This window comes from Eucyclogobius newberryi, unplaced genomic scaffold (assembly GCF_026437365.1).
Source record: "Eucyclogobius newberryi isolate DKJ021-1_F unplaced genomic scaffold, fEucNew1.0.hap1 SCAF_27, whole genome shotgun sequence".
NCBI lineage: Eukaryota > Metazoa > Chordata > Actinopteri > Gobiiformes > Gobiidae > Eucyclogobius > Eucyclogobius newberryi.
The window spans coordinates 744,419-815,455 of NW_027315912.1; the positions used below are offsets into that span (position 1 = coordinate 744,419).

Below are 71,037 nucleotides of genomic sequence, written 5' to 3' on the forward strand. Positions count from 1 at the left end.
GCCAAGGAGAACGCCAAGGAGAACGCCACAGAGCCAAGGAGAACGCCAAGGAGAACGCCTCAGAGCCAAGGAGAACGCCTCGGAGAACGCCTCAGAGCCAAGGAGAACGCCTCGGAGAACGCCTCAGAGCCAAGGAGAACGCCTCAGAGCCAAGGAGAATGCCTCGGAGAACGCCTCAGAGCCAAGGAGAACGCCTCGGAGAACGCCTCAGAGCCAAGGAGAACACCTCGGAGAATGCCTCAGAGCCAAGGAGAACGCCTCGGAGAACGCCTCAGAGCCAAGGAGAACGCCTCGGAGAACGCCTCAGAGCCAAGGAGAACGCCTCAGAGCCAAGGAGAACGCCTCGGAGAACGCCTCAGAGCCAAGGAGAACGCCTCGGAGAACGCCTCAGAGCCAAGGAGAACGCCTCGGAGAACGCCTCGGAGAACGCCTCGGAGAATGCCTCAGAGCCAAGGAGAACGCCTCGGAGAACGCCTCAGAGCCAAGGAGAACGCCTCGGAGAACGCCACAGAGCCAAGGAGAACGCCAAGGAGAACGCCACAGAGCCAAGGAGAACGCCAAGGAGAACGCCTCAGAGCCAAGGAGAACGCCTCGGAGAACGCCTCAGAGCCAAGGAGAACGCCTCGGAGAACGCCTCAGAGCCAAGGAGAACGCCTCAGAGCCAAGGAGAACGCCTCGGAGAACGCCTCAGAGCCAAGGAGAACGCCTCGGAGAACGCCTCAGAGCCAAGGAAAACACCTCGGAGAATGCCTCAGAGCCAAGGAGAACGCCTCGGAGAACGCCTCAGAGCCAAGGAGAACGCCTCGGAGAACGCCTCAGCGCCAAGGAGAACGCCTCAGAGCCAAGGAGAACGCCTCGGAGAACGCCTCAGAGCCAAGGAGAACGCCTCGGAGAACGCCTCAGAGCCAAGGAGAACACCTCGGAGAACGCCACAGAGCCAAGGAGAACGCCTCGGAGAACGCCTCAGAGCCAAGGAGAACGCCTCGGAGAACGCCTCAGAGCCAAGGAGAACGCCTCGGAGAACGCCTCAGAGCCAAGGAGAACGCCTCGGAGAACGCCTCAGAGCCAAGGAGAACGCCTCGGAGAACGCCTCAGAGCCAAGGAGAACGCCTCGGAGAACGCCTCAGAGCCAAGGAGAACGCCTCGGAGAACGCCTCGGAGAACGCCTCGGAGAACGCCTCGGAGAACGCCTCAGAGCCAAGGAGAACACCTCGGAGAACGCCTCAGAGCCAAGGAGAACGCCTCGGAGAACGCCACAGAGCCAAGGAGAACGCCTCGGAGAACGCCACAGAGCCAAGGAGAACGCCTCGGAGAACGCCTCAGAGCCAAGGAGAACGCCTCGGAGAACGCCTCGGAGAACGCCTCAGAGCCAAGGAGAACGCCTCAGAGCCAAGGAGAACGCCTCGGAGAACGCCTCAGAGCCAAGGAGAACGCCTCGGAGAACGCCTCAGAGCCAAGGAGAACACCTCGGAGAATGCCTCAGAGCCAAGGAGAACGCCTCGGAGAACGCCTCAGAGCCAAGGAGAACGCCTCGGAGAACGCCTCAGAGCCAAGGAGAACGCCTCAGAGCCAAGGAGAACGCCTCGGAGAACGCCTCAGAGCCAAGGAGAACGCCTCGGAGAACGCCTCAGAGCCAAGGAGAACGCCTCGGAGAACGCCTCGGAGAACGCCTCGGAGAACACCTCGGAGAACGCCTCAGAGCCAAGGAGAACGCCTCGGAGAACGCCTCAGAGCCAAGGAGAACGCCTCGGAGAACGCCACAGAGCCAAGGAGAACGCCAAGGAGAACGCCACAGAGCCAAGGAGAACGCCAAGGAGAACGCCTCAGAGCCAAGGAGAACGCCTCGGAGAACGCCTCAGAGCCAAGGAGAACGCCTCGGAGAACGCCTCAGAGCCAAGGAGAACGCCTCGGAGAACGCCTCAGAGCCAAGGAGAACGCCTCGGAGAACGCCTCAGAGCCAAGGAGAACGCCTCGGAGAACGCCTCAGAGCCAAGGAGAACGCCTCGGAGAACGCCTCGGAGAACGCCTCGGAGAACGCCTCGGAGAACGCCTCAGAGCCAAGGAGAACGCCTCGGAGAACGCCTCAGAGCCAAGGAGAACGCCTCGGAGAACGCCACAGAGCCAAGGAGAACGCCAAGGAGAACGCCACAGAGCCAAGGAGAACGCCAAGGAGAACGCCTCAGAGCCAAGGAGAACGCCTCGGAGAACGCCTCAGAGCCAAGGAGAACGCCTCGGAGAACGCCTCAGAGCCAAGGAGAACGCCTCAGAGCCAAGGAGAACGCCTCGGAGAACGCCTCAGAGCCAAGGAGAACGCCTCGGAGAACGCCTCAGAGCCAAGGAGAACACCTCGGAGAATGCCTCAGAGCCAAGGAGAACGCCTCGGAGAACGCCTCAGAGCCAAGGAGAACGCCTCGGAGAACGCCTCAGAGCCAAGGAGAACGCCTCAGAGCCAAGGAGAACGCCTCGGAGAACGCCTCAGAGCCAAGGAGAACGCCTCGGAGAACGCCTCAGAGCCAAGGAGAACGCCTCGGAGAACGCCTCGGAGAACGCCTCGGAGAACGCCTCGGAGAACGCCTCAGAGCCAAGGAGAACGCCTCGGAGAACGCCTGAGAGCCAAGGAGAACGCCTCGGAGAACGCCACAGAGCCAAGGAGAACGCCAAGGAGAACGCCACAGAGCCAAGGAGAACGCCAAGGAGAACGCCTCAGAGCCAAGGAGAACGCCTCGGAGAACGCCTCAGAGCCAAGGAGAACGCCTCAGAGAACGCCTCAGAGCCAAGGAGAACGCCTCAGAGCCAAGGAGAACGCCTCGGAGAACGCCTCAGAGCCAAGGAGAACGCCTCGGAGAACGCCTCAGAGCCAAGGAGAACACCTCGGAGAATGCCTCAGAGCCAAGGAGAACGCCTCGGAGAACGCCTCAGAGCCAAGGAGAACGCCTCGGAGAACGCCTCAGAGCCAAGGAGAACGCCTCAGAGCCAAGGAGAACGCCTCGGAGAACGCCTCAGAGCCAAGGAGAACGCCTCGGAGAACGCCTCAGAGCCAAGGAGAACGCCTCGGAGAACGCCTCGGAGAACGCCTCGGAGAATGCCTCAGAGCCAAGGAGAACGCCTCGGAGAACGCCTCAGAGCCAAGGAGAACGCCTCGGAGAACGCCACAGAGCCAAGGAGAACGCCAAGGAGAACGCCACAGAGCCAAGGAGAACGCCAAGGAGAACGCCTCAGAGCCAAGGAGAACGCCTCGGAGAACGCCTCAGAGCCAAGGAGAACGCCTCGGAGAACGCCTCAGAGCCAAGGAGAACGCCTCAGAGCCAAGGAGAACGCCTCGGAGAACGCCTCAGAGCCAAGGAGAACGCCTCGGAGAACGCCTCAGAGCCAAGGAGAACACCTCGGAGAATGCCTCAGAGCCAAGGAGAACGCCTCGGAGAACGCCTCAGAGCCAAGGAGAACGCCTCGGAGAACGCCTCAGAGCCAAGGAGAACGCCTCAGAGCCAAGGAGAACGCCTCGGAGAACGCCTCAGAGCCAAGGAGAACGCCTCGGAGAACGCCTCAGAGCCAAGGAGAACACCTCGGAGAACGCCACAGAGCCAAGGAGAACGCCTCGGAGAACGCCTCAGAGCCAAGGAGAACGCCTCGGAGAACGCCTCAGAGCCAAGGAGAACGCCTCGGAGAACGCCTCAGAGCCAAGGAGAACGCCTCGGAGAACGCCTCAGAGCCAAGGAGAACGCCTCGGAGAACGCCTCAGAGCCAAGGAGAACGCCTCGGAGAACGCCTCAGAGCCAAGGAGAACGCCTCGGAGAACGCCTCGGAGAACGCCTCGGAGAACGCCTCGGAGAACGCCTCAGAGCCAAGGAGAACACCTCGGAGAACGCCTCAGAGCCAAGGAGAACGCCTCGGAGAACGCCACAGAGCCAAGGAGAACGCCTCGGAGAACGCCACAGAGCCAAGGAGAACGCCTCGGAGAACGCCTCAGAGCCAAGGAGAACGCCTCGGAGAACGCCTCGGAGAACGCCTCTGAGAACGCCTCAGAGCCAAGGAGAACGCCTCGGAGAACGCCTCAGAGCCAAGGAGAACGCCTCGGAGAACGCCACAGAGCCAAGGAGAACGCCTCGGAGAACGCCACAGAGCCAAGGAGAACGCCTCGGAGAACGCCTCAGAGCCAAGGAGAACGCCTCGGAGAACGCCTCAGAGCCAAGGAGAACGCCTCGGAGAACGCCTCAGAGCCAAGGAGAACGCCTCGGAGAACGCCTCAGAGCCAAGGAGAACGCCTCGGAGAACGCCTCAGAGCCAAGGAGAACGCCTCGGAGAACGCCTCAGAGCCAAGGAGAACGTCTCGGAGAACGCCTCGGAGAACGCCTCGGAGAACGCCTCGGAGAACGCCTCAGAGCCAAGGAGAACGCCTCGGAGAACGCCTCAGAGCCAAGGAGAACGCCTCGGAGAACGCCACAGAGCCAAGGAGAACGCCTCGGAGAACGCCACAGAGCCAAGGAGAACACCTCGGAGAACGCCTCAGAGCCAAGGAGAACGCCTCGGAGAACGCCACAGAGCCAAGGAGAACGCCTCGGAGAACGCCTCAGAGCCAAGGAGAACGCCTCGGAGAACGCCTCGGAGAACGCCTCGGAGAACGCCTCAGAGCCAAGGAGAACGCCTCGGAGAACGCCTCAGAGCCAAGGAGAACGCCTCGGAGAACGCCACAGAGCCAAGGAGAACGCCTCGGAGAACGCCACAGAGCCAAGGAGAACGCCAAGGAGAACGCCTCAGAGCCAAGGAGAACGCCTCGGAGAACGCCTCAGAGCCAAGGAGAACGCCTCGGAGAACGCCTCAGAGCCAAGGAGAACGCCTCGGAGAACGCCTCAGAGCCAAGGAGAACGCCTCGGAGAACGCCTCAGAGCCAAGGAGAACGCCTCGGAGAACGCCTCGGAGAACGCCTCGGAGAACGCCTCAGAGCCAAGGAGAACACCTCGGAGAACGCCTCAGAGCCAAGGAGAACGCCTCGGAGAATGCCACAGAGCCAAGGAGAACGCCTCGGAGAACGCCACAGAGCCAAGGAGAACGCCTCGGAGAACGCCTCAGAGCCAAGGAGAACGCCTCGGAGAACGCCACAGAGCCAAGGAGAACGCCTCGGAGAACGCCACAGAGCCAAGGAGAACACCTCGGAGAACGCCTCAGAGCCAAGGAGAACGCCTCGGAGAACGCCACAGAGCCAAGGAGAACGCCTCGGAGAACGCCTCAGAGCCAAGGAGAACGCCTCGGAGAACGCCTCGGAGAACGCCTCGGAGAACGCCTCAGAGCCAAGGAGAACGCCTCGGAGAACGCCTCAGAGCCAAGGAGAACGCCTCGGAGAACGCCTCAGAGCCAAGGAGAACGCCTCGGAGAACGCCTCAGAGCCAAGGAGAACGCCTCGGAGAACGCCTCAGAGCCAAGGAGAACGCCTCGGAGAACGCCTCAGAGCCAAGGAGAACGCCTCGGAGAACGCCTCAGAGCCAAGGAGAACGCCTCGGAGAACGCCTCAGAGCCAAGGAGAACGCCTCGGAGAACGCCTCGGAGAACGCCTCGGAGAACGCCTCGGAGAACGCCTCAGAGCCAAGGAGAACACCTCGGAGAACGCCTCAGAGCCAAGGAGAACGCCTCGGAGAACGCCTCGGAGAACGCCTCGGAGAACGCCTCAGAGCCAAGGAGAACGCCTCGGAGAACGCCTCAGAGCCAAGGAGAACGCCTCGGAGAACGCCACAGAGCCAAGGAGAACGCCTCGGAGAACGCCACAGAGCCAAGGAGAACACCTCGGAGAACGCCTCAAAGCCAAGGAGAACGCCTCGGAGAACGCCACAGAGCCAAGGAGAACGCCTCGGAGAACGCCTCAGAGCCAAGGAGAACGCCTCGGAGAACGCCTCGGAGAACGCCTCGGAGAACGCCTCAGAGCCAAGGAGAACGCCTCGGAGAACGCCTCAGAGCCAAGGAGAACGCCTCGGAGAACGCCACAGAGCCAAGGAGAACGCCTCGGAGAACGCCACAGAGCCAAGGAGAACGCCAAGGAGAACGCCTCAGAGCCAAGGAGAACGCCTCGGAGAACGCCTAAGAGCCAAGGAGAACGCCTCGGAGAACGCCTCAGAGCCAAGGAGAACGCCTCGGAGAACGCCTCAGAGCCAAGGAGAACGCCTCGGAGAACGCCTCAGAGCCAAGGAGAACGCCTCGGAGAACGCCTCAGAGCCAAGGAGAACGCCTCGGAGAACGCCTCGGAGAACGCCTCGGAGAACGCCTCGGAGAACGCCTCAGAGCCAAGGAGAACACCTCGGAGAACGCCTCAGAGCCAAGGAGAACGCCTCGGAGAACGCCACAGAGCCAAGGAGAACGCCTCGGAGAACGCCACAGAGCCAAGGAGAACGCCTCGGAGAACGCCTCAGAGCCAAGGAGAACGCCTCGGAGAACGCCTCGGAGAACGCCTCAGAGCCAAGGAGAACGCCTCGGAGAACGCCTCAGAGCCAAGGAGAACGCCTCGGAGAACGCCACAGAGCCAAGGAGAACGCCTCGGAGAACGCCACAGAGCCAAGGAGAACGCCAAGGAGAACGCCTCAGAGCCAAGGAGAACGCCTCGGAGAACGCCTCAGAGCCAAGGAGAACGCCTCGGAGAACGCCTCAGAGCCAAGGAGAACGCCTCGGAGAACGCCTCAGAGCCAAGGAGAACGCCTCGGAGAACGCCTCGGAGAACGCCTCGGAGAACGCCTCGGAGAACGCCTCAGAGCCAAGGAGAACGCCTCGGAGAACGCCTCAGAGCCAAGGAGAACGCCTCGGAGAACGCCTCAGAGCCAAGGAGAACGCCTCGGAGAACGCCTCAGAGCCAAGGAGAACGCCTCGGAGAACGCCTCAGAGCCAAGGAGAACGCCTCGGAGAACGCCTCAGAGCCAAGGAGAACGCCTCGGAGAACGCCTCAGAGCCAAGGAGAACGCCTCGGAGAACGCCTCAGAGCCAAGGAGAACGCCTCGGAGAACGCCTCAGAGCCAAGGAGAACGCCTCGGAGAACGCCTCGGAGAACGCCTCGGAGAACGCCTCGGAGAACGCCTCAGAGCCAAGGAGAACACCTCGGAGAACGCCTCAGAGCCAAGGAGAACGCCTCGGAGAACGCCTCGGAGAACGCCTCGGAGAACGCCTCAAAGAACGCCTCAGAGCCAAGGAGAACGCCTCGGAGAACGCCTCAGAGCCAAGGAGAACGCCTCGGAGAACGCCACAGAGCCAAGGAGAACGCCAAGGAGAACGCCACAGAGCCAAGGAGAACGCCAAGGAGAACGCCTCAGAGCCAAGGAGAACGCCTCGGAGAACGCCTCAGAGCCAAGGAGAACGCCTCGGAGAACGCCTCAGAGCCAAGGAGAACGCCTCGGAGAACGCCTCAGAGCCAAGGAGAACGCCTCGGAGAACGCCTCAGAGCCAAGGAGAACGCCTCGGAGAACGCCTCGGAGAACGCCTCGGAGAACGCCTCGGAGAACGCCTCAGAGCCAAGGAGAACACCTCGGAGAACGCCTCAGAGCCAAGGAGAACGCCTCGGAGAACGCCACAGAGCCAAGGAGAACGCCTCGGAGAACGCCACAGAGCCAAGGAGAACGCCTCGGAGAACGCCTCGGAGAACGCCTCAGAGCCAAGGAGAACGCCTCGGAGAACGCCTCGGAGAACGCCTCGGAGAACGCCTCAGAGCCAAGGAGAACGCCTCGGAGAACGCCTCAGAGCCAAGGAGAACGCCTCGGAGAACGCCACAGAGCCAAGGAGAACGCCTCGGAGAACGCCACAGAGCCAAGGAGAACGCCTCGGAGAACGCCTCAGAACCAAGGAGAACGCCTCGGAGAACGCCTCAGAGCCAAGGAGAACGCCTCGGAGAACGCCTCAGAGCCAAGGAGAACGCCTCGGAGAACGCCTCGGAGAACGCCTCGGAGAACGCCTCGGAGAACGCCTCAGAGCCAAGGAGAACGCCTCGGAGAACGCCTCAGAGCCAAGGAGAACGCCTCGGAGAACGCCTCAGAGCCAAGGAGAACGCCTCGGAGAACGCCTCAGAGCCAAGGAGAACGCCTCGGAGAACGCCTCAGAGCCAAGGAGAACGCCTCGGAGAACGCCTCAGAGCCAAGGAGAACGCCTCGGAGAACGCCTCGGAGAACGCCTCGGAGAACGCCTCGGAGAACGCCTCAGAGCCAAGGAGAACACCTCGGAGAACGCCTCAGAGCCAAGGAGAACGCCTCGGAGAACGCCACAGAGCCAAGGAGAACGCCTCGGAGAACGCCACAGAGCCAAGGAGAACGCCTCGGAGAACGCCTCAGAGCCAAGGAGAACGCCTCGGAGAACGCCTCGGAGAACGCCTCGGAGAACGCCTCAGAGCCAAGGAGAACGCCTCGGAGAACGCCTCAGAGCCAAGGAGAACGCCTCGGAGAACGCCTCAGAGCCAAGGAGAACGCCTCGGAGAACGCCACAGAGCCAAGGAGAACGCCTCGGAGAACGCCACAGAGCCAAGGAGAACACCTCGGAGAACGCCTCAGAGCCAAGGAGAACGCCTCGGAGAACGCCACAGAGCCAAGGAGAACGCCTCGGAGAACGCCTCAGAGCCAAGGAGAACGCCTCGGAGAACGCCTCGGAGAACGCCTCGGAGAACGCCTCAGAGCCAAGGAGAACGCCTCGGAGAACGCCTCAGAGCCAAGGAGAACGCCTCGGAGAACGCCACAGAGCCAAGGAGAACGCCTCGGAGAACGCCACAGAGCCAAGGAGAACGCCTCGGAGAACGCCTCAGAGCCAAGGAGAACGCCTCGGAGAACGCCTCAGAGCCAAGGAGAACGCCTCGGAGAACGCCTCAGAGCCAAGGAGAACGCCTCGGAGAACGCCTCAGAGCCAAGGAGAACGCCTCGGAGAACGCCTCAGAGCCAAGGAGAACGCCTCGGAGAACGCCTCAGAGCCAAGGAGAACGCCTCGGAGAACGCCTCGGAGAACGCCTCGGAGAACGCCTCGGAGAACGCCTCAGAGCCAAGGAGAACACCTCGGAGAACGCCTCAGAGCCAAGGAGAACGCCTCGGAGAACGCCACAGAGCCAAGGAGAACACCTCGGAGAACGCCTCAGAGCCAAGGAGAACGCCTCGGAGAACGCCACAGAGCCAAGGAGAACGCCTCGGAGAACGCCTCAGAGCCAAGGAGAACGCCTCGGAGAACGCCTCGGAGAACGCCTCGGAGAACGCCTCAGAGCCAAGGAGAACGCCTCGGAGAACGCCTCAGAGCCAAGGAGAACGCCTCGGAGAACGCCACAGAGCCAAGGAGAACGCCTCGGAGAACGCCACAGAGCCAAGGAGAACGCCTCGGAGAACGCCTCAGAGCCAAGGAGAACGCCTCGGAGAACGCCTCAGAGCCAAGGAGAACGCCTCGGAGAACGCCTCAGAGCCAAGGAGAACGCCTCGGAGAACGCCTCAGAGCCAAGGAGAACGCCTCGGAGAACGCCTCAGAGCCAAGGGGAACGCCTCGGAGAACGCCTCAGAGCCAAGGAGAACGCCTCGGAGAACGCCTCGGAGAACGCCTCGGAGAACGCCTCGGAGAACGCCTCAGAGCCAAGGAGAACACCTCGGAGAACGCCTCAGAGCCAAGGAGAACGCCTCGGAGAACGCCACAGAGCCAAGGAGAACGCCTCGGAGAACGCCACAGAGCCAAGGAGAACGCCTCGGAGAACGCCTCAGAGCCAAGGAGAACGCCTCGGAGAACGCCTCGGAGAACGCCTCAGAGCCAAGGAGAACGCCTCGGAGAACGCCTCAGAGCCAAGGAGAACGCCTCGGAGAACGCCACAGAGCCAAGGAGAACGCCTCGGAGAACGCCACAGAGCTAAGGAGAACGCCAAGGAGAACGCCTCAGAGCCAAGGAGAACGCCTCGGAGAACGCCTCAGAGCCAAGGAGAACGCCTCGGAGAACGCCTCAGAGCCAAGGAGAACGCCTCGGAGAACGCCTCAGAGCCAAGGAGAACGCCTCGGAGAACGCCTCGGAGAACGCCTCGGAGAACGCCTCGGAGAACGCCTCAGAGCCAAGGAGAACACCTCGGAGAACGCCTCAGAGCCAAGGAGAACGCCTCGGAGAACGCCACAGAGCCAAGGAGAACGCCTCGGAGAACGCCACAGAGCCAAGGAGAACGCCTCGGAGAACGCCTCAGAGCCAAGGAGAACGCCTCGGAGAACGCCTCGGAGAACGCCTCGGAGAACGCCTCAGAGCCAAGGAGAATGCCTCGGAGAACGCCTCAGAGCCAAGGAGAACGCCTCGGAGAACGCCACAGAGCCAAGGAGAACGCCTCGGAGAACGCCACAGAGCCAAGGAGAACGCCAAGGAGAACGCCTCAGAGCCAAGGAGAACGCCTCGGAGAACGCCTCAGAGCCAAGGAGAACGCCTCGGAGAACGCCTCAGAGCCAAGGAGAACGCCTCGGAGAACGCCTCAGAGCCAAGGAGAACGCCTCGGAGAACGCCTCAGAGCCAAGGAGAACGCCTCGGAGAACGCCTCAGAGCCAAGGAGAACGCCTCGGAGAACGCCTCGGAGAACGCCTCGGAGAACGCCTCGGAGAACGCCTCAGAGCCAAGGAGAACACCTCGGAGAACGCCTCAGAGCCAAGGAGAACGCCTCGGAGAACGCCACAGAGCCAAGGAGAACGCCTCGGAGAACGCCACAGAGCCAAGGAGAACGCCTCGGAGAACGCCTCAGAGCCAAGGAGAACGCCTCGGAGAACGCCTCGGAGAACGCCTCGGAGAACGCCTCGGAGAACGCCTCAGAGCCAAGGAGAACGCCTCGGAGAACGCCTCAGAGCCAAGGAGAACGCCTCGGAGAACGCCACAGAGCCAAGGAGAACGCCTCGGAGAACGCCACAGAGCCAAGGAGAACGCCAAGGAGAACGCCTCAGAGCCAAGGAGAACGCCTCGGAGAACGCCTCAGAGCCAAGGAGAACGCCTCGGAGAACGCCTCATAGCCAAGGAGAACACCTCGGAGAATGCCTCAGAGCCAAGGAGAACGCCTCGGAGAACGCCTCAGAGAAAAGGAGAACGCCTCGGAGAACGCCTCAGAGCCAAGGAGAACGCCTCAGAGCCAAGGAGAACGCCTCGGAGAACGCCTCAGAGCCAAGGAGAACGCCTCGGAGAACGCCTCAGAGCCAAGGAGAACGCCTCGGAGAACGCCTCAGAGCCAAGGAGAACGCCTCGGAGAACGCCTCAGAGCCAAGGAGAACGCCTCGGAGAACGCCTCAGAGCCAAGGAGAACGCCTCGGAGAACGCCTCGGAGAACGCCTCGGAGAACGCCTCAGAGCCAAGGAGAACGCCTCGGAGAACGCCTCAGAGCCAAGGAGAACACCTCGGAGAATGCCTCAGAGCCAAGGAGAACGCCTCGGAGAACGCCTCAGAGCCAAGGAGAACGCCTCGGAGAACGCCTCAGAGCCAAGGAGAACGCCTCAGAGCCAAGGAGAACGCCTCGGAGAACGCCTCAGAGCCAAGGAGAACGCCTCGGAGAACGCCTCAGAGCCAAGGAGAACGCCTCGGAGAACGCCTCAGAGCCAAGGAGAACGCCTCGGAGAACGCCTCAGAGCCAAGGAGAACGCCTCGGAGAACGCCTCAGAGCCAAGGAGAACGCCTCGGAGAACGCCTCGGAGAACGCCTCGGAGAACGCCTCAGAGCCAAGGAGAACGCCTCGGAGAACGCCTCAGAGCCAAGGAGAACGCCTCGGAGAACGCCACAGAGCCAAGGAGAACGCCAAGGAGAACGCCACAGAGCCAAGGAGAACGCCAAGGAGAACGCCTCAGAGCCAAGGAGAACGCCTCGGAGAACGCCTCAGAGCCAAGGAGAACGCCTCGGAGAACGCCTCAGAGCCAAGGAGAACGCCTCAGAGCCAAGGAGAACGCCTCGGAGAACGCCTCAGAGCCAAGGAGAACGCCTCGGAGAACGCCTCAGAGCCAAGGAGAACACCTCGGAGAATGCCTCAGAGCCAAGGAGAACGCCTCGGAGAACGCCTCAGAGCCAAGGAGAACGCCTCGGAGAACGCCTCAGAGCCAAGGAGAACGCCTCAGAGCCAAGGAGAACGCCTCGGAGAACGCCTCAGAGCCAAGGAGAACGCCTCGGAGAACGCCTCAGAGCCAAGGAGAACGCCTCGGAGAACGCCTCAGAGCCAAGGAGAACGCCTCGGAGAACGCCTCAGAGCCAAGGAGAACGCCTCGGAGAACGCCTCAGAGCCAAGGAGAACGCCTCGGAGAACGCCTCGGAGAACGCCTCGGAGAACGCCTCGGAGAACGCCTCGGAGAACGCCTCAGAGCCAAGGAGAACGCCTCGGAGAACGCCTCAGAGCCAAGGAGAACGCCTCGGAGAACGCCACAGAGCCAAGGAGAACGCCAAGGAGAACGCCACAGAGCCAAGGAGAACGCCAAGGAGAACGCCTCAGAGCCAAGGAGAACGCCTCGGAGAACGCCTCAGAGCCAAGGAGAACGCCTCGGAGAACGCCTCAGAGCCAAGGAGAACGCCTCAGAGCCAAGGAGAACGCCTCGGAGAACGCCTCAGAGCCAAGGAGAACGCCTCGGAGAACGCCTCAGAGCCAAGGAGAACACCTCGGAGAATGCCTCAGAGCCAAGGAGAACGCCTCGGAGAACGCCTCAGAGCCAAGGAGAACGCCTCGGAGAACGCCTCAGAGCCAAGGAGAACGCCTCAGAGCCAAGGAGAACGCCTCGGAGAACGCCTCAGAGCCAAGGAGAACGCCTCGGAGAACGCCTCAGAGCCAAGGAGAACGCCTCGGAGAACGCCTCAGAGCCAAGGAGAACGCCTCGGAGAACGCCTCAGAGCCAAGGAGAACGCCTCGGAGAACGCCTCAGAGCCAAGGAGAACGCCTCGGAGAACGCCTCGGAGAACGCCTCGGAGAACGCCTCGGAGAACGCCTCAGAGCCAAGGAGAACGCCTCGGAGAACGCCTCAGAGCCAAGGAGAACGCCTCGGAGAACGCCACAGAGCCAAGGAGAACGCCAAGGAGAACGCCACAGAGCCAAGGAGAACGCCAAGGAGAACGCCTCAGAGCCAAGGAGAACGCCTCGGAGAACGCCTCAGAGCCAAGGAGAACGCCTCGGAGAACGCCTCAGAGCCAAGGAGAACGCCTCAGAGAACGCCTCAGAGCCAAGGAGAACGCCTCGGAGAACGCCTCAGAGCCAAGGAGAACGCCTCGGAGAACGCCTCAGAGCCAAGGAGAACGCCTCGGAGAACGCCTCAGAGCCAAGGAGAACGCCTCGGAGAACGCCTCAGAGCCAAGGAGAACGCCTCAGAGCCAAGGAGAACGCCTCTTAGAACGCCTCAGAGCCAAGGAGAACGCCTCGGAGAACGCCTCAGAGCCAAGGAGAACGCCTCGGAGAACGCCTCAGAGCCAAGGAGAACGCCTCGGAGAACGCCTCGGAGAACGCCTCGGAGAACGCCTCGGAGAACGCCTCAGAGCTAAGGAGAACGCCTCGGAGAACGCCTCAGAGCCAAGGAGAACGCCTCGGAGAACGCCACAGAGCCAAGGAGAACGCCAAGGAGAACGCCACAGAGCCAAGGAGAACGCCAAGGAGAACGCCTCAGAGCCAAGGAGAACGCCTCGGAGAACGCCTCAGAGCCAAGGAGAACGCCTCGGAGAACGCCTCAGAGCCAAGGAGAAAGCCTCAGAGCCAAGGAGAACGCCTCGGAGAACGCCTCAGAGCCAAGGAGAACGCCTCGGAGAACGCCTCAGAGCCAAGGAGAACACCTCGGAGAATGCCTCAGAGCCAAGGAGAACGCCTCGGAGAACGCCTCAGAGCCAAGGAGAACGCCTCGGAGAACGCCTCAGAGCCAAGGAGAACGCCTCAGAGCCAAGGAGAACGCCTCGGAGAACGCCTCAGAGCCAAGGAGAACGCCTCGGAGAACGCCACAGAGCCAAGGAGAACGCCTCGGAGAACGCCTCAGAGCCAAGGAGAACGCCTCGGAGAACGCCTCAGAGCCAAGGAGAACGCCTCGGAGAACGCCTCGGAGAACGCCTCGGAGAACGCCTCAGAGCCAAGGAGAACGCCTCGGAGAACGCCTCAGAGCCAAGGAGAACGCCAAGGAGAACGCCTCAGAGCCAAGGAGAACGCCTCGGAGAACGCCTCAGAGCCAAGGAGAACGCCTCGGAGAACGCCTCAGAGCCAAGGAGAACGCCTCAGAGCCAAGGAGAACGCCTCGGAGAACGCCTCAGAGCCAAGGAGAACGCCTCGGAGAACGCCTCAGAGCCAAGGAGAACGCCTCGGAGAACGCCTCAGAGCCAAGGAGAACGCCTCGGAGAACGCCTCGGAGAACGCCTCGGAGAACGCCTCAGAGCCAAGGAGAACGCCTCGGAGAACGCCTCAGAGCCAAGGAGAACGCCTCGGAGAACGCCTCAGAGCCAAGGAGAACGCCTCGGAGAACGCCTCAGAGCCAAGGAGAACGCCTCGGAGAACGCCTCAGAGCCAAGGAGAACGCCTCGGAGAACGCCTCAGAGCCAAGGAGAACGCCTCGGAGAACGCCTCAGAGCCAAGGAGAACGCCTCGGAGAACGCCTCAGAGCCAAGGAGAACGCCTCAGAGCCAAGGAGAACGCCTCGGAGAACGCCTCAGAGCCAAGGAGAACGCCTCGGAGAACGCCTCAGAGCCAAGGAGAACGCCTCGGAGAACGCCTCAGAGCCAAGGAGAACGCCTCGGAGAACGCCTCAGAGCCAAGGAGAACGCCTCGGAGAACGCCTCAGAGCCAAGGAGAACGCCTCGGAGAACGCCTCGGAGAACGCCTCGGAGAACGCCTCGGAGAACGCCTCGGAGAACGCCTCAGAGCCAAGGAGAACGCCTCGGAGAACGCCTCAGAGCCAAGGAGAACGCCTCGGAGAACGCCACAGAGCCAAGGAGAACGCCAAGGAGAACGCCACAGAGCCAAGGAGAACGCCAAGGAGAACGCCTCAGAGCCAAGGAGAACGCCTCGGAGAACGCCTCAGAGCCAAGGAGAACGCCTCGGAGAACGCCTCAGAGCCAAGGAGAACGCCTCAGAGCCAAGGAGAACGCCTCGGAGAACGCCTCAGAGCCAAGGAGAACGCCTCGGAGAACGCCTCAGAGCCAAGGAGAACACCTCGGAGAATGCCTCAGAGCCAAGGAGAACGCCTCGGAGAACGCCTCAGAGCCAAGGAGAACGCCTCGGAGAACGCCTCAGAGCCAAGGAGAACGCCTCAGAGCCAAGGAGAACGCCTCGGAGAACGCCTCAGAGCCAAGGAGAACGCCTCGGAGAACGCCTCAGAGCCAAGGAGAACGCCTCGGAGAACGCCTCAGAGCCAAGGAGAACGCCTCGGAGAACGCCTCAGAGCCAAGGAGAACGCCTCGGAGAACGCCTCAGAGCCAAGGAGAACGCCTCGGAGAACGCCTCGGAGAACGCCTCGGAGAACGCCTCGGAGAACGCCTCAGAGCCAAGGAGAACGCCTCGGAGAACGCCTCAGAGCCAAGGAGAACGCCTCGGAGAACGCCACAGAGCCAAGGAGAACGCCAAGGAGAACGCCACAGAGCCAAGGAGAACGCCAAGGAGAACGCCTCAGAGCCAAGGAGAACGCCTCGGAGAACGCCTCAGAGCCAAGGAGAACGCCTCGGAGAACGCCTCAGAGCCAAGGAGAACGCCTCAGAGAACGCCTCAGAGCCAAGGAGAACGCCTCGGAGAACGCCTCAGAGCCAAGGAGAACGCCTCGGAGAACGCCTCAGAGCCAAGGAGAACGCCTCGGAGAACGCCTCAGAGCCAAGGAGAACGCCTCGGAGAACGCCTCAGAGCCAAGGAGAACGCCTCAGAGCCAAGGAGAACGCCTCTTAGAACGCCTCAGAGCCAAGGAGAACGCCTCGGAGAACGCCTCAGAGCCAAGGAGAACGCCTCGGAGAACGCCTCAGAGCCAAGGAGAACGCCTCGGAGAACGCCTCGGAGAACGCCTCGGAGAACGCCTCGGAGAACGCCTCAGAGCTAAGGAGAACGCCTCGGAGAACGCCTCAGAGCCAAGGAGAACGCCTCGGAGAACGCCACAGAGCCAAGGAGAACGCCAAGGAGAACGCCACAGAGCCAAGGAGAACGCCAAGGAGAACGCCTCAGAGCCAAGGAGAACGCCTCGGAGAACGCCTCAGAGCCAAGGAGAACGCCTCGGAGAACGCCTCAGAGCCAAGGAGAACGCCTCAGAGCCAAGGAGAACGCCTCGGAGAACGCCTCAGAGCCAAGGAGAACGCCTCGGAGAACGCCTCAGAGCCAAGGAGAACACCTCGGAGAATGCCTCAGAGCCAAGGAGAACGCCTCGGAGAACGCCTCAGAGCCAAGGAGAACGCCTCGGAGAACGCCTCAGAGCCAAGGAGTACGCCTCAGAGCCAAGGAGAACGCCTCGGAGAACGCCTCAGAGCCAAGGAGAACGCCTCGGAGAACGCCACAGAGCCAAGGAGAACGCCTCGGAGAACGCCTCAGAGCCAAGGAGAACGCCTCGGAGAACGCCTCAGAGCCAAGGAGAACGCCTCGGAGAACGCCTCGGAGAACGCCTCGGAGAACGCCTCAGAGCCAAGGAGAACGCCTCGGAGAACGCCTCAGAGCCAAGGAGAACGCCAAGGAGAACGCCTCAGAGCCAAGGAGAACGCCTCGGAGAACGCCTCAGAGCCAAGGAGAACGCCTCGGAGAACGCCTCAGAGCCAAGGAGAACGCCTCAGAGCCAAGGAGAACGCCTCGGAGAACGCCTCAGAGCCAAGGAGAACGCCTCGGAGAACGCCTCAGAGCCAAGGAGAACGCCTCGGAGAACGCCTCAGAGCCAAGGAGAACGCCTCGGAGAACGCCTCGGAGAACGCCTCGGAGAACGCCTCGGAGAACGCCTCAGAGCCAAGGAGAACGCCTCGGAGAACGCCTCAGAGCCAAGGAGAACGCCTCGGAGAACGCCTCAGAGCCAAGGAGAACGCCTCGGAGAACGCCTCAGAGCCAAGGAGAACGCCTCGGAGAACGCCTCAGAGCCAAGGAGAACGCCTCGGAGAACGCCTCAGAGCCAAGGAGAACGCCTCGGAGAACGCCTCAGAGCCAAGGAGAACGCCTCGGAGAACGCCTCAGAGCCAAGGAGAACGCCTCAGAGCCAAGGAGAACGCCTCGGAGAACGCCTCAGAGCCAAGGAGAACGCCTCGGAGAACGCCTCAGAGCCAAGGAGAACGCCTCGGAGAACGCCTCAGAGCCAAGGAGAACGCCTCGGAGAACGCCTCAGAGCCAAGGAGAACGCCTCGGAGAACGCCTCAGAGCCAAGGAGAACGCCTCGGAGAACGCCTCGGAGAACGCCTCGGAGAACGCCTCGGAGAACGCCTCGGAGAACGCCTCGGAGAACGCCTCGGAGAACGCCTCAGAGCCAAGGAGAACGCCTCGGAGAACGCCTCAGAGCCAAGGAGAACGCCTCGGAGAACGCCACAGAGCCAAGGAGAACGCCAAGGAGAACGCCACAGAGCCAAGGAGAACGCCAAGGAGAACGCCTCAGAGCCAAGGAGAACGCCTCGGAGAACGCCTCAGAGCCAAGGAGAACGCCTCGGAGAACGCCTCAGAGCCAAGGAGAACGCCTCAGAGCCAAGGAGAACGCCTCGGAGAACGCCTCAGAGCCAAGGAGAACGCCTCGGAGAACGCCTCAGAGCCAAGGAGAACACCTCGGAGAATGCCTCAGAGCCAAGGAGAACGCCTCGGAGAACGCCTCAGAGCCAAGGAGAACGCCTCGGAGAACGCCTCAGAGCCAAGGAGAACGCCTCAGAGCCAAGGAGAACGCCTCGGAGAACGCCTCAGAGCCAAGGAGAACGCCTCGGAGAACGCCTCAGAGCCAAGGAGAACACCTCGGAGAACGCCTAAGAGCCAAGGAGAACGCCTCGGAGAACGCCTCAGAGCCAAGGAGAACGCCTCGGAGAACGCCTCAGAGCCAAGGAGAACGCCTCGGAGAACGCCTCAGAGCCAAGGAGAACGCCTCGGAGAACGCCTCAGAGCCAAGGAGAACGCCTCGGAGAACGCCTCAGAGCCAAGGAGAACGCCTCGGAGAACGCCTCAGAGCCAAGGAGAACGCCTCGGAGAACGCCTCGGAGAACGCCTCGGAGAACGCCTCGGAGAACGCCTCAGAGCCAAGGAGAACGCCTCGGAGAACGCCTCAGAGCCAAGGAGAACGCCTCGGAGAACGCCACAGAGCCAAGGAGAACGCCTCGGAGAACGCCACAGAGCCAAGGAGAACGCCAAGGAGAACGCCTCAGAGCCAAGGAGAACGCCTCAGAGAACGCCTCAGAGCCAAGGAGAACGCCTCGGAGAACGCCTCAGAGCCAAGGAGAACGCCTCAGAGCCAAGGAGAACGCCTCGGAGAACGCCTCAGAGCCAAGGAGAACGCCTCGGAGAACGCCTCAGAGCCAAGGAGAACACCTCGGAGAATGCCTCAGAGCCAAGGAGAACGCCTCGGAGAACGCCTCAGAGCCAAGGAGAACGCCTCGGAGAACGCCTCAGAGCCAAGGAGAACGCCTCAGAGCCAAGGAGAACGCCTCGGAGAACGCCTCAGAGCCAAGGAGAACGCCTCGGAGAACGCCTCAGAGCCAAGGAGAACACCTCGGAGAACGCCACAGAGCCAAGGAGAACGCCTCGGAGAACGCCTCAGAGCCAAGGAGAACGCCTCGGAGAACGCCTCAGAGCCAAGGAGAACGCCTCGGAGAACGCCTCAGAGCCAAGGAGAACGCCTCAGAGCCAAGGAGAACGCCTCGGAGAACGCCTCAGAGCCAAGGAGAACGCCTCGGAGAACGCCTCAGAGCCAAGGAGAACACCTCGGAGAACGCCACAGAGCCAAGGAGAACGCCTCGGAGAACGCCTCAGAGCCAAGGAGAACGCCTCGGAGAACGCCTCAGAGCCAAGGAGAACGCCTCAGAGCCAAGGAGAACGCCTCGGAGAACGCCTCAGAGCCAAGGAGAACGCCTCGGAGAACGCCTCAGAGCCAAGGAGAACGCCTCGGAGAACGCCTCAGAGCCAAGGAGAACGCCTCGGAGAACGCCTCAGAGCCAAGGAGAACGCCTCAGAGCCAAGGAGAACGCCTCGGAGAACGCCTCAGAGCCAAGGAGAACGCCTCAGAGCCAAGGAGAACGCCTCGGAGAACGCCTCAGAGCCAAGGAGAACGCCTCGGAGAACGCCTCAGAGCCAAGGAGAACACCTCGGAGAATGCCTCAGAGCCAAGGAGAACGCCTCGGAGAACGCCTCAGAGCCAAGGAGAACGCCTCGGAGAACGCCTCAGAGCCAAGGAGAACGCCTCAGAGCCAAGGAGAACGCCTCGGAGAACGCCTCAGAGCCAAGGAGAACGCCTCGGAGAACGCCTCAGAGCCAAGGAGAACACCTCGGAGAACGCCACAGAGCCAAGGAGAACGCCTCGGAGAACGCCTCAGAGCCAAGGAGAACGCCTCGGAGAACGCCTCAGAGCCAAGGAGAACGCCTCGGAGAACGCCTCAGAGCCAAGGAGAACGCCTCGGAGAACGCCTCAGAGCCAAGGAGAACGCCTCGGAGAACGCCTCGGAGAACGCCTCGGAGAACGCCTCGGAGAACGCCTCAGAGCCAAGGAGAACACCTCGGAGGACGCCTCAGAGCCAAGGAGAACGCCTCGGAGAACGCCACAGAGCCAAGGAGAACGCCTCGGAGAACGCCACAGAGCCAAGGAGAACGCCTCGGAGAACGCCTCAGAGCCAAGGAGAACGCCTCGGAGAACGCCTCGGAGAACGCCTCGGAGAACGCCTCAGAGCCAAGGAGAACGCCTCGGAGAACGCCTCAGAGCCAAGGAGAACGCCTCGGAGAACGCCACAGAGCCAAGGAGAACGCCTCGGAGAACGCCACAGAGCCAAGGAGAACGCCTCGGAGAACGCCTCAGAGCCAAGGAGAACGCCTCGGAGAACGCCTCAGAGCCAAGGAGAACGCCTCGGAGAACGCCTCAGAGCCAAGGAGAACGCCTCGGAGAACGCCTCAGAGCCAAGGAGAACGCCTCGGAGAACGCCTCAGAGCCAAGGAGAACGCCTCGGAGAACGCCTCAGAGCCAAGGAGAACGCCTCGGAGAACGCCTCGGAGAACGCCTCGGAGAACGCCTCGGAGAACGCCTCAGAGCCAAGGAGAACACCTCGGAGAACGCCTCAGAGCCAAGGAGAACGCCTCGGAGAACGCCACAGAGCCAAGGAGAACGCCTCGGAGAACGCCACAGAGCCAAGGAGAACGCCTCGGAGAACGCCTCAGAGCCAAGGAGAACGCCTCGGAGAACGCCTCGGAGAACGCCTCGGAGAACGCCTCAGAGCCAAGGAGAACGCCTCGGAGAACGCCTCAGAGCCAAGGAGAACGCCTCGGAGAACGCCACAGAGCCAAGGAGAACGCCTCGGAGAACGCCACAGAGCCAAGGAGAACACCTCGGAGAACGCCTCAGAGCCAAGGAGAACGCCTCGGAGAACGCCACAGAGCCAAGGAGAACGCCTCGGAGAACGCCTCAGAGCCAAGGAGAACGCCTCGGAGAACGCCTCGGAGAACGCCTCGGAGAACGCCTCAGAGCCAAGGAGAACGCCTCGGAGAACGCCTCAGAGCCAAGGAGAACGCCTCGGAGAACGCCACAGAGCCAAGGAGAACGCCTCGGAGAACGCCACAGAGCCAAGGAGAACGCCAAGGAGAACGCCTCAGAGCCAAGGAGAACGCCTCGGAGAACGCCTCAGAGCCAAGGAGAACGCCTCGGAGAACGCCTCAGAGCCAAGGAGAACGCCTCGGAGAACGCCTCAGAGCCAAGGAGAACGCCTCGGAGAACGCCTCAGAGCCAAGGAGAACGCCTCGGAGAACGCCTCAGAGCCAAGGAGAACGCCTCGGAGAACGCCTCAGAGCCAAGGAGAACGCCTCGGAGAACGCCTCGGAGAACGCCTCGGAGAACGCCTCGGAGAACGCCTCAGAGCCAAGGAGAACACCTCGGAGAACGCCTCAGAGCCAAGGAGAACGCCTCGGAGAACGCCACAGAGCCAAGGAGAACGCCTCGGAGAACGCCACAGAGCCAAGGAGAACGCCTCGGAGAACGCCTCAGAGCCAAGGAGAACGCCTCGGAGAACGCCTCGGAGAACGCCTCGGAGAACGCCTCAGAGCCAAGGAGAACGCCTCGGAGAACGCCTCAGAGCCAAGGAGAACGCCTCGGAGAACGCCACAGAGCCAAGGAGAACGCCTCGGAGAACGCCACAGAGCCAAGGAGAACGCCAAGGAGAACGCCTCAGAGCCAAGGAGAACGCCTCGGAGAACGCCTCAGAGCCAAGGAGAACGCCTCGGAGAACGCCTCAGAGCCAAGGAGAACGCCTCGGAGAACGCCTCAGAGCCAAGGAGAACGCCTCGGAGAACGCCTCGGAGAACGCCTCGGAGAACGCCTCGGAGAACGCCTCAGAGCCAAGGAGAACACCTCGGAGAACGCCTCAGAGCCAAGGAGAACGCCTCGGAGAACGCCACAGAGCCAAGGAGAACGCCTCGGAGAACGCCACAGAGCCAAGGAGAACGCCTCGGAGAACGCCTCAGAGCCAAGGAGAACGCCTCGGAGAACGCCTCGGAGAACGCCTCAGAGCCAAGGAGAACGCCTCGGAGAACGCCTCAGAGCCAAGGAGAACGCCTCGGAGAATGCCACAGAGCCAAGGAGAACGCCTCGGAGAACGCCTCAGAGCCAAGGAGAACGCCTCGGAGAACGCCTCGGAGAACGCCTCGGAGAACGCCTCGGAGAACGCCTCAGAGCCAAGGAGAACACCTCGGAGAACGCCTCAGAGCCAAGGAGAACGCCTCGGAGAACGCCACAGAGCCAAGGAGAACGCCTCGGAGAACGCCACAGAGCCAAGGAGAACGCCTCGGAGAACGCCACAGAGCCAAGGAGAACGCCTCGGAGAACGCCACAGAGCCAAGGAGAACGCCAAGGAGAACGCCTCAGAGCCAAGGAGAACGCCTCGGAGAACGCCTCAGAGCCAAGGAGAACGCCTCGGAGAACGCCTCAGAGCCAAGGAGAACGCCTCGGAGAACGCCTCAGAGCCAAGGAGAACGCCTCGGAGAACGCCTCGGAGAACGCCTCGGAGAACGCCTCGGAGAACGCCTCAGAGCCAAGGAGAACACCTCGGAGAACGCCTCAGAGCCAAGGAGAACGCCTCGGAGAACGCCACAGAGCCAAGGAGAACGCCTCGGAGAACGCCACAGAGCCAAGGAGAACGCCTCGGAGAACGCCTCAGAGCCAAGGAGAACGCCTCGGAGAACGCCTCGGAGAACGCCTCAGAGCCAAGGAGAACGCCTCGGAGAACGCCTCAGAGCCAAGGAGAACGCCTCGGAGAATGCCACAGAGCCAAGGAGAACGCCTCGGAGAACGCCACAGAGCCAAGGAGAACGCCAAGGAGAACGCCTCAGAGCCAAGGAGAACGCCTCGGAGAACGCCTCAGAGCCAAGGAGAATGCCTCGGAGAACGCCTCAGAGCCAAGGAGAACGCCTCGGAGAACGCCTCAGAGCCAAGGAGAACGCCTCGGAGAACGCCTCAGAGCCAAGGAGAACGCCTCGGAGAACGCCTCAGAGCCAAGGAGAACGCCTCGGAGAACGCCTCAGAGCCAAGGAGAACGCCTCGGAGAACGCCTCGGAGAACGCCTCGGAGAACGCCTCGGAGAACGCCTCAGAGCCAAGGAGAACACCTCGGAGAACGCCTCAGAGCCAAGGAGAACGCCTCGGAGAACGCCACAGAGCCAAGGAGAACGCCTCGGAGAACGCCACAGAGCCAAGGAGAACGCCTCGGAGAACGCCTCAGAGCCAAGGAGAACGCCTCGGAGAACGCCTCGGAGAACGCCTCGGAGAACGCCTCAGAGCCAAGGAGAACGCCTCGGAGAACGCCTCAGAGCCAAGGAGAACGCCTCGGAGAACGCCACAGAGCCAAGGAGAACGCCTCGGAGAACGCCACAGAGCCAAGGAGAACGCCAAGGAGAACGCCTCAGAGCCAAGGAGAACGCCTCGGAGAACGCCTCAGAGCCAAGGAGAACGCCTCGGAGAACGCCTCAGAGCCAAGGAGAACGCCTCAGAGCCAAGGAGAACGCCTCGGAGAACGCCTCAGAGCCAAGGAGAACGCCTCGGAGAACGCCTCAGAGCCAAGGAGAACACCTCGGAGAATGCCTCAGAGCCAAGGAGAACGCCTCGGAGAACGCCTCAGAGCCAAGGAGAACGCCTCGGAGAACGCCTCAGAGCCAAGGAGAACGCCTCAGAGCCAAGGAGAACGCCTCGGAGAACGCCTCAGAGCCAAGGAGAACGCCTCGGAGAACGCCTCATAGCCAAGGAGAACGCCTCGGAGAACGCCTCAGAGCCAAGGAGAACGCCTCGGAGAACGCCTCAGAGCCAAGGAGAACGCCTCGGAGAACGCCTCAGAGCCAAGGAGAACGCCTCGGAGAACGCCTCGGAGAACGCCTCGGAGAACGCCTCAGAGCCAAGGAGAACGCCTCGGAGAACGCCTCAGAGCCAAGGAGAACGCCTCGGAGAACGCCACAGAGCCAAGGAGAACGCCAAGGAGAACGCCACAGAGCCAAGGAGAACGCCAAGGAGAACGCCTCAGAGCCAAGGAGAACGCCTCGGAGAACGCCTCAGAGCCAAGGAGAACGCCTCGGAGAACGCCTCAGAGCCAAGGAGAACGCCTGAGAGCCAAGGAGAACGCCTCGGAGAACGCCTCAGAGCCAAGGAGAACGCCTCGGAGAACGCCTCAGAGCCAAGGAGAACACCTCGGAGAATGCCTCAGAGCCAAGGAGAACGCCTCGGAGAACGCCTCAGAGCCAAGGAGAACGCCTCGGAGAACGCCTCAGAGCCAAGGAGAACGCCTCAGAGCCAAGGAGAACGCCTCGGAGAACGCCTCAGAGCCAAGGAGAACGCCTCGGAGAACGCCTCAGAGCCAAGGAGAACGCCTCGGAGAACGCCTCAGAGCCAAGGAGAACGCCTCGGAGAACGCCTCAGAGCCAAGGAGAACGCCTCGGAGAACGCCTCGGAGAACGCCTCGGAGAACGCCTCGGAGAACGCCTCAGAGCCAAGGAGAACGCCTCGGAGAACGCCTCAGAGCCAAGGAGAACGCCTCGGAGAACGCCACAGAGCCAAGGAGAAAGCCAAGGAGAACGCCACAGAGCCAAGGAGAACGCCAAGGAGAACGCCTCAGAGCCAAGGAGAACGCCTCGGAGAACGCCTCAGAGCCAAGGAGAACGCCTCGGAGAACGCCTCAGAGCCAAGGAGAACGCCTCAGAGCCAAGGAGAACGCCTCGGAGAACGCCTCAGAGCCAAGGAGAACGCCTCGGAGAACGCCTCAGAGCCAAGGAGAACACCTCGGAGAATGCCTCAGAGCCAAGGAGAACGCCTCGGAGAACGCCTCAGAGCCAAGGAGAACGCTTCGGAGAACGCCTCAGAGCCAAGGAGAACGCCTCAGAGCCAAGGAGAACGCCTCGGAGAACGCCTCAGAGCCAAGGAGAACGCCTCGGAGAACGCCTCAGAGCCAAGGAGAACGCCTCGGAGAACGCCTCAGAGCCAAGGAGAACGCCTCGGAGAACGCCTCAGAGCCAAGGAGAATGCCTCGGAGAACGCCTCGGAGAACGCCTCGGAGAACGCCTCGGAGAACGCCTCGGAGAACGCCTCAGAGCCAAGGAGAACGCCTCGGAGAACGCCTCAGAGCCAAGGAGAACGCCTCGGAGAACGCCACAGAGCCAAGGAGAACGCCAAGGAGAACGCCACAGAGCCAAGGAGAACGCCAAGGAGAACGCCTCAGAGCCAAGGAGAACGCCTCGGAGAACGCCTCAGAGCCAAGGAGAACGCCTCGGAGAACGCCTCAGAGCCAAGGAGAACGCCTCAGAGAACGCCTCAGAGCCAAGGAGAACGCCTCGGAGAACGCCTCAGAGCCAAGGAGAACGCCTCGGAGAACGCCTCAGAGCCAAGGAGAACGCCTCGGAGAACGCCTCAGAGCCAAGGAGAACGCCTCAGAGCCAAGGAGAACGCCTCGGAGAACGCCTCAGAGCCAAGGAGAACGCCTCGGAGAACGCCTCAGAGCCAAGGAGAACGCCTCGGAGAACGCCTCAGAGCCAAGGAGAACGCCTCGGAGAACGCCTCGGAGAACGCCTCGGAGAACGCCTCGGAGAACGCCTCAGAGCTAAGGAGAACGCCTCGGAGAACGCCTCAGAGCCAAGGAGAACGCCTCGGAGAACGCCACAGAGCCAAGGAGAACGCCAAGGAGAACGCCACAGAGCCAAGGAGAACGCCAAGGAGAACGCCTCAGAGCCAAGGAGAACGCCTCGGAGAACGCCTCAGAGCCAAGGAGAACGCCTCGGAGAACGCCTCAGAGCCAAGGAGAACGCCTCAGAGCCAAGGAGAACGCCTCGGAGAACGCCTCAGAGCCAAGGAGAACGCCTCGGAGAACGCCTCAGAGCCAAGGAGAACACCTCGGAGAATGCCTCAGAGCCAAGGAGAACGCCTCGGAGAACGCCTCAGAGCCAAGGAGAACGCCTCGGAGAACGCCTCAGAGCCAAGGAGAACGCCTCAGAGCCAAGGAGAACGCCTCGGAGAACGCCTCAGAGCCAAGGAGAACGCCTCGGAGAACGCCACAGAGCCAAGGAGAACGCCTCGGAGAACGCCTCAGAGCCAAGGAGAACGCCTCGGAGAACGCCTCAGAGCCAAGGAGAACGCCTCGGAGAACGCCTCGGAGAACGCCTCGGAGAACGCCTCAGAGCCAAGGAGAACGCCTCGGAGAACGCCTCAGAGCCAAGGAGAACGCCTCGGAGAACGCCACAGAGCCAAGGAGAACGCCAAGGAGAACGCCACAGAGCCAAGGAGAACGCCAAGGAGAACGCCTCAGAGCCAAGGAGAACGCCTCGGAGAACGCCTCAGAGCCAAGGAGAACGCCTCGGAGAACGCCTCAGAGCCAAGGAGAACGCCTCAGAGCCAAGGAGAACGCCTCGGAGAACGCCTCAGAGCCAAGGAGAACGCCTCGGAGAACGCCTCAGAGCCAAGGAGAACACCTCGGAGAATGCCTCAGAGCCAAGGAGAACGCCTCGGAGAACGCCTCAGAGCCAAGGAGAACGCCTCGGAGAACGCCTCAGAGCCAAGGAGAACGCCTCAGAGCCAAGGAGAACGCCTCGGAGAACGCCTCAGAGCCAAGGAGAACGCCTCGGAGAACGCCTCAGAGCCAAGGAGAACGCCTCGGAGAACGCCTCAGAGCCAAGGAGAACGCCTCGGAGAACGCCTCAGAGCCAAGGAGAACGCCTCGGAGAACGCCTCAGAGCCAAGGAGAACGCCTCGGAGAACGCCTCGGAGAACGCCTCGGAGAACGCCTCGGAGAACGCCTCGGAGAACGCCTCAGAGCCAAGGAGAACGCCTCGGAGAACGCCTCAGAGCCAAGGAGAACGCCTCGGAGAACGCCACAGAGCCAAGGAGAACGCCAAGGAGAACGCCACAGAGCCAAGGAGAACGCCAAGGAGAACGCCTCAAAGCCAAGGAGAACGCCTCGGAGAACGCCTCAGAGCCAAGGAGAACGCCTCGGAGAACGCCTCAGAGCCAAGGAGAACGCCTCAGAGCCAAGGAGAACGCCTCGGAGAACGCCTCAGGGCCAAGGAGAACGCCTCGGAGAACGCCTCAGAGCCAAGGAGAACACCTCGGAGAATGCCTCAGAGCCAAGGAGAACGCCTCGGAGAACGCCTCAGAGCCAAGGAGAACGCCTCGGAGAACGCCTCAGAGCCAAGGAGAACGCCTCAGAGCCAAGGAGAACGCCTCGGAGAACGCCTCAGAGCCAAGGAGAACGCCTCGGAGAACGCCTCAGAGCCAAGGAGAACACCTCGGAGAACGCCACAGAGCCAAGGAGAACGCCTCGGAGAACGCCTCAGAGCCAAGGAGAACGCCTCGGAGAACGCCTCAGAGCCAAGGAGAACGCCTCGGAGAACGCCTCAGAGCCAAGGAGAACGCCTCGGAGAACGCCTCAGAGCCAAGGAGAACGCCTCGGAGAACGCCTCAGAGCCAAGGAGAACGCCTCGGGGAACGCCTCAGAGCCAAGGAGAACGCCTCGGAGAACGCCTCAGAGCCAAGGAGAACGCCTCGGAGAACGCCTCAGAGCCAAGGAGAACGCCTCGGAGAACGCCTCAGAGCCAAGGAGAACGCCTCGGAGAACGCCTCAGAGCCAAGGAGAACGCCTCGGAGAACGCCTCAGAGCCAAGGAGAACGCCTCGGAGAACGCCTCGGAGAACGCCTCGGAGAACGCCTCGGAGAACGCCTCAGAGCCAAGGAGAACGCCTCGGAGAACACCTCAGAGCCAAGGAGAACGCCTCGGAGAACGCCACAGAGCCAAGGAGAACGCCTCGGAGAACGCCACAGAGCCAAGGAGAACGCCAAGGAGAACGCCTCAGAGCCAAGGAGAACGCCTCGGAGAACGCCTCAGAGCCAAGGAGAACGCCTCGGAGAACGCCTCAGAGCCATGGAGAACACCTCGGAGAATGCCTCAGAGCCAAGGAGAACGCCTCGGAGAACGCCTCAGAGCCAAGGAGAACGCCTCGGAGAACGCCTCAGAGCCAAGGAGAACGCCTCAGAGCCAAGGAGAACGCCTCGGAGAACGCCTCAGAGCCAAGGAGAACGCCTCGGAGAACGCCTCAGAGCCAAGGAGAACACCTCGGAGAACGCCACAGAGCCAAGGAGAACGCCTCGGAGAACGCCTCAGAGCCAAGGAGAACGCCTCGGAGAACGCCTCAGAGCCAAGGAGAACGCCTCGGAGAACGCCTCAGAGCCAAGGAGAACGCCTCGGAGAACGCCTCAGAGCCAAGGAGAACGCCTCGGAGAACGCCTCAGAGCCAAGGAGAACGCCTCGGAGAACGCCTCAGAGCCAAGGAGAACGCCTCGGGGAACGCCTCAGAGCCAAGGAGAACGCCTCGGAGAACGCCTCAGAGCCAAGGAGAACGCCTCGGAGAACGCCTCAGAGCCAAGGAGAACGCCTCGGAGAACGCCTCAGAGCCAAGGAGAACGCCTCGGAGAACGCCTCAGAGCCAAGGAGAACGCCTCGGAGAACGCCTCAGAGCCAAGGAGAACGCCTCGGAGAACGCCTCGGAGAACGCCTCGGAGAACGCCTCGGAGAACGCCTCAGAGCCAAGGAGAACGCCTCGGAGAACGCCTCAGAGCCAAGGAGAACGCCTCGGAGAACGCCACAGAGCCAAGGAGAACGCCTCGGAGAACGCCACAGAGCCAAGGAGAACGCCAAGGAGAACGCCTCAGAGCCAAGGAGAACGCCTCGGAGAACGCCTCAGAGCCAAGGAGAACGCCTCGGAGAACGCCTCAGAGCCAAGGAGAACGCCTCAGAGCCAAGGAGAACGCCTCGGAGAACGCCTCAGAGCCAAGGAGAACGCCTCGGAGAACGCCTCAGAGCCAAGGAGAACACCTCGGAGAATGCCTCAGAGCCAAGGAGAACGCCTCGGAGAACGCCTCAGAGCCAAGGAGAACGCCTCGGAGAACGCCTCAGAGCCAAGGAGAACGCCTCAGAGCCAAGGAGAACGCCTCGGAGAACGCCTCAGAGCCAAGGAGAACGCCTCGGAGAACGCCTCAGAGCCAAGGAGAACACCTCGGAGAACGCCACAGAGCCAAGGAGAACGCCTCGGAGAACGCCTCAGAGCCAAGGAGAACGCCTCGGAGAACGCCTCAGAGCCAAGGAGAACGCCTCAGAGCCAAGGAGAACGCCTCGGAGAACGCCTCAGAGCCAAGGAGAACGCCTCGGAGAACGCCTCAGAGCCAAGGAGAACGCCTCGGAGAACGCCTCAGAGCCAAGGAGAACGCCTCGGAGAACGCCTCAGAGCCAAGGAGAACGCCTCAGAGCCAAGGAGAACGCCTCGGAGAACGCCTCAGAGCCAAGGAGAACGCCTCAGAGCCAAGGAGAACGCCTCGGAGAACGCCTCAGAGCCAAGGAGAACGCCTCGGAGAACGCCTCAGAGCCAAGGAGAACACCTCGGAGAATGCCTCAGAGCCAAGGAGAACGCCTCGGAGAACGCCTCAGAGCCAAGGAGAACGCCTCGGAGAACGCCTCAGAGCCAAGGAGAACGCCTCAGAGCCAAGGAGAACGCCTCGGAGAACGCCTCAGAGCCAAGGAGAACGCCTCGGAGAACGCCTCAGAGCCAAGGAGAACACCTCGGAGAACGCCACAGAGCCAAGGAGAACGCCTCGGAGAACGCCTCAGAGCCAAGGAGAACGCCTCGGAGAACGCCTCAGAGCCAAGGAGAACGCCTCAGAGCCAAGGAGAACGCCTCGGAGAACGCCTCAGAGCCAAGGAGAACGCCTCGGAGAACGCCTCAGAGCCAAGGAGAACGCCTCGGAGAACGCCTCAGAGCCAAGGAGAACGCCTCGGAGAACGCCTCAGAGCCAAGGAGAACGCCTCAGAGCCAAGGAGAACGCCTCGGAGAACGCCTCAGAGCCAAGGAGAACGCCTCGGAGAACGCCTCAGAGCCAAGGAGAACACCTCGGAGAACGCCTCAGAGCCAAGGAGAACGCCTCGGAGAACGCCTCAGAGCCAAGGAGAACGCCTCGGAGAACGCCTCAGAGCCAAGGAGAACGCCTCAGAGCCAAGGAGAACGCCTCGGAGAACGCCTCAGAGCCAAGGAGAACGCCTCGGAGAACGCCTCAGAGCCAAGGAGAACACCTCGGAGAATGCCTCAGAGCCAAGGAGAACGCCTCGGAGAACGCCTCAGAGCCAAGGAGAACGCCTCGGAGAACGCCTCAGAGCCAAGGAGAACGCCTCAGAGCCAAGGAGAACGCCTCGGAGAACGCCTCAGAGCCAAGGAGAATGCCTCGGAGAACGCCTCAGAGCCAAGGAGAACACCTCGGAGAACGCCTCAGAGCCAAGGAGAACGCCTCGGAGAACGCCTCAGAGCCAAGGAGAACGCCTCGGAGAACGCCTCAGAGCCAAGGAGAACGCCTCGGAGAACGCCTCAGAGCCAAGGAGAACGCCTCAGAGAACGCCTCAGAGCCAAGGAGAACGCCTCGGAGAACGCCTCAGAGCCAAGGAGAACGCCTCGGAGAACGCCTCGGAGAACGCCTCAGAGCCAAGGAGAACGCCTCGGAGAACGCCTCAGAGCCAAGGAGAACGCCTCGGAGAACGCCTCAGAGCCAAGGAGAACGCCTCGGAGAACGCCTCGGAGAACGCCTCGGAGAACGCCTCAGAGCCAAGGAGAACGCCTCGGAGAACGCCTCAGAGCCAAGGAGAACGCCTCGGAGAACGCCACAGAGCCAAGGAGAACGCCAAGGAGAACGCCTCATAGCCAAGGAGAACGCCTCGGAGAACGCCTCGGAGAACGCCTCAGAGCCAAGGAGAACGCCTCGGAGAACGCCTCAGAGCCAAGGAGAACGCCTCGGAGAACGCCACAGAGCCAAGGAGAACGCCAAGGAGAACGCCTCAGAGCCAAGGGCCAAGGAGAACGCCTCGGAGAACGCCTCAGAGCCAAGGAGAACGCCTCGGAGAACGCCTCAGAGCCAAGGAGAACGCCTCAGAGCCAAGGAGAACGCCTCGGAGAACGCCTCAGAGCCAAGGAGAACGCCTCGGAGAACGCCTCAGAGCCAAGGAGAACACCTCGGAGAACGCCTCAGAGCCAAGGAGAACGCCTCGGAGAACGCCTCAGAGCCAAGGAGAACGCCTCGGAGAACGCCTCAGAGCCAAGGAGAACGCCTCGGAGAACGCCTCAGAGCCAAGGAGAACGCCTCAGAGAACGCCTCAGAGCCAAGGAGAACGCCTCGGAGAACGCCTCAGAGCCAAGGAGAACGCCTCGGAGAACGCCTCGGAGAACGCCTCAGAGCCAAGGAGAACGCCTCGGAGAACGCCTCAGAGCCAAGGAGAACGCCTCGGAGAACGCCTCAGAGCCAAGGAGAACGCCTCGGAGAACGCCTCGGAGAACGCCTCGGAGAACGCCTCAGAGCCAAGGAGAACGCCTCGGAGAACGCCTCAGAGCCAAGGAGAACGCCTCGGAGAACGCCACAGAGCCAAGGAGAACGCCAAGGAGAACGCCTCATAGCCAAGGAGAACGCCTCGGAGAACGCCTCGGAGAACGCCTCAGAGCCAAGGAGAACGCCTCGGAGAACGCCTCAGAGCCAAGGAGAACGCCTCGGAGAACGCCACAGAGCCAAGGAGAACGCCAAGGAGAACGCCTCATAGCCAAGGAGAACGCCAAAGAGAACGCCTCAGAGCCAAGGAGAACGCCAAGGAGAACACCTCAGAGCCAAGGAGAACGCCAAGGAGAATGCCTCAGAGCCAAGGAGAATGCCTCAGAGCCAAGGAGAACACCTCGGAGAACGCCTCAGAGCAAAGGAGAACGCCAAGGAGAACGCCTCAGAGCCAAGGAGAACTCCAAAGGAGAACGCCTCAGAGCCAAGGAGAACACCTCAGAGCCAAGGAGAACGCCAAGGAGAACGCCTCAGAGCCAAGGAGAACGCCTCAGAGCCAAGGAGAACACCTCAGAGCCAAGGAGAACGCCAAGGAGAACGCCTCAGAGCCAAGGAGAACACCTCAGAGCCAAGGAGAACGCCAAGGAGAACGCCTCAGAGCCAAGGAGAACGCCTCAGAGCCAAGGAGAACGCAGATCACATAGCTTGATCCAGTGCTTCTCTGGCCAGCGTGCGGACTGTGGCAGCTTGACCCCTGAGTGACCCCTGGAGGTGACAAGGACACACAGACTTTTGGTTCTGTTCGTATGATGCACTTCACAGACTGATAATATCATCTTAGAATTAACTCCAACACACAAACTAGATCTAGAACAATCATGTCTAGTGTTTACATCTGTTATTGACTCATTTGCATATTCCATATTCACATTTATCTGTTTAATTATTTGGTCATTAAATCTTCATAACCCACAGTTGGTAAAGTGTTTATTCATTTCCAGAAAATGAGTCAATGTCACGGTTACGTTCTCACAAACCTTTAGATCAACGAGCAAATTAATTTCTAATGAATTAATTAATCTAGATATCTGATTATAGAGTTGTTAAATGCAGATTATACGGCTGGTGCCCCAATTTACTGTTAAAATATGATATCAAACATATCCACATTTATGCAGTGTCATGTTTGAAATCTTGAACAATTCTTTAATAAATATCACCTTTGAATGCCCCGCCCTCTTTTACAAGTGGGAGGACACTCAGAAAATTGCAGTACTTGTACTAGTAAGAATACACAACAAACACCATTTTTACCAAATTTCAGCTTTCTCTGGCCAACGTCCTAGGAGGAGTGGGTAAAAGTACGACATTTGGACTTCTCTTGTCACAATCTAACCCTGCGCCAGATTTCATGATTCTACTATTTTTTTTCTGCCATTTTCTATGCATTTTGTGTACATTTGGGGGCGCTGACGCGCCAATTTTTTAAATATTAGAAAAGGGAGATAGCCAGAATGTAGAGAGGCACGATTTTTAGAGGTGTGCAAGAAGAAGAAGAAGAACATTATTACTCTTTACAGTAATAATGTTAAATTTTTGCATTACATGTTTATATGAACGGAACATGCAAGAGATGGGAAACGTATTCATGAGCTACTTAGCGCAAATGTGCTTTATATGGGGACACCCCACTGTAAAGCACTCGTTTAGTGCGCACTTTTACACGGGACATGTTTTACACGGACATGTTTTACACGGGACATGTTTTACACGGGACATGTTTTACACGGGACATGTTTTACACGGGACATGTTTTGCACGGGACATGTTTTACACGGGACATGTTTTACACGGGACATGTTTTGCACGGGGCATGTTTTACACGGGACATGTTTTACACGGGACATGTTTTACACGGGACATGTTTTACACGGGACATGTTTTACACGGGACATGTTTTACACGGGACATGTTTTACACGGGACATGTTTTGCACGGGACATGTTTTACACGGACATGTTTTACACGGACATGTTTTGCACGGGACATGTTTTACACGGGACATGTTTTACACGGGACATGTTTTACACGGACATGTTTTACACGGGACATGTTTTACACAGGACATGTTTTACACAGGACATGTTTTACATGGACATGTTTTACACGGGACATGTTTTACACAGGACATGTTTTACACGGACATGTTTTACACGGGACATGTTTTGCACGGGACATGTTTTACACGGGACATGTTTTACACGGGACATGTTTTACACGGACATGTTTTGCACGGGACATGTTTTACACGGGACATGTTTTACACGGGACATGTTTTACACGGACATGTTTTGCACGGGACATGTTTTACACGGGACATGTTTTACACGGACATGTTTTACACGGGACATGTTTTACACGGACATGTTTTGCACGGGACATGTTTTACACGGGACATGTTTTACACGGGACATGTTTTACACGGACATGTTTTGCACGGGACATGTTTTACACGGGACATGTTTTACACGGACATGTTTTACACGGGACATGTTTTACACGGACATGTTTTACACGGGACATGTTTTACACAGGACATGTTTTACACGGACATGTTTTACACGGGACATGTTTTGCACGGGACATGTTTTACACGGGACATGTTTTACACGGGACATGTTTTACACGGACATGTTTTGCACGGGACATGTTTTACACGGGACATGTTTTACACGGGACATGTTTTACACGGACATGTTTTGCAAGGGGCATGTTTTACACGAGAGATGTTTTACACGGACATGTTTTACACGGGACATGTTTTGCACGGGACATATGTTTTACACGGGACATGTTTTACACGGGACATGTTGTACACGGGACATGTTTTACACGGGACATGTTTTACACGGGACATGTTTTACACGGGACATGTTTTACACGGGACATGTTTTACACGGGACATGTTTTACACAGACATGTTTTACACGGGACATGTTTTGCACGGGACATGTTTTACACGGGACATGTTTTACACAGACATGTTTTACACGGGACATGTTTTGCACGGGACATATGTTTTACACGGGACATGTTTTACACGGGACATGTTTTACACGGGACATGTTTTACACGGACATGTTTTACACGGGACATGTTTTACACGGGACATGTTTTACACGGGACATGTTTTACACAGCACATGTTTTACACGGGACATGTTTTACACGGACATGTTTTACACGGGACATGTTTTACACGGACATGTTTTACACGGGACATGTTTTACACGGGACATGTTTTACACAGCACATGTTTTACACGGGACATGTTTTACACGGGACATGTTTTACACGGACATGTTTTGCACGGGACATGTTTTACACGGGACATGTTTTACACGGACATGTTTTACACGGGACATGTTTTGCACGGGACATGTTTTACACGGGACATGTTTTACACGGACATGTTTTGCACGGGACATGTTTTACACGGGACATGTTTTACACGGGACATGTTTTGCACGGGACATGTTTTACACGGGACATGTTTTACACGGGACATGTTTTACACGGGACATGTTTTACACGGGACATGTTTTACACGGACATGTTTTACACAGGACATGTTTTACACGGACATGTTTTACACGGGACATGTTTTACACGGGACATGTTTTACACGGACATGTTTTACACGGGACATGTTTTACACGGGACATGTTTTACACGAACATGTTTTACACGGGACATGTTTTACACGGGACATGTTTTACACGGGACATGTTTTACACAGGACATGTTTTACACGGACATGTTTTACACAGGACATGTTTTACACGGACATGTTTTACACAGGACATGTTTTACACGGACATGTTTTACACAGGACATGTTTTACACGAACATGTTTTACACGGACATGTTTTACACGGGACATGTTTTACACGGGACATGTTTTACACGGGACATGTTTTACACGGACATGTTTTACACGGGACATGTTTTACACGGGACATGTTTTACACGGGACATGTTTTACACGGGACATGCACGGGCGTGCGTGAGGGAGGAGTGCGTTAGTGAGTGTTTGGAAATGCGCACTTTCGCAGCCGTGCTTTGCACAGCCTCATGGCTCTAAGGCCTCTCGCCAGCTTGTGGTGCTCGGGCCTAATAATGATAATGATAATAATAATAATATAGTGAAAATAAAGCGACTTGAATTTGGTCCGACACGAGCGACTCATGGGAAACTTTGAATCCAGAGTTCCACAAAGTGATTATAGTGTAGGCTACACTTAATCAAATTCATCATTTAATAGAAACACTTGTTTCTCACATTTGGAGCAAATTAATAAAGTTTTGCAAAAGCGCAATGGACTGCGACAAGTTGGCCACTGTCCAGGGTGTACCCCGCCTAAGGCCCGAAGTCACTGGGATAGGCTCCAGTCACCCGCGACCCCGAAAGGGAACAAGCGGTAGAACATGGCTGGATGGATGGAAAAGCGCAATGGAAACTATTGATAGCGACCAAGACTTTCCTGTGACATTCCATCACATTTAAAGGCGCAATAGACGATTTTTCGGCGATTTGAGAACTTGTTTATCAGCACGACGGATCGTATCATCTCGTCATCCGTAGATTTCCGTCTTCTTCTGCGTCAGCTCGAACTGTCTTTCTCCGTCTTCATTTTGCCCCGTACACTGAGGGAACTATATTATGATAGATCAATGTGCTTAGACACGCGGAAACGTGGGGACGAACCGCACGCGGCTGCAGGTGAGCGATAGGTGCGTTTTATGATTGATACGTGGCAGGACAAATGGACAGTCCACACCACGAGGAAATAAGACTCAGATTTGGGCCATCAACCTTTAATATAAGATCAAACTGAGCTCATTAAATCTGTTTGTAGATTGTTCTGATGTGTGTTCAAAAGCATTTGTGTGGTTTTGGTGCACGTGCCGAGCTGAATAAAAACCTTTAATCCTCAGACTGAATGAAAGCGGTGGCACTGCCCTTTGACTGCAGATGATGTCATCTCACAGGATATTTCACTTACTCAGTGGGCTCGTAGTAGCCACGCCCTGGAAACAGAAGCTCGCTGTGGAGGGGAACGTCTGGCTCACGGCCTGACTGAACTTTCAAGAATTTGGTCAATAAAATATATCCTGACGATGGCCTGAATACAAAGAGTTCCTGTTTGAATATAAGCTGACATTTACTGTTGCTGGGGTTCTGTGAGTATGAAGGCCTAACACAGGGTCATAGGTCATTAACCTCTAATCCTTATATTTGTCCAACTGTCTCTGCTGCTGTCAGACTTTATAACAAACACTGTTAGTCCTGAACACTCGCAATACTGTCCTAACCATGTGCAATTACTGTCGTGATCACATGCAATGGTATTTATGTATTTATTTATTTATTTATTTGTCCATGGGAGTTTTTATTTATTTATAGGAGATCTTCTACTGAAAGTGTTTTTCAGACTTCCTTTAAGTGATCTGTTCTTCTGGATCTACCTCTGTATCTACCTGCGTTGCACCAATGAAGGAGGGGTGTGTGGGTAATCCAAACTCATCTGACCCCGAATGGCCTTTTATATCAAATCGTAATTTCAACAGTGCATTTTATGTTTACAAGTGTTTGTTTCAGCACAGTCACTCTGTGACAGGTGTTATTTAGTGCCATTATATGATGCACTTTTAATACAGATCAATAGTTTAGTATACAACATACAGTGACTTAAAAAAAGTATTCATACTCCTGGAACTTTTCCATATTTCCACTAAATTTGAAAAATATATATAGGCATTTTTTGTGAAAGAGCAACACAAAACGCCAGACAATTGTGAAGGAGTTTTCTGATGATGAAAAGATTGAAAGTTAGACCTAATGATTGAATAGTCCACCTGTGTCTCATCTCAGGATAAATGCAGCGGTTCTGTGAAGGCCACAGACGTTTAAGAAAAGGTCGAGGAGCAAACAGCCTCATGAAGTCCAAGGAACACAGCAGAGAGGTCAGGGAGAAAGATGTGAAGAGTAAAACAGGGCTGGTCATCAAAAGCTTTGAACATCTCTCACTGTTCAATCCATCTCCACAAACAGAAAGAGTCTGGTACAACTACAAACCTACAAGACACGGGCGTCCACCTAAACTTACATCTGAACAAGGAGAGCACTGATCAGAGATGCAGCCAAGAGGCCCCTGGGAACTCTGGAGGAGCTGCAGAGATCCACAGCTCAGGTGGACAGGGAATCTGTCCAGAGGACAACTATGAGTCATGCACTACACAGATCTGTCCTTTATGGAAGGAGACAAGAAGCATGTGGAGGACACATGTGGAAGAAGGTGCTCTGCTGTGATCAGGCCTGAAGCATTCAACTAACAGGTCACATGACTCTGAACACACCATCTGTCCCACTGTCCCACTGTCCCACTGTCCCACATGGAGCTGCAGCATCGTGCTGCTCAGAGCTGATGGAAGATGGATGGAGCCAAATACAGGACAATCTTAGAAGAGTGGGGCTTTTACCTGTGACTGACCTCTGTAAACTGCCCTCTCTAAGGTGACCTGACCCTGTCTCTGGGAGTTTGGACACTCTTAGGCAGCACTGATATTTATGTCTTACAGGTTATGAGTGTTTCAAGTCCTCGTGTGTGGCTGTCGCTCTCTCTCCGCTGTACTGGACACTGGACACTGGACACTGGACACTGGACACTGGACACTGGACACTGGACACTGGACACTGGACACAGGACACAGGACACAGGACACTGGACACTGGACACTGGACACTGGACACTCATGTGCTAAAGCCAGAACCACATTCATCATGAAGTTATGAGTACAGTGTAATGTGGAGTCACAGCGATAGTTAGTATGCCTATGATTTTAATATAGCCTAATTAAACTGAAATATGTACAGAATCTAACGATCTGGGGCCAGAAGAAGCACGTTAAGACAAAACATATGAAGGTGTTAGAATGGCTCAGTCCAGACCTGTCGAGTTTAGAATCAGATTTAAACTCCTCCTCTTGACCTAAGCCATAAATGACCCGTCACTGCCGTGTGGGAGCGGTCCACAGGTTTGAACACGTTTTCAAGCCACTGAATGTGAAATACCTTCACTCACAAGGTCTATTTTAAAATGTCCCATTACTTTACTACTTACTATACTGAGTACTTACTATATACTTTACTACTTACTACACTGAGTACTTACTATATACTTTACTACTTACTATACTGAGTACTTACTATATACTTTACTACTTACTACACTGAGTACTTACTATATACTTTACTACTTACAATACTGAGTACTTACTATATACATTACTACTTACTACACTGAGCCACACAAACACGTTTTTCTAATCTTTTATATTGTAGTGACTGCACATTACAAAATATGACCTCATGTGCTGTTTATTTCACTTCATTCCTAAACTCTAACTGGCGACACCTCCATTGGGAATATGACTATTTTTAGGTTACCATAGTAACTTGAAGAGAATCTCTGTTTTAAGTCAAACTTGACTATTTATAGCTGGATGAATCATATCGTGAATGAGCTGGTTTTAGTGATGGGTCATGTGAGGAGTCAAAGGGTGTGTCACATGAGGCTGTTTCAGGGGTTCAGTTTAGTAAAAACATGTGTCCAATGGAAGGTGAGGAAGAAGTGAGGAAGACGATGTGGGATGGAAACATCCGGAAAAGATACACGAGAAACTAGAGAAATCCCAAGGCCTCAGAGAGTGACCCCCAAACTGGAGGAGTGACCCCCAAACTGGAGGAGTGACCCCCAAACTGGAGGAGTGACCCCCAAACTGGAGGAGTGACCCCCAAACTGGAGGAGTGACCCCCAAACTGGAGGAGTGACTTGAGCAGATCCAGGAAAAACATCAGACATCTCGGTCCAGAAAAGTGCAGGAACAGCAAAGATACTGAAGAAGCCTCAAGCTCCCAGGGGCCTCTGGAGGAGGACCCGAGCTTGAAGGGGGAGAAATAGAGACCACCCACAGAGGGTGAGAAAGAGTTTAATAATAATAATAATAATAACTTTTATTTATATAGCGCTTTTCAGTGACCCAAAGACGCTGAACATATATAAAAAAGGGGGGGTATTTACAGACAGGGGGGACAGCACGTACAATACACAATAATATACAGATAAAATGAACAAGACAGACGAAGTAGAGAGAAAAAGATGGGGATGTAACAGGGGGTAGAAGAGTAGGCAATGGGGTAGAAGAGGCTTCGATATATATAAATATATATATATATATTATTTTTTTTTAATTCATTTGATCAGACCTTGCAGTAGAACTTTAGAATACGGACACTTCCACACATCCACACTTCCACACATCCACACTTCCACACTTCCTCACTTCCTCACTTCCTCACTTCCACACTTCCACACTTCCACATTTCCACATTTCCAGACTTCCACACTTCCTCACTTCCTCACTTCCACACTTCCACACTTCCACACTTCCTCACTTCCACACTTCCACATTTCCAGACTTCCAGACTTCCTCACTTCCTCACTTCCACACTTCCACACTTCCACACTTCTACACTTCCTCACTTCCACACTTCCACACTTCCACACTTCCACACTTCCTCACTTCCACACTTCCACACTTCCAGACTTCCTCACTTCCACACTTCCACACTTCCATACTTCCTCACTTCCACACTTCCACACTTCCTCACTTCCTCACTTCCACACTTCCACATTTCCACACTTCCAGACTTCCAGACTTCCAGACTTCCTCACTTCCACACTTCCACACTTCCACACTTCCACACTTCCTCACTTCCTCACTTCCACACTTCCACATTTCCACACTTCCAGACTTCCAGACTTCCAGACTTCCTCACTTCCACACTTCCACACATCTACACACTTCCTCACTTCCACACTTCCTCACTTCCTCACTTCTACACTTCCACACTTCCACACTTCCACATTTCCTCACTTCTTCACTTCCTCACTTCCACACTTCCACACTTCCACACTTCCTCACTTCCTCACTTCCACACTTCCTCACTTCCACACTTCCTCACTTCCACACATCCACACTTCCACACTTCCTCACTTCCTCACTTCCTCACTTCCACACTTCCACACTTCCACATTTCCACATTTCCAGACTTCCACACTTCCTCACTTCCTCACTTCCACACTTCCACACTTCCACACTTCCTCACTTCCACACTTCCACATTTCCAGACTTCCAGACTTCCTCACTTCCTCACTTCCACACTTCCACACTTCCACACTTCTACACTTCCTCACTTCCACACTTCCACACTTCCACACTTCCTCACTTCCTCACTTCTTCACTTCCACACTTCCACACTTCCTCACTTCCAAACTTCCACACTTCCACACTTCCTCACTTCTTCACTTCCTCACTTCCACACTTCCTCACTTCCACACTTCCACACTTCCTCACTTTCTCACTTCCACACTTCCTCACTTCTTCACTTCCACACTTCCTCACTTCCACACTTCCACACATCTACACACTTCCTCACTTCCACACTTCCTCACTTCCTCACTTCTACACTTCCACACTTCCACACTTCCACATTTCCTCACTTCTTCACTTCCTCACTTCCACACTTCCACACTTCCACACTTCCTCACTTCCTCACTTCCTCACTTCCACACTTCCTCACTTCCACACTTCCTCACTTCCTCACTTCCACACTTCCACACTTCCACACTTCCTCACTTCTTCACTTCCACACTTCCTCACTTACACACTTACACACTTACACAATTCCTCACTTCCTCACTTCCTCACTTCCACACTTCCTCACTTCCTCACTTCCACACTTCCACACTTCCACACTTCCTCACTTCCACACTTCCTCACTTCCACACTTCCTCACTTCCACACTTCCACACTTCCTCACTTTCTCACTTCCACACTTCCACACTTCCACACTGCCACACTTCCACACTTCCACACTTCCTCACTTCCTCACTTCCACACTTACACACTTCCTCACTTCTTCACTTCCACACTTCCTCACTTCCACACTTCCACACTTCCACACTTCCTCACTTCCTCACTTCCACACTTCCACACTTCCACACTTCCTCACTTCCACACTTCCTCACTTCCTCACTTCTTCACTTCTTCACTTCCACACTTCCACACTTCCTCACTTCCAAACTTCCACACTTCCACACTTCCTCACTTCTTCACTTCCTCACTTCCACACTTCCTCACTTCCACACTTCCACACTTCCTCACTTTCTCACTTCCACACTTCCTCACTTCTTCACTTCCACACTTCCTCACTTCCACACTTCCATATTTCCACACTTCCACACTTCCAGACTTCCAGACTTCCTCACTTCCACACTTCCACACTTCCTCACTTTCACACTTCCACACTTCCTCACTTCCACACTTCCACACTTCCACACTTCCTCACTTCCTCACTTCCACACTTCCACATTTCCACACTTCCAGACTTCCAGACTTCCTCACTTCCACACTTCCACACTTCCTCACTTCCACACTTCCTCACTTCCTCACTTCTACACTTCCACATTTCCTCACTTCTTCACTTCCTCACTTCCTCACTTCCACACTTCCACACTTCCTCACTTCCTCACTTCCACTATTCCACACTTCCACACTTCCTCACTTCCACACTTCCTCACTTCCTCACTTCCAGACTTCCACACTTCCACACTTCCACACTTCCACACTTCCACACTCCCTCACTTCTTCACTTCCACACTTACACACTTACACACTTACACACTTACACAATTCCTCACTTCCTCACTTCCTCACTTACACACTTCCTCACTTCCACACTTCCTCACTTCCACACTTCCACACTTCCACACTTCCTCACTTCCACACTTCCTCACTTCCACACTTCCTCACTTCCACACTTCCTCACTTTCTTACTTCTTCACTTCCACACTTCCACACTTCCACACTTTCTCACTTCTTTACTTACACACTTACACACTGCCACACTTCCACACTTCCACACTTCCTCACTTACACACTTACACACTTACACACTTACACACTTACACACTTCCTCACTTCTTTACTTACACACTTACACACTGCCACACTTCCACACTTCCACACTTCCTCACTTACACACTTACACACTTACACACTTACACACTTACACACTTCCTCACTTCTTCACTTCCACACTTCCTCACTTCCACACTTCCACACTTCCACACTTCCTCACTTCCTCACTTCTACACTTCCACACTTCCTCACTCCCACACTTCCTCACTTCCTCACTTCCACACTTCCACACTTCCACACTTCCACACTTCCACACTTCCTCACTTCTTCACTTCCTCACTTCCACACTTCCACACTTCCACACTTCCACACTTCCACACTTCCTCACTTCTTCACTTCCTCACTTCCACAGTTCCACACTTCCTCACTTCCTCACTTCCTCACTTCCACACTTCCTCACTTCCACACTTCCTCACTTCTTCACTTCCTCACTTCCACAGTTCCACACTTCCTCACTTCCTCACTTCCAAACTTCCTCACTTCCACACTTCCACACTTCTTAACTTCCTCACTTCCACACTTCCACACTTCCTCACTTCCACACTTCCTCACTTCCTCACTTCCTCACTTCCTCACTTCCACACTTCCACACTTCCACACTTCCACATTTCCAGACTTCCAGACTTCCAGACTTCCTCACTTCCTCACTTCCACACTTCCACACTTCCACACTTCCTCACTTCCTCACTTCCACACTTCCTCACTTCCTCACTTCCACACTTCCACACTTCCTCACTTCCACACTTCCACATTTCCACACTTCCACACTTCCAGACTTCCAGACTTCCTCACTTCCACACTTCCACACTTCCACACTTCCACACTTCCTCACTTCCACACTTCCACACTTCCTCAGTTCCTCACTTCCTCACTTCCACACTTCCACACTTCCTCACTTCCACACTTCCTCACTTCCACACTTCCACACTTCCTCACTTCCACACTTCCACACTTCCTCACTTCCACACTTCCACACTTCCACACTTCCACACTTCCTCACTTCCTCACGTCCACACTTCCTCACTTCCACACTTCCACACTTCCACACTTCCTCACTTCCTCACTTCCACACTTCCACACTTCCTTACTTCCTCACTTCCTCACTTCCACACTTCCACACTTCCACACTTCCACACTTCCACACTTCCTCACTTCCACACTTCCTGCACATCTGCATGTTAACACATTACTCAAGAATTTGAACTCATGTAATAGAATTAATTGTAGCAATGTTTTTGAAGTTGTAGTTTCATGTTAATTAGCCAGGGCGTGAAACCGTAACTGTGGATTTCAAAAGAAACGAAGAGACAAAGAAAAAGGCGAACAGCAATCAAAGTTCAAAGTGTTGGAACAGACTTCAACAGCCGTTACATCACTTCTGTTAAGATACTAAGTCGAGCACGACCCGCCACATGAGCTCGACTGTGGTTCCACTGAGACCTTTAAACAGTTCAGTAGAATTGGTTGTTGTGATGTGTGTTTGTCTGGTAAACAGATCGAAGTGTCATTCATCAACAGCACCAAACAAATGAATATGAAGCCAAATGACTCCTCCCTCCCCTGTACAGACGCAGCCCCTCCCCCCAAATGTGGACCATGACATCTAAACCTTCTTCTGACCTCACAGCCAGTGTTTCCAGGTGAGAAAGTGTTGGCAGTTCTTATAGTGTGTCATGTGGTGCGCAGATGATCCTCCAGCACAAACTGAGCAGCAGCCCTCAAAGATATTGTCCAGAGGTTGGGCCAGTGCAAATTAAAAAAAGCTTGAAGGGGATAAATAGAGACCGGTGAGGGTGAGGAGATTTATTTATTTATTCATCAGCTCCTTCCATGTTGTAAGCACAGGTTTTACCCAGGGATTCTTAACTTCCTCCGTCAGACTCAAGCGTCTGTCATCTGCAGTAAGACCTGTACAGGAACCCCCGGCACCACATGACTCTCAGTATAAGACCTGTACAGGAACCCCCGGCACCACATGACTCTCAGTATAAGGCCTGTACAGGAACCCCCACATGACTCTCAGTGGAAAATGTCCTTGTTCCTCAGGATTTGGAGCCTCCTCGTGCTTTTGCTCCTTTTGCTGTATGATTCCACACTGTGGAATTAAACTTCTCCATCCCGAGGGTTAGAAGTACATTTGTAACTTTCTGTTTCCATAGACTCACAAGAGTCCCCTGTCACTTCAACAATGAGTCATTTTTAGATCCTGAATGATTCCACCTTTCCCTGAAGAACTGAATACACATATTACTTAATAACAGGACATGACTTAATCGAGCCAAAATGTGGTTTAAATGAGATAACTCTGAGAGAAAACATATTCAAAGAGAAAACAAGTGTATATTTTGGGCAGGAAAGCCGTCTCATGCGGCTGTGTCATACGTTCCTTCTTAGTCAGTTGTTATCTGGGGACAGTGCTCTTCCTGACGGGGGAGTGCTCATGGAGTTTCCACACTCTGTCAAGACTCTGTTAGCCAAGAGAAGGAAGAGGAGTGCTGGTTCCTCAGCAGAATCACAACAAAGACACTCCATGGTGTCGATACTCGTCCTGAACGGTTTTAGAACGAGATCAGAACGAGTCACAATGTTTCATAAAATACTAGTATTTTGTGTGGAAAGTCTGTCGACTAAAACCTTTCACGATATCGAAATCAGTATCAAGAATCAAGAATATTCTTTGGGATCAAAATTTGAGTTTGAAATGTTTCTATGGTGACAAGGATAGTTAAAGAGAGAGAGTGAAAGAAAGGAAAGAGGGATGGGAGCAAGAGAAAGGGAGAGGAGAAGGGAGGGAGGAGAGAGGAGAGAGGAGGGGAATAAGAGAAGGAGTGAGGAGGAGGGAAGAAGGGAATGAGAAAAATGAGGAAGAGGAAGAAAGAGAGAGTGAGAGGAGAAAGGAGAGAGGGAGGGAGGCGAGGGAGAGGAAGTGGAACCAGACAGTGTGGATGACATCACCATCAGTAACAGAGTGTGAGGGGGAGGGGCAGGGGGAGGGGCCATCTCTATAAAACCACATGCTTTTGGCCCTGGGACATTCTGAAGCAGAAGCTCGGCCCAAACAGCATCAAACGGAGCCAAACGGAGCCAAACTGCACGCTGAAGGTAAGAACGGCCTCTAGAGCCTTTATCCCGAGTGTCGTCTGTTGTGGAAATGACTTGAATGAGGTTTTATGAATGAATTGTAAAATGACTTTTGTTTTACAAGTGCTTCAGGAAAAAAGTAGTTTTATTATTGTCAGTGAAAATAATCCTAAAAATGTGTTTCAGAAATATGATGCAAGCTGAAAAGTATGATACATGTCATAAAATGTCATCATAAAAATAGACTTTAATAGACTTATAATTACAAAACATAGAGTATGGACAAAATAAATAAAGGACAAAAACTGCAAATGAGGTGTGAGACACAATGAATGATACATCTGTTTCTTTTTGTCACTTTTAGTGTAAAAAGGACGAGTCAGAAATAAAAAATGTAGAATAGAGACCTGACCCTGACCCTAACCCTGACCCTAACCCTGACCCTAACGCTAATGTTTGTCTTTTTATCATTGATAGAAATTCATCCAAATCCTTAAGTGTGTAAAGTATGTGTCAAACACACGTCATGAGTCCATCAACCACAAACTGTCAAAATGCAGACGTTTTGAATCAGTAGTTCAGGCAGTTCAAAGGTCAAAGGTCAGCCTGTTTTCCCTGCAGCCTCTGACTGAGGGTGGAAACTGAGCCTGACGTCTGCAGCACACATGTGACACACACAGACACACAGACACACACTCACACACACAGACACAGACACACACACACAGACACACACACACACACACAGACACACACACACAGACACACACACACACACACACTCACACACACACACACACACACACACTCACACACACACACAGACACACACACACTCACACACACACACACAGACACACAGACACACACACACACACACAGACACACACACACACACACACTCACACACACACACACACTCACACACACACACAGACACACACACACTCACACACACACACACAGACACACACACACACACACAGACACACACCATGACTCAATCACACTTACCTCTGAAATACACCCAGGAGACAAACACTACATGTTCCAGCCCAGAGAGTGTGTACACACAGTACACACAGTACAGTACACACAGTACACACAGTACACACAGTACACACAGTACAGTACACACAGTACACACAGTACACACAGTACACACAGTACAGTACACACAGTACACACAGTACAGTACACACAGTACAGTACACACAGTACACACAGTACAGTACACACAGTACACACAGTACACACAGTACAGTACACACAGTACACACAGTACAGTACACACAGTACACACAGTACACACAGTACACACAGTACAGTACACACAGTACACACAGTACAGTACACACAGTACACACAGTACAGTACACACAGTACACACAGTACAGTACACACAGTACACACAGTACAGTACACACAGTACAGTACACACAGTACACACAGTACACACAGTACACACAGTACACACAGTACACACAGTACAGTACACACAGTACACACAGTACACACAGTACTTATTATTAAGTTATGTGCAGTTTAGTCAGTGGTGTGAGAGGTGAAGCCGGGTGTTACTGACAGTGTTTGAATAATAAAATACACAATAACCCTCTTTATATATTATAGAATATAGTGTCACCTTTTCCACTGACATGTCTTTATCTTAAATGAAGACATATCATTTCAATCTAAATGATGAGATCGAAGACTTCCCTGTGTGGTCAGACGGTCCATATATCTGACCCACAGTGCTGCGGACACGCCCGGGACAGGCCCATGCCTCCTGTGTACGTCCAGTATCATCCCAATCATCCCAATGAAATATAACGTCCACCAATAAACAATTTGACCAACTAAGATGCAAACGACCAAAGACCTCAGCGTTGGGCCAGTTTATGCATCACGTTTAGTCTAAATGCCACCGACGCAGACGGGCCACGGCTTCAACAAGTCTTGTGTGGTCTCCCACTCTTCGGGGGTCCAGATGGCGTCCAGGAGCTTGTATTTAAAGACTATGTCATGTTAACGTTTACTGCGTCTTCATCTGTACAAACCAGAAACTGGACTGTGGCGGCCTAATGTTATGACTGGGGCCGGTCAGTGTGGAGGGGGGCGGTCAGTGTGGGGGGGGGCAGTCAGTGCGGAGGGGCCGGTCAGTGTGGGGGGGTGGTCAGTGTGGGGGGGCGGTCAGTGCGGAGGGGCCGGTCGTTCATATTATTTACTTTGCATTGTTCCAAATCTCATCACAATTCATGTAAACGTGGCAGCTTTGAGTATCTTATAGTTTATAAGATACACAAGATGATGAACGGTCACTCAGACAGACAGATGCTGACCAATAGAAGGAGGAGTGGGCGTGTCCACGTGTGGTTCCACACTACATTACATACATTTACTTTCACATAGACTTTCAGGAAGTATTTCATAATAAAAGTTTGAAAGGTGAAACTGCAGAAAGTTTAGACTGTTTTTGGAGGGTCATTAGTGTCTTTAAAGTCTATGGGACAAATGAGTGCGAAAATGTCCTTCCAGTGAAGGTCAATTCTCTCCTCGCTGTATAGAAAGTGTTATGTACACCTGCAATATCACTACACTAAGAATGAACACAAAGTAGTTAGGAATAATAAAATAATCATAAAGTTGGAGCGGTCGCATTGAACTGACACTTCTGCTTTAGCAAGAGGAACAGCCAATCACCTGCTCCGCTAGTACTCTGACCTCTTTGCGTAAAAATATACATAATATATAGTTCATGTAGACTCTTTAAGTGCAAGGTCACCAAAATATCGGTATTAGCATTTATTAAACGTAGGTGCCAAAGAACTAAAATGAAAGTGATGTTACATGTGGGCGGAGCCATACCACATATTGGTTTATCAGTAGAAAAAAGGGACAGACAAGTCTTTCCCGCCCAATGTTTGCAACAGATTTGATGTTTTCTGAATGTATTTTCTGCGTTCTCTCTTCTGTTATTCATAGTAGTTTCACAGCGTTGAATACAAAAATGATTGGTATCGGTATCGGATTGATATATTGCGATATTTGCCATAGTATTCCTTGGGGCACGTCCTTTCCTCACAGCTCATTGGTCTCTTTTTCCGCAGCATGTTTGCATTGTGCATTTGCCTGTTGCTGACCACTGCTGTCCACGGCTCCCTGATGGACGCGCAGACGGACTTTGGCTTCAAGGTCTTCTCTGGACTGTCCCAGGACCGATCCAACCAGAGCCTGGTCTTCTCCCCGTTTGGAGTGACCGCTGTGATGTCCTTGGCTCAGCTCGGCGCCGCCGGACACACATATAAAGCTCTGACCGCTGCCATGGGCTTCTCTCTGCGAGGTACACACCAGCAAGCCAAAGGGCTTTGTTCAAAGTGACCACAGTGTCCTGTGGTCACTTATCTGTCCTGTGGTCACTTATCTTTCCTGTGGTCACTTATCCGTCCTGTGGTCACTTATCCGTCCTGTGGTCACTTATCCGTCCTGTGGTCACTTATCCGTCCTGTGGTCACTTATCTTTCCTGTGGTCACTTATCTGTCCTGTGGTCACTTATCTGTCCTGTGGTCACTTATCTTTCCTGTGGTCACTTATCTGTCCTGTGGTCACTTATCCGTCCTGTGGTCACTTATCTGTCCTGTGGTCACTTATCTTTCCTGTGGTCACTTATCTTTCCTGTGGTCACTTATCCGTCCTGTGGTCACTTATCCGTCCTGTGGTCACTTATCTGTCCTGTGGTCACTTATCTGTCCTGTGGTCACTTATCCGTCCTGTGGTCACTTATCCATCAGACCAGAAGTGAAAACACCAAAACAAACCTCCATTTGTTATATATTCTTCTGGTTTCAGCATGAATCAGTGAAGGTCGTGATTAAGACACTTTAAACTGTGTCTGTCTGTCCACTTTGACCGTACAATGCATGATGAAAGACCATTTATCTTGACTAGGACAAATTCAGACCCTTTCTGTAGAAGTAAAAGTAAAAGTACTCTCTCTGACACGACTGAAGTGAGACTAATGCCATATGTACTTTATGAAGCGTTGAGTGTGGTGCTTTTGAAATCTGGACAAATGGAAATGCTGATGTTGTTGGTCCAGAGCGAGGGATGTCCCGGCAGCAGCGGCTCCTCCAGAAGGACTTGTCCAGTGAGGAGGCGGTGGACATTGCTACTGGAGTCCTGGTGGAGAGGACGCTGTCCATGGAGAAGGGCTACAGACACGCTCTGGCCAAAGCCTTCCTCACACAGCCTCACCAGCTGGACTTCAGCCGGCCCGAGCAGGCGGTCAGCATCATCAACGCCTGGGTCTCAGACAGCACCAGAGGTACGGCCGCTCTCAGCTCCTGAAAGGTTCCACAGTGCACCTTTAAGGCTAGACCCTGCAGGTGATCGTCTCCTGTAGTTTACTTAGAAATTAAGACAAAATATATTACGTGATTATATATATTATGTTATATTATATATTATGTGATGTTTACATAAGGAGAAGAACTTTATGTTTTTTGTATTTTTATTGTACATATTTGGGAGATATAAACCTCAGAATGCTTCATGTTGTTGACCTCAGATACACATATTTACAGAGAAGGTTTGGGATTTCCTATAAACTAGACTTGAGAGTGTGATAAATGGAGCGTGTCACTGTGGGAGGAGCATGTGTCACTGTGGGAGGAGCCTGTCTCTGTGGGAGGAGCGTGTCTCTGTGGGAGGAGCGTGTCTCTGTGGGAGGAGCACGTGTCACTGTGGGAGGAGCGTGTCTCTGTGGGAGGAGCGTGTCTCTGTGGGAGGAGCATGTGTCTCTGTGGGAGGAGCGTGTCTCTGTGGGAGGAGCGTGTCTCTGTGGGAGGAGCCTGTCTCTGTGGGAGGAGCCTGTCTCTGTGGGAGGAGCGTGTCTCTGTGGGAGGAGCGTGTCTCTGTGGGAGGAGCATGTGTCTCTGTGGGAGGAGCGTGTCTCTGTGGGAGGAGCCTGTCACTGTGGGAGGAGCGTGTCACTGTGGGAGGAGCGTGTCTCTGTGGGAGGAGCGTGTCTCTGTGGGAGGAGCATGTGTCTCTGTGGGAGGAGCATGTGTCTCTGTGGGAGGAGCGTGTCTCTGTGGGAGGAGCATGTGTCTCTGTGGGAGGAGCGTGTCACTGTGGGAGGAGCGTGTCACTGTGGGAGGAGCATGTCTCTGTGGGAGGAGCATGTGTCTCTGTGGGAGGAGCGTGTCACTGTGGGAGGAGCATGTGTCTCTGTGGGAGGAGCCTGTCACTGTGGGAGGAGCGTGTCTCTGTGGGAGGAGCCTGTCTCTGTGGGAGGAGCGTGTCTCTGTGGGAGGAGCATGTGTCTCTGTGGGAGGAGCGTGTCTCTGTGGGAGGAGCATGTGTCTCTGTGGGAGGAGCATGTGTCTCTGTGGGAGGAGCGTGTCTCTGTGGGAGGAGCGTGTCTCTGTGGGAGGAGCGTGTCACTGTGGGAGGAGCATGTGTCTCTGTGGGAGGAGCGTGTGTCTCTGTGGGAGGAGCATGTGTCTCTGTGGGAGGAGCGTGTCACTGTGGGAGGAGCATGTGTCTCTGTGGGAGGAGCATGTGTCTCTGTGGGAGGAGCGTGTCTCTGTGGGAGGAGCGTGTCTCTGTGGGAGGAGCGTGTCACTGTGGGAGGAGCATGTGTCTCTGTGGGAGGAGCGTGTCTCTGTGGGAGGAGCGTGTCTCTGTGGGAGGAGCATGTGTCTCTGTGGGAGGAGCGTGTCTCTGTGGGAGGAGCGTGTCTCTGTGGGAGGAGCGTGTCTCTGTGGGAGGAGCGTGTCTCTGTGGGAGGAGCATGTGTCTCTGTGGGAGGAGCCTGTCTCTGTGGGAGGAGCCTGTCTCTGTGGGAGGAGCGTGTCTCTGTGGGAGGAGCGTGTCACTGTGGGAGGAGCATGTGTCTCTGTGGGAGGAGCATGTGTCTCTGTGGGAGGAGCCTGGCTCTGTGGGAGGAGCATGTCTCTGTGGGAGGAGCGTGTGTCTGTGGGAGGAGCATGTGCTCTGTGGGAGGAGCATGTGTCTCTGTGGGAGGAGCCTGTCTCTGTGGGAGGAGCCTGTCTCTGTGGGAGGAGCGTGTGTCTCTGTGGGAGGAGCGTGTGTCTCTGTGGGAGGAGCGTGTGTCTCTGTGGGAGGAGCATGTGTCTCTGTGGGAGGAGCATGTGTCTCTGTGGGAGGAGCGTGTCACTGTGGGAGGAGCATGTGTCTCTGTGGGAGGAGCCTGTCTCTGTGGGAGGAGCGTGTCTCTGTGGGAGGAGCCTGTCTCTGTGGGAGGAGCATGTCTCTGTGGGAGGAGCATGTGTCTCTGTGGGAGGAGCGTGTCTCTGTGGGAGGAGCGTGTCTCTGTGGGAGGAGCCTGTCTCTGTGGGAGGAGCCTGTCTCTGTGGGAGGAGCGTGTCTCTGTGGGAGGAGCGTGTCTCTGTGGGAGGAGCATGTGTCTCTGTGGGAGGAGCGTGTCTCTGTGGGAGGAGCATGTGTCTCTGTGGGAGGAGCGTGTCTCTGTGGGAGGAGCATGTGTCTCTGTGGGAGGAGCATGTGTCTCTGTGGGAGGAGCGTGTCTCTGTGGGAGGAGCGTGTCTCTGTGGGAGGAGCGTGTCACTGTGGGAGGAGCATGTGTCTCTGTGGGAGGAGCGTGTGTCTCTGTGGGAGGAGCATGTGTCTCTGTGGGAGGAGCGTGTCACTGTGGGAGGAGCATGTGTCTCTGTGGGAGGAGCATGTGTCTCTGTGGGAGGAGCGTGTCTCTGTGGGAGGAGCGTGTCTCTGTGGGAGGAGCATGTGTCTCTGTGGGAGGAGCATGTGTCTCTGTGGGAGGAGCGTGTCACTGTGGGAGGAGCATGTGTCTCTGTGGGAGGAGCCTGTCTCTGTGGGAGGAGCGTGTCTCTGTGGGAGGAGCCTGTCTCTGTGGGAGGAGTATGTGTCTCTGTGGGAGGAGCATGTGTCACTGTGGGAGGAGCATGTGTCACTGTGGGAGGAGCATGTGTCACTGTGGGAGGAGCATGTGTCACTGTGGGAGGAGCATGTGTGACTGTGGGAGGAGCATGTCTTAGAGAAATCTGTGGATCAAGTGGATTCAAAAGGACAAGAAAACATCTGACCAAAATAAATAAATAGTTTTCCAGGTCTGAAATATTTGTACTGTATATACTACGATATACTTGAAAATGTTCTTCAGATTGTATTTAATTACATACAAGTTTGTGAATTTGAGCAGTTCTTGCCAGTTAGAAATAAAGTTATCATTAGATTGAAATCATTGGATGGAATAGATATAATATAATGTTGGATTGGAACACTTTTCAGGCTGAAATCCCAAAGGTTCTCACACTTTTGCTTGACGCTGTACTTCAGGATGGTCACAATAAATCTGCTGATGTCAGATGGATTTCATATTTGCGATTACATTAGTACAAGTGCACGTTCTCACAGTGCAGTGTGTGTGTCGTGCAGGAGCCATCGGGGACTTCCTGGCTGACGGCGCTCTGACGGAGGAGACGCGGCTGGTGCTGCTCAACGCGCTGCACTTCCATGGGCTGTGGAAGGTCCCGTTTGACCCGCGGCTCACCCAGGAGAGGATGTTCCACTGCGCCAATGGGACCAGCACCCCGGTCCACATGATGAGGCTCACGGAGCGCTTCCACTACGGTGAATACACACACTATATGTACTTCCATTGAGTCCATGAGGGCAGGGATAATACTCAACTACTTTTATTCATTCGTTTTGGTCAAATCCTCTTTTAACCCTGTTCTCACACTGCACTGGTCTGATAAAGCCTGTGTCTGGTTGCACAGGGGAGTTTGTGACCGCCGATGGAGTGGACTACGACGTGATCGAAGTGCCGTACGAGGGCGACTCGCTCAGCATGTTCCTGGTCTCTCCATTTGAACCTGACGTGCCTCTGAATGTTCTTAACACTGAGCTGAGCGCCAACACCCTGAGGAGGTGGAGGGAGGGGCTGAGGAGGCTCAAGAAACAACTGGCAATGCCCAGGTAGGACTGGCAATGCTGGTCAGGGGCCAGTGGCCAAACGCAATGAGGTAACTGTGTTCTTTTATGCAAACAGGTTCACTCTAATGTCTGATTTGAACATGAAGAAGGTGCTCACGGACATGGGATTGGGAAACATGTTCAACCTGGCGACGTCTGACTTTACACGCATCAGCAGTACGTTTTTTTCCTCCATCAGAAAAACAAACTGAATAATGTACACCTTTTATATGACCTAGAACAGTGATTTTGACCTGGTCTGGGTGGGCTCTTGTTTAAAACACATTATGGTGCCTGTGGAGCGCCAAGAGCACACGCGACATGAGGAGTGCCCTGGACTGTCGTCTGCCGCACACGCAGACTATAGACTAGAGCTGTGTTGTTATAGGTTACAGAGCAGTGGCAGGTCAGGTCACAGCGCAGTCTGCAGCGGGCGGGAACTCACACTTGGCTTTATACATTTTGGCAACTCAGCACCATAAGACTCATCAAGCTTTGGAGGCCTTTTAAATTTAACAAATTAAACCTTTAGTCACTTGACTCGTGCACTTTGATCCACAGAGAGAATAAGCATCTGGTGTTTAGTGCGCACAGAGCAGCCACGTTACATACAGTTTATACACACTGTAACAACCTGCTGCGCAGAGGCTTTACCTGCCGCACAGAGGCTTTACCTGCCACAGAGGCTTTACCTGCCACAGAGGCTTTACCTGCCGCACAGAGGCTTTACCTGCCACAGAGGCTTTACCTGATGCAGAGGCTTTACCTGCCGCAGAGGCTTTACCTGATGCAGAGGCTTTATCTGCCACAGAGGCTTTACCTGCCACAGAGGCTTTACCTGCCGCACAGAGGCTTTATCTGCCACAGAGGCTTTACCTGCCACAGAGGCTTTACCTGATGCAGAGGCTTTACCTGCCACAGAGGCTTTACCTGCCGCACAGAGGCTTTATCTGCCACAGAGGCTTTACCTGCCACAGAGGCTTTACCTGCCGCACAGAGGCTTTATCTGCCACAGAGGCTTTACCTGCCACAGAGGCTTTACCTGATGCAGAGGCTTTACCTGCCGCAGAGGCTTTACCTGCCACAGAGGCTTTACCTGATGCAGAGGCTTTACCTGCCACAGAGGCTTTACCTGCCGCACAGAGGCTTTATCTGCCACAGAGGCTTTACCTGCCACAGAGGCTTTACCTGCCGCACAGAGGCTTTACCTGCCACAGAGGCTTTACCTGCCGCAGAGGCTTTACCTGATGCAGAGGCTTTACCTGCCGCACAGAGGCTTTACCTGCCACAGAGGCTTTACCTGCCGCACAGAGGCTTTACCTGCCACAGAGGCTTTACCTGCCGCAGAGGCTTTACCTGATGCAGAGGCTTTACCTGCCGCACAGAGGCTTTACCTGCCACAGAGGCTTTACCTGCCGCAGAGGCTTTACCTGATGCAGAGGCTTTACCTGCCGCACAGAGGCTTTACCTGCCGCAGAGGCTTTACCTGCCGCAGAGGCTTTACCTGATGCAGAGGCTTTACCTGCCGCAGAGGCTTTACCTGCCACAGAGGCTTTACCTGCCGCAGAGGCTTTACCTGCCACAGAGGCTTTACCTGCCGCACAGAGGCTTTACCTGCCACAGAGGCTTTACCTGCCACAGAGGCTTTACCTGATGCAGAGGCTTTACCTGCCACAGAGGCTTTACCTGATGCAGAGGCTTCACCTGATGCAGAGGCTTTACCTGATGCAGAAACTCCATATTTGTTTATTACTATGAACTATACCATTTATTTTAAAAATGATTAAATATGCTTTTTAATTGTTTATGGAATGTACAAAAGATTTACAAATTCCTCGATTAATGGAAGAAAGAATCAACAGATGACTTGATTTCTAAAATAACCGATAGCTGCAGCCCCAGGCTGGTGTGTTCACACTGGGACAAGTTTCCCAAAAGAGTGAAAAAACGAGCCAAGAAGCAGACAGCACACAGTTTTCCCATTTTGACCCTTTAACGTCTGGTTTAGCCCGAGCTTAAATCAACAGTCCTGTTTGTAGGGTTTCGCTCTAGTTCAGACCAGGTCAGATCATGTGGAGGTGTTTGAGAGAAGAGTGGGAAGAGGACGTTTTAAGTTTTTTTTTTATTTGGTGGTTTAAATATGATAAATTAATTTAAAGGTGTTGTATCTTTAAACGTTTATTATTAAAGTTATTGAGTTTTGTAAACATTTCTTATTTTTCCAGTTTATTTCAAGGGATATTTCTAATGCTCCATTTCTTTCTTTCAGCTGATGAGAGACTTTGTGTGTCCAAGATTCTGCAAAAGGTCACATTGGAAGTTAATGAACATGGCACCAAGGGAGCAGCAGCTTCAGGTGAGCCACCAAAAACACCCTGCAAGTTGTATTATTAGTTATTAAAGTAGGAGAAACTTTAGGTGGAATGTTGTAAAAAAAAACAGACATATTTCCTGTGGAATGTTGGTACAGAGGCAGTGGAAATGCAGAGAAGGCTGATGGTTCTGCTGCTGCTATTCATTACATCTATACATTTAAGGGAATGGCTTGAGAGATGATTGGATGTAATATGCTGAGTGTGACTGGAAATGGGCTGATGAGACGAACTTAGTGACACCACATGGGCCTAATTGTACTGTACATAAGCTGTGTCCTCTGCCTCCAGCTGCAGTGATGTTTTCTCGGATGGCTGTGGAGGAGATCACTCTGGACAGACCCTTTCTCTTCCTGGTCCAACACAAACACACAGGTCTGATGTTTTACAATTGTTCTCTGACTTGGACAAACATTATTTATCCTGGAAAAACTTGGCTCAATATAATTCAAGAGAAAAGTAAGTAGCAAATAGAATAGTAACATAATAGTAATTATTGAGTTTTGGTGTTCATTTGTTCATTTGCCTGTGTTTTTGTGTATCCCATAGTTTGTATAATGCTCAAAGTACTTCTACCACACACTCCATATGCTAACTGTAAAGCCAGGTAGACCCACTCTCAGCCAATTTAGCCACAATTCAACTGGTTCACTTTGGAGCGGATTAGGACGGTCTGAAAGTGTCTCCACTGTCTTAAGTACGTAGGTGCGAGAGACTGGACTGAACACAAAAAATATTTCCCTCCAAACGCTGCCTTGATCTTTTGATTAACTGCTTAATATTTAAAGAAGTGTTTAAAGCCGGTCAAGACATGGTTATAGTGACTTAGTTGTTGGTACTGGCGTGTGAAAACGTGCGTGTATGAGTGCTGGTTGAGGTCAGGTGTATGCGTGCTGGTTGGGGTCAGGTGTATGCGTGCTGGTTGGGGTCAGGTGTATGAGTGCTGGTTGAGGTCAGGTGTATGCGTCCTGGTTGGGGTCAGGTGTATGAGTGCTGGTTGGGGTCAGGTGTATGCGTGCTGGTTGAGGTCAGGTGTATGTGTGCTGGTTGGGGTCAGGTGTATGCGTGCTGGTTGGGGTCAGGTGTATGCGTGCTGGTTGGGGTCAGGTGTATGAGTGCTGGTTGAGGTCAGGTGTATGCGTCCTGGTTGGGGTCAGGTGTATGAGTGCTGGTTGGGGTCAGGTGTATGCGTGCTGGTTGAGGTCAGGTGTATGTGTGCTGGTTGGGGTCAGGTGTATGCGTGCTGGTTGGGGTCAGGTGTATGAGTGCTGGTTAAGGTCAGGTGTATGAGTGCTGGTTGGGGTCAGGTGTATGCGTCCTGGTTGGGGTCAGGTGTATGAGTGCTGGTTGGGGTCAGGTGTATGCGTGCTGGTTGGGGTCAGGTGTATGCGTCCTGGTTGGGGTCAGGTGTATGCGTCCTGGTTGGGGTCAGGTGTATGAGTGCTGGTTGAGGTCAGGTGTATGTGTGCTGGTTGGGGTCAGGTGTATGAGTGCTGGTTGAGGTCAGGTGTATGCGTCCTGGTTGGGGTCAGGTGTATGCGTGCTGGTTGGGGTCAGGTGTATGAGTGCTGGTTGGGGTCAGGTGTATGCGTGCTGGTTGGGGTCAGGTGTATGCGTGCTGGTTGGGGTCAGGTGTATGCGTCCTGGTTGGGGTCAGGTGTATGCGTCCTGGTTGGGGTCAGGTGTATGCGTCCTGGTTGGGGTCAGGTGTATGAGTGCTGGTTGAGGTCAGGTGTATGCGTCCTGGTTGGGGTCAGGTGTATGCGTGCTGGTTGGGGTCAGGTGTATGAGTGCTGGTTGGGGTCAGGTGTATGCGTGCTGGTTGGGGTCAGGTGTATGCGTGCTGGTTGGGGTCAGGTGTATGCGTCCTGGTTGGGGTCAGGTGTATGAGTGCTGGTTGGGGTCAGGTGTATGCGTGCTGGTTGGGGTCAGGTGTATGCGTGCTGGTTGGGGTCAGGTGTATGCGTCCTGGTTGGGGTCAGGTGTATGCGTCCTGGTTGGGGTCAGGTGTATGCGTCCTGGTTGGGGTCAGGTGTATGCGTCCTGGTTGGGGTCAGGTGTATGAGTGCTGGTTGGGGTCAGGTGTATGCGTCCTGGTTGGGGTCAGGTGTATGCGTCCTGGTTGGGGTCAGGTGTATGCGTCCTGGTTGGGGTCAGGTGTATGCGTCCTGGTTGGGGTCAGGTGTATGAGTGCTGGTTGGGGTCAGGTGTATGCGTCCTGGTTGGGGTCAGGTGTATGCGTGCTGGTTGGGGTCAGGTGTATGCGTGCTGGTTGGGGTCAGGTGTATGCGTGCTGGTTGGGGTCAGGTGTATGAGTGCTGGTTGAGGTCAGGTGTATGCGTGCTGGTTGGGGTCAGGTGTATGCGTGCTGGTTGGGGTCAGGTGTATGCGTGCTGGTTGGGGTCAGGTGTATGCGTCCTGGTTGGGGTCAGGTGTATGCGTGCTGGTTGGGGTCAGGTGTATGCGTGCTGGTTGGGGTCAGGTGTATGCGTGCTGGTTGGGGTCAGGTGTATGCGTGCTGGTTGGGGTCAGGTGTATGCGTGCTGGTTGGGGTCAGGTGTATGAGTGCTGGTTGAGGTCAGGTGTATGCGTGCTGGTTGGGGTCAGGTGTATGCGTCCTGGTTGGGGTCAGGTGTATGAGTGCTGGTTGAGGTCAGGTGTATGCGTGCTGGTTGGGGTCAGGTGTATGAGTGCTGGTTGAGGTCAGGTGTATGCGTGCTGGTTGGGGTCAGGTGTATGAGTGCTGGTTGAGGTCAGGTGTATGCGTGCTGGTTGGGGTCAGGTGTATGCGTCCTGGTTGGGGTCAGGTGTATGCGTGCTGGTTGGGGTCAGGTGTATGAGTGCTGGTTGAGGTCAGGTGTATGCGTGCTGGTTGGGGTCAGGTGTATGCGTCCTGGTTGGGGTCAGGTGTATGCGTGCTGGTTGGGGTCAGGTGTATGCGTGCTGGTTGGGGTCAGGTGTATGCGTGCTGGTTGGGGTCAGGTGTATGCGTGCTGGTTGGGGTCAGGTGTATGCGTGCTGGTTGGGGTCAGGTGTATGAGTGCTGGTTGAGGTCAGGTGTATGCGTGCTGGTTGGGGTCAGGTGTATGCGTCCTGGTTGGGGTCAGGTGTATGAGTGCTGGTTGAGGTCAGGTGTATGAGTGCTGGTTGAGGTCAGGTGTATGTGTGCTGGTTGGGGTCAGGTGTATGAGTGCTGGTTGAGGTCAGGTGTATGCGTGCTGGTTGGGGTCAGGTGTATGCGTGCTGGTTGGGGTCAGGTGTATGCGTCCTGGTTGGGGTCAGGTGTATGTGTGCTGGTTGGGGTCAGGTGTATGCGTGCTGGTTGGGGTCAGGTGTATGCGTGCTGGTTGGGGTCAGGTGTATGCGTGCTGGTTGGGGTCAGGTGTATGCGTGCTGGTTGGGGTCAGGTGTATGCGTGCTGGTTGGGGTCAGGTGTATGCGTCCTGGTTGGGGTCAGGTGTATGTGTGCTGGTTGGGGTCAGGTGTATGAGTGCTGGTTGAGGTCAGGTGTATGCGTGCTGGTTGGGGTCAGGTGTATGTGTGCTGGTTGGGGTCAGGTGTATGTGTGCTGGTTGGGGTCAGGTGTATGAGTGCTGGTTGAGGTCAGGTGTATGCGTGCTGGTTGGGGTCAGGTGTATGCGTCCTGGTTGGGGTCAGGTGTATGTGTGCTGGTTGGGGTCAGGTGTATGAGTGCTGGTTGAGGTCAGGTGTATGCGTGCTGGTTGGGGTCAGGTGTATGTGTGCTGGTTGGGGTCAGGTGTATGAGTGCTGGTTGAGGTCAGGTGTATGCGTGCTGGTTGGGGTCAGGTGTATGCGTGCTGGTTGGGTGCCTGACTGAACTCTCTCTTTGTGTCCACAGGAGCTGTTCTTTTTATGGGCCAGTTCAACCAGCCACAGCCCTGACATGGCCCAGTTTGAAGTTCTTCAGCCCTGAACTTCTCAAACAAGGAGGGACTTGGCTTTGTTAGAAGTAAAATGATAGTCTGCTTGCTGCACAAAACACACGGGTATAATATTTTAGATAAATAAGAGAATTTATTTTACACTTTGTTTAACTTTTGTGATGATGTTCAAGCACCTTTTCTTATTCAATCCGACTGGTTGTATCTGGTATTTTCTACACGGATATTTTTTTGTACAGTTTGTATATTTGTGGTATTTATTTTGCATTAAAATATTTTTGTAATAAAAATGTATTCATTTAAAAAGTGTGTTTCATTCCATTGGTCAGCAAAGTGTATATCTTCATAATGATTTGGTGAGACTCTAAAATAAAATTGTCCTGTGATCTGATTTTCAGCAAATCAAAAACAATTATTGCCATCCTACTTCCGAGTGAAATTGACAGACTTCAGAATCAGAATTAGAATTAGAAAGGGGTTTATTTCCATTGTCTGTGAATAGCATACAATAATGAAGAATAATAGTAGCAAAATATATCAAAAAGGGCATGCAAAAGTTTAGAATTTACAAATAAAATAGACTTTGGTGTGAATAAATAGACAATTTACAGTTGGTCCGAATAGTCCGAACATGAGCAGTGTAATGAAAGGTTATTGGTTTGAATAACTGTTAAAGTGGCAGGTGTTATGAAGTGTTCATGAGTCCAATGGCAGAGGGAAAGAAACTTGTTGTGGCGGGAGGTTCTGTTGAGGCTCAAATAGTCCGTGTCCAGGATGAGAAGGGTCGGCTGTGATCCGACCTGTTCGTCCCAGAGTCCTGCAGACGTACAGGTCCTGCAGAGATGGAAGTCTCAGCAGAGGGCACAATACGCTGTAGTCTTGGTTTGTCCCTGGCAATGACTCCATCGTACTACACAGTGATGGAGGAGGTGAGGATGGACTCAATGATGGCCGTGTAGAACTGCACCATCATTTGCGCTGGAAGCTTGGCTTTCCTCAGCTGCCACAGGAAGTACATACTCTGCTGGGCCTTCTCCACTGACGATCATCTCCACTGTCTTCTGGGCGTTGAACTCCAGGTTGTAACCGCTACACCCGGACACCAGCCGGTCCACCTCCTGCAGACGGACTCATCCCCGTCCAAGATGAGCCTGATGAGGGTGGTGTCGTCTGCAAACTTGGTCTCAAACCTTGAGTAAAAGGTCCAGTCCAACCTTTCCTTTCAGTCACCGAATCACATTGTATATATTTTTATGTGTTTAGTTTATTTTCAATTGATGTTGGAGTCCTTTTTAGCTTTGAGAGAACAGTGCCTGTGGCAAATGTTGAGGATAATTGGGCATTTAACAAGTTCTATCTTAAATTTTCGGGAGACTTGTGGAGCACAACTTGTGTGTAACACGAATTAAGGCCCCTGCAAAACGAGAGGTGGAACATAGTACTCAATATTAACATTACTCTTACTACTTCTAATATACAAATATTATAATATTCAAAATGGAAAATACATCATAATAAAGGCTTGTACCACATTATGTTAAATTAAAAATAATTATTCTGCCACATCTGTTTCGGAGCGATGGAGTCACATCTTGCTCTTGTACTGCGTTACCCATCAGGACCAGTAGTTTTGTACAGATTATAAGGTTTTCCATGACTTTTCCATAACTTTTCCAAAGGTTTCCACGTCAGGCGAGGCTCAAAGACTTCAAACACAATCTGGAGCTGAAGTTGCTTCTTAATGGATCATTTACAATAATCTTCAGAGTGAAAAAGTTCTCCCACTCTTTATTTCCCCTTCACCCATGTCCCTGAGCCAAGGACAATCTAAACCCTCCCTGGGTATATCATCCATTTTAGGCAAAAAAAAGACGATACTGCCTCAAAGCGATGCTGAAAAATTACCAATTAGACTACTGTAACTCCTGCTCGCAGCGTGTCCTAAAAGCTCCATAAAGACTTTCAACTGGTTTAAAATACAGCAGCAAGATTACTAACAGGAACTAAAAGAAGAGAGCCGAGTCTCTTCACTGGCTCCAGTCGAGTTTAGAATCAAATTTAAAATCGTCCTCCTGACTTACAAAGCCATAAATGACATGGTCCTATTGTGGTGGAAAATAGGCCATGTCATGTCATTGTATCTATGTTGTTTTTCTGTGTGCGGATAATATGAATATGGGTTACTGATAAATGTGGTCCGGCATACGCTGTATCGTGGAGTCATGCGTCAGGACATGGATTATGTGTCAAGTCACCTCCGATTGAGGGTCAGGTCACCTCTGAATGAGAAGCTCCAATCTTTGCACGCGTGATGGTTGTTCTGTCTCTTTTGGAGCTGATTTGATTATGACGATGTGCGTACATGTCAATGTTTGTCACTGCCTTAAAAAGGATGTGTATTGTCATTGTTCTGGGGGGTAGGGAAATAAACCTTTGTTAAGGACAGTGGCCACCTTTTGAGAAAGACAAACTCTGTTCTGCTTCGTCTTTTCTTGGTAATTGTTTGCCAAAATTCCGTAACACTATCCTACCTCAAAGATGCTATTGTATCATCTCATCCAAACAGAGCTCTTCACTCTCAAAATGCTGGCCTTCTGGTGGTCCCAAGAGTCTCTAAAAGCACAGTGGGAGTTAGAGCCTTCTGGTGGTCCCAAGAGTCTCTAAAAGCACAGTAGGAGGTAGAGCCGTCTGGTGGTCCCAAGAGTCTCTAAAAGCACAGTAGGAGGTAGAGCTTTCTGGTGGTCCCAAGAGTCTCTAAAAGCACAGTAGGAGGTAGAGCCTTCTGGTGGTCCCAAGAGTCTCTAAAAGCACAGTAGGAGGTAGAGCTTTCTGGTGGTCCCAAGAGTCTCTAAAAGCACAGTAGGAGGTAGAGCCTTCTGGTGGTCCCAAGAGTCTCTAAAAGCACAGTAGGAGGTAGAGCCTTCTGGTGGTCCCAAGAGTCTCTAAAAGCACAGTAGGAGGTAGAGCCTTCTGGTGGTCCCAAGAGTCTCTAAAAGCACAGTAGGAGGTAGAGCCTTCTGGTGGTCCCAAGAGTCTCTAAAAGCACAGTAGGAGGTAGAGCCTTCTGGTGGTCCCAAGAGTCTCTAAAAGCACAGTAGGAGGTAGAGCTCCTGTGTTGTGGAATCAGCTCCGGTCCATGTTAAAGAGGCCGACACAGTCTCAAGTCTTCATTTAAGTCCAGGCTTAAAACGTTCCTCTTTGAAATTGCTTCTGTTCAGGCCAGTTAGAAAGAGAAATAAAAACCTACAGTTTTCCAGCTACCCTGCCCTAGGAGCAACTATGCTGGGGGAAGTATGGCAGCTGGTGGAGGAGTTTGAGTGCCCGAATGATCCCAGGAGCTATGTTGTCAGAGGCTTTAAGCCCCTAGTAGTGTCTCTCAAGGCAAACAGGTCATAGGTGACCGGTCAGAACAAGAGTGGTTCAGAAACCACTTATGAATAGAGAGACATCAAGGCCAGTTACGCCGGCCGTATTGGCGTTACCGGGGTCCCATCTTTGAGCCAGGCCTGGGGTGGTGCTCGACAACAAGCGCCTTTCACCACAGGGTCCGGCCGGGCACAGCCCGAACGAGAGACGTGGGCCGTCCTACCATGGACCCACCACCTGCAGGAGGTCTGAGATCTGGGCAGGAGTCGACGGAAGGGGCCTCGACAACCAGATCTCCGCACGCAGAATCTAACTCTGGGGACATGAAATGTCACCTTGCTGGGGGAGAAAAAGCCTGAGCTTGTGCGGCTGGATAAAGTCGACCTCACCTCCACGCACAGTTTGGGCTCTGCAACCCATCTCCTCGATAGGGGCCGGATGCTTCACTTCTCTGGTGTTGGTCACTGGGAGAGGCGGCGGAATGGTGTGGGCTTACTCATAGCCTCACAGCCCACTCCGGTGGACGAGAGGGTTGCGTCCCTATGCCTTCGGGTTGGGGACAGGTCTCTCACTGTATAGAGTACCCGGCCTTCTTGGAGTCCTTGGACAGTGAACCGACCAGGGACTCCATTGTTCTACTGGGGGACTTCAACGCCCACGTGGGCAACGGCAGTGGCACCTGGAGAGGGGTGATCGGGAAGAACGGCTTCCCCGATCTGAACCCGAGCGGTGTTCAGTTATTGGACTTTTGTGCTAGCCATGGATTGTCCATAACAAACAACATGTTCAAGCACAAGGGTGTCCATCAGTGCACATGACACCAGGACACCCTAGGCCAGAGGTCAATGATCGACTTTGTTGTCGTGTCATCTGACCTCCGGCCGCATGTCTTGGACACTAGGGTGAAGAGAAGGGAGGAGCTGTAGAGCACCACCTGGTGGTGAGTTGGATCCGCTGGTGGAGGAGGAAGCCGGACGAACTTGGCAGACCCAAACGCATTGTGAGGGTCTGTTGGGAACGTCTAGTGGAGCCCTCTGTCAGTAGGGTATTCAACTCGCACCTCCGGGAGAGCTTCTCCCATGTCCCGGGGAAGCTGGGGACATTGAGTCCGAGTGGACCATGTTCTCCGCCTCCATTGTTGATGCGGCTGCTCGGAGCTGTGGTCACAAGGTCTCCGGTGCCTGTCGCGGCGGCAACCCCCGAACCCAGTGGTGGACACTGGAAGTAAGGCTGAAGAAGGAGGCCAGTGGCCTGTAGGACTCCTGAGGCCGTTGACAGGTATCGGGCCGAAGCTTGTGCTGTCGCAGAGGCAAAAAGGAGTTTGGGGAGGCCATGGAAGAGGACTATCGGTAGGCCCCAAAGAAATTCTGGAAAACAGTCCGGCTTCTCAGGAGGGGGAAGCAGTGCTTCACAACACGTTTATGGTGCAGGTGGAAACCTGCTGATCTTGACTGGGGATGTCGTCAGACGGTGGAAGGAATACTTTGAGGACCTCCTTAATCCCACCGTCACGTCTTCGGAAGAGGAAACAGACACTGGGGACTCGGAGGCTGACTCGTCCATCACCCAAGCTGAAGTCACTGAGGTTGTTGGCAAACTCAGTACCTAAAGTCCCTGGATGTTGTAGGACTGTCTTGGCTGACACGTCTCTGCAACATCGCGTGGCGGTCGGGGACCGTTGGCCTGGACTGGCAGACCGGGGTGGTGGTCCCTCTGTTCAAGAAGAGGGACTGGAGGGTGTGTTCCAACTACAGTGTGAGGGTTAGGAGTGATCACACTCCTCAGCCTCGCCGGTAAGGTCTATTCCAGGTCCTGGAGAGGAGAATCCGACCGATAGTCGAACCTCGGATTCAGGAGGAGCAGAGTGGCTTTCGTCCTGGTTGTGGAACACTGGACCAGCTCTATACCCTCCATCGGGTGCTGGAGGGATCATGGGAGTTTGCCCAACCAGTCCACATGTGCTTTGTGGATCTGGAAAAGGCTTTTGACCGTGTCCCTCGGGGTGTCCTTTGGGGGTACTCCAGGAGTATGTGTAGTACCCTGATAGTTAAAATGAACAATTATATTTGCTTAATATGGCAAGAAGCATTTAATGTTGTTACTTTCCCTGATGAGTAATTGTTTTTATTTTACTAGTTCCCTGTATCCATGTAATAACAGATATGTGCCTTTAAGAACATTAGACAGATGAGTGGACGTGTATTATTTTTGTTCAGAGACATGGCAGAAAACGTACAAATGCTTGTATTACTGAACCGAGGACTGTTAATAAAGTTGCCCTGAAGTTAAATGAACATGAGTCTGGTCGTTCATTTCAGGGGTGCAACATATGGGGTCCGGGGCCCTTTGCTCAGGGCTGTCCGGTCCCTGTATGACCGGAGCAGGAGCTGTGTTCGCATTGCCGGCAGTAAGTCAGACCTGTTCCCAGTGCATGTTGGACTCCGCCAGGGCTGCCCTTTGTCACCGGTTCTGTTCATAGTTTTTATGGACAGAATTTCTAGGCGCAGTCAGGGGTCAGAGGGTCCGGTTTGGGGACCACAGGATCTCATCTCTGCTGTTTGCAGACGATGTTGTCCTGATGGCTCCATCAAACCCGGACCTGCAACATGCACTGGGACGAGAGTGAAGCGTCTGGGATGAGAATCAGCTCCTCCAAATCCGAGGCCATGGTTTTCGACCGGAAAAAGGTGGCTTGCCCTCTCCAGGTGGGTGGGGAGTCCTTGCCCCAAGTGGAGGAGTTCAAGTATCTCGGGGTCTTGTTCACAATAACTCCTCTTGTTTTCTTTTAATTTCCTTGTTTCTTCATTCTTTCACCTTCCTTTTTAAATGCTTTCTCCGATATGGTCTCATTCTTGCACACTAATAATAAATCACTTCCGCCAACACTCGTACTTTGATTACATCTCCTACGCTCTCAAAAACAAAATTATAAATAGCCAGAGGGCCTACCTTGCAAATATTCTCACTTCTTCTCTTAACCACTCTCTCCCTGTCATCCACACGGTCCGATTCACTACTCACCCACCTTTTTCTTTACCTTTAACTTCACAGCACTCCACTCACTTTCCTTAATACTTTACTCTTCCTCACTCAAAAATACCTCCTGATTCTGACAATAACACATAATTTTACTGTTTAACTTGATATTAAAACTAGTTTGTCTGGCTCAAACAAACTTGCCACACCTCTATCCTCCCCTCCACACCAAATTATTACAGGGAAACAATATAGTCTCCTTATGTTCATTATGACAAAGGTAACCAGTATTATAATTGAAATACTGCATTCTCAATCTCTGTATTACTCATACAAATAAATGTAACGATAACAAAATGGATGAATAACTATTTAGTCAACACAATAGAGAAGCATTTTGCTTATCATGAGTGATCTTTTACATGTATAATAGATAATCTACATTACCCAAGCCTTTTTTCGTTCGGAAAGTTAAGCTATATACCATATACAAAATGTTGCTTTTTAAGATAAGATAAGATAAGATATTCCTTTATTGTCCACATATGGGGAAATTTAATTGTTGCAACGCAGGTAGATACAGAGGAAAAGGACAGATAACTTATAGGAAGTTTAAAAAACACTCTTAATAGAAGAACTCTTGTAAACAAAACTCTTATATTAATCAAACCAAATTAGAAATCTGGGGGTAATAATGGACTCAGACTTGAACTTTAATAGTCACGTCAAATCAATAACATCAGCAGCTTTTTACCATCTAAAAAACATTGCCAAAATCAAAAATATAGTGTCAAAACCAGATTTAGAGAGACTTATCCATGCGTTTGTCTCCAGTAGATTAGACTGTAACGGCCGCTCACTGGTCTCTCCAAACGAGCTGTAAAACAGCTGCAGTTCATCCAGAACGCTGCTGCTCGGGTCCTGACCAGAACCAGGAAGTATGATCACATTAGTCCTGTTCTCAGGTCTCTGCACTGGCTCCCTGTGGCTCAGAGAATAGACTTTAAAGCAGGTCTGCTTGTGTACAAGTCTCTCCATGGCCTAGCACCAAAGTATATCTTGGATATGTTAGTGCCATATGAACCATCTCGGACTCTGAGGACCTCAGGGACCGGCCTCCTGCTGGTGCCCAGAGTCAGGACAAAACATGGGGAATCTGCGTTTCAGTTTTATGCAGCTAAAATCTGGAACAGTCTTCCTGAAGATATGAGACAGGTTCTACTCTGACAATGTTCAAATCTAAGCTCAAAACAGTTTTGTTTAGCTGCGCATATGACTGAAAGGATTTTTTCTTTGCACTCTTCTCTTTTGTTTGTGATTTTATTAGTTTAGAAAATCAGTTGGATTGATAATTTTTAATTTAGTTAATTTTATTGTATTTCTGTTTCTGTAATTTCTTTGTGATTTGAATGCATTTTTACTGCTGTGAAGCACTTTGAATTGCCTTGTGTATGAAATGTGCGACACAAATAAACTTGCCTTGCCTTGCCTTGCCTTGCCTTGCCTTATAAACAAAAAATACTATAGACAAAACCTCTCATTTCTTAATAAGGAATGAAGGGGGAAATAAAGACAAAATAAAATAAAATAAAAACAGCTAGCGTAAGACAAGATAATACTAATAATAATGGTAAAATTAAAGCCGCAAGTGGCAATGATCGGCCCTCGCCACACCGCCGCCGCCACGCCGCAAGAGGAGGGGGCGCTAACGCGCCCCAATGGTCCTTTTATTACATCTACTGCTGAATCTGTGACGCTGTCACATCTTCTCCCCTTTGTTTTACCATCAAAAAGCTATTTTATTTGGAATTCTTGGCAAAATGTCTTTGCCGCACAGACACCGTGACTCTTTGAATAAAAATGTGGATAACTTTTGATGGTCCACCCCTGAAGATGAATCTCACCAAATTTCAGGTTAATATGTCTAACGCCCTAAGAGGAGTTTGTGAAAGTCTAAAGTGTAAACATGTTCTGGCGATTTCTCCATTGGAATAACATGGGAGGTTTCGGTCATCGTTACGGCAACGCCATAACAATTATGACATGGGTCTCATTGACTTTTTTGATGGGGCCAAAATTGAGTTGTGTGTCAAATTTCATATAATTTCGCAAAAATAAACATTTAACCTCCATATAAAATCTGTAGGGGGCGCTGTGGCGCCAAATGAATTTATTTCACTTCAAGTAGGTTGATGCCCCACTTGTCTAGAGGACGTACACCAATTTTGAGGTTGGTGGGCAAAACGCACTAGGAGGAGTTCGTTAAAGTGTGAAACATAAAAATGTGGATATTTGAGAGATTTAGCAATTTTCCCATAGGGATAACATGGGAGGTTTCTGTCATCGCTACGACTACACCGTAAAAATTAAGGCATTTGTCTGATTGGCTTTTTTGATCGCGACGGCAAAATAGAATTTTGGGTAAAGTTTAGAACATTTTGGTAAAACTAATTTTTGACCTTCAATGTTAATTTAAAGGTCACTCTGTAGGGGGCGCTATCGCGCCCATTTCAATTTTGTCATCATAAACTGGTCCAAACTAGAAAGTTTAACAACTGATTCAAATTTGGTCCTAATCGGACTCGTTTTGATCAAATGGGAGTAATTTTTAGATTAGCAATATCCCAAAATAAGTTGTCCAACTTTGCGGCTGCGCCGCACACAGACCGTAAAAAAATGTTAAATTTTTGCATTACAGGCTTATATGCATGGAATATGCAAGAGATGGAACGTATTTGTGAGCTACTTAGGGCAAATGAGTGCTTTATATGTATGGTGCTCAATGTAAAGCGCTCGTTTATTGCGCACTTTTGCACGGGCTTCGCCCGTTTACAACGGTAATGTTCCATTTTCCTACTACTAATTAGTATGCACGGGGCGTGCATGAGTGAAGGAGTGCGTTAGTGAGCGAGCGCTTCGCGCTCGATTTCGTGCGCACTTTCGCAGCCGTGCTTCGCACGGCCTTGCGAGATTAATAGGCCTCTCGCCAGCTTGTGGCGCTCGGGCCTAATAAACACTCTATTTTCATCAGTTATATGCACATGAATGTGACATTATTGCACATGGTTAAGTCAGTATAAATCAGTTTGTTTGTTTAAATATAATGGCACTGAGAGCACTGCACGCTTATTGCCGCAGCACACGTCATTACGTACTTACAGATGAAATGCGCCGTTAAACGCCGAACTGTAGAACGTGTGGTTATGTCATTCCAACACAGCAGGTGGCAGCACACACCTTCCATTCACTTGTGGCTCATCATTTAATCCAAAGAAGAAGTGAGTGCAGGTCTGCGCATGCTCAGTGTGCGCCCGCTGGCTCGTCCACAGTTTCCGTGTCTGAAGTCGACATGGACACGTAAAATCTAACACGGATTACACACCATCCGCGGCTTGATCCGGATGACTGACTGCTCTGCTGGGTTTCGGACGTAGCAGTGGTTGTTTAGGGCAAAGGATATTATGGTGAGCACCGTTTTTCTATATTAAATACGGGAAATGCTAACACGTAAGACAAGGAGCGTTCCAGGAAGTGTGCGTCACCTGCGCTCGTGCACCTGAGACGCGCCGCAGGCCCAAAGCACAAAGTTCAGAGAAGATGTTTTACAAAGAGTGAAAGGAAATAACAGTGGACTGTCATTTTTGTTTTACATCCAATACTTGGATTTATAATCCAAATTAAAACAGATTCATTGTTAGTTATTTGCCTCCAGATGATGTGATTGGAAATGGTTGGTTATTATACATAACTGTACATTTAAAATGGCATTTTGGCTGTATGAAACACTTTGTATTACCCCATTGGTAATGCGAGAGTCTGAAGAATGTGATATTTTTGTTTGTTTGTTTGTTTATTAGGCACAAATACGGGCCTTTTCTGTATTATTATTATTAATATTATTTGTATGTGAAACCTGCTCATCTTGAACATTTTTACCATTCACAAGCTAGGGCTGCAGCTATCGATTATTTTAGTAATCGAGTAATCTATCCATTTTTTTTCCTCGATTAATCAAGTAATCGGTTAATTTTTTGTACATTCCGTAAACCATTTAAAAGCATATAAAATATGTTTTTTAATATGAATTATTATTATTTAAATATAAACGTTATAGTTCATTGTAATAAACAAATAACAAATTGAGTTTCCACTAAAAAAACACTTTTCTTAATTTCACATGAGTTTGTCCCCAAAACGGCAACATTTCACTTCAGTCCAAAGTGTTCTGTTTGTATATCAAGCCTTGAAATCATTATGTTTATGTCCCTGTCAACATGACGTCATGTTGAAAGCCCGAACGAGAGACGTGGGGCGTCCTACCCTGGACCCACCACCTGCAGGAGGTCTGAGATCTGGGCAGGAGTCGACGACAGGGGCCTCGACAACCAGATCTCCGCTCGCAGAAACTAACTCTGGGACATGGAACGTAACCTCCACTGGAGAAAGAGCCTGAGCTTGTGCGGCTGGATAAAGTCGACCTCACCTCCAGGGTCACTGGGAGAGGCGGGGCTGGTGTGGGTCACTGGGAGAGGCGGGGCTGGTGTGGGTCACTGGGAGAGCCGGGGCTGGTGTGGGTCACTGGGAGAGGCGGGGCTGGTGTGGGTCACTGGGAGAGGCGGGGCTGGTGTGGGTCACTGGGAGAGGCGGGGCTGGTGTGGGTCACTGGGAGAGGCGGGGCTGGTGTGGGTCACTGGGAGAGGCGGGGCTGGTGTGGGTCACTGGGAGAGGCGGGGCTGGTGTGGGTCACTGGGAGAGGCGGGGCTGGTGTGGGTCACTGGGAGAGGCGGGGCTGGTGTGGGTCATGTCTAATTCTGAATCAGTCACAAGTGTTGCCAACATTATAAGACGCAGTAGACGCGGTGTTCTGTCCTCGTCTCACACGGTGTTCTGTCCTCGTCTCACGCGGTGTTCTGTCCTCGTCTCACGCGGTGTTCTGTCCTCGTCTCACGCGGTGTTCTGTCCTCGTCTCACGCGGTGGTCTGTCCTCGTCTCACGCGGTGTTCTGTCCTCGTCTCACGCGGTGTTCTGTCCTCGTCTCACGCGGTGTTCTGTCCTCGTCTCACGCGGTGGTCTGTCCTCGTCTCACGCGGTGTTCTGTCCTCGTCTCACGCGGTGTTCTGTCCTCGTCTCACGCGGTGTTCTGTCCTCGTCTCACGCGGTGTTCTGTCCTCGTCTCACGCGGTGTTCTGTCCTCGTCTCACGCGGTGTTCTGTCCTCGTCTCACGCGGTGTTCTGTCCTCGTCTCACGCGGTGTTCTGTCCTCGTCTCACGCGGTGGTCTGTCCTCGTCTCACACGGTGCGCAAAGACGTGCATCTGCTGCACCTGTGGAACAGCAGCAGACGCACAAGAGCAACTCTGAAGCTGATTGGTTGACACATCATTTTCATT

General features: G+C 53.6%; 2 protein-coding genes across 2 annotated transcripts in view; both read left to right on the plus strand.

The window, feature by feature from the left end:
- Nucleotides 1-45,040: 45,040 nt before the first annotated feature.
- Nucleotides 45,041-59,541, plus strand: serpine1 (serpin peptidase inhibitor, clade E (nexin, plasminogen activator inhibitor type 1), member 1). The gene is made up of 9 exons (XM_072459757.1): nt 45,041-45,072; nt 48,162-48,394; nt 49,152-49,376; nt 52,493-52,687; nt 52,837-53,035; nt 53,109-53,209; nt 55,302-55,388; nt 55,696-55,779; nt 59,264-59,541. The coding sequence occupies exons 2-9, from the start codon at nt 48,163-48,165 to the stop codon at nt 59,305-59,307; spliced, it is 1,167 nt and encodes a 388-aa protein (XP_072315858.1). The 5' UTR covers nt 45,041-45,072; nt 48,162; the 3' UTR covers nt 59,308-59,541.
- Nucleotides 59,542-68,938: 9,397 nt separating this feature from the next.
- The window catches only part of ap1s1 (adaptor related protein complex 1 subunit sigma 1), a 9,329-nt gene continuing 7,230 nt past the window's right edge, over nt 68,939-71,037 (plus strand). Inside the window, exon 1 of the mRNA XM_072459750.1 lies at nt 68,939-69,112. Within this exon, the coding sequence (XP_072315851.1) occupies nt 69,110-69,112 (3 nt within the window). The 5' untranslated portion in view covers nt 68,939-69,109. The remainder of the gene's footprint in view (nt 69,113-71,037) is intronic.

Coding starts and splice junctions, on each gene's coding strand:
- serpine1 (XM_072459757.1), top strand. CDS start 48,163: ATGTTTGCATTGTGCATTTGCCTGTTGCTGACCACTGCTGTCCACGGC. Junction 49,377..52,492: donor GGTCTCAGACAGCACCAGAG/GTACGGCCGCTC, acceptor TGTGTCGTGCAG/GAGCCATCGGGGACTTCCTG. Junction 55,389..55,695: donor CAAGGGAGCAGCAGCTTCAG/GTGAGCCACCAA, acceptor CTCTGCCTCCAG/CTGCAGTGATGTTTTCTCGG.